The sequence below is a fragment of the Hemitrygon akajei genome, chromosome 7 (genome assembly GCF_048418815.1).
Source record: "Hemitrygon akajei chromosome 7, sHemAka1.3, whole genome shotgun sequence".
Taxonomy (NCBI): Eukaryota; Metazoa; Chordata; class Chondrichthyes; order Myliobatiformes; family Dasyatidae; genus Hemitrygon; species Hemitrygon akajei.
This window is the reverse complement of record NC_133130.1, coordinates 42208529-42280617: the sequence shown is the minus strand read 5'-3', so window position 1 is coordinate 42280617 and position 72089 is coordinate 42208529. Positions and strand designations below refer to the sequence as shown.

Here is a 72089-nt window from a genome sequence, read left to right as displayed (position 1 = left end):
GGTTCAGGAACAGTTATTACCCTCCAAACATGAGATGCTTGAACTAGAGGGAATAACTTCATTCAACTTCACTCACCCCATCACTAAACTGTTCTCACAACCTATAAACTCGCTTTCAAAGACTCTTTCTCTCATGTTCTCGATATCTATTGTGTATTTATTTATTTATTTGTTTGTTTATTATTGTTATTACTTCTATTTCCTTCTCTTTCTTTTTGTATTTGCACAGTATTTTTTTGCATATTGGTTGTTGACCATCCTGTTGGGTGCCGTGTTTCATTGATCCATTATGTTTCTTGTGTTCACTATGATTACTCACAAGAAAATGAAGCTTAGGGCTGTATATGGTGACATACATGCACTTCGATAATAAATTTACTTTGAACTTTGAACTTTTATATTCCTCCCTTGAATGAGAGCCTTTATGTTTTGAAAGGATCTGAAATAAACTGCACCGTAGGGGATGTGTGTCACCATTAACTATCTGGTGAAGCTTTATTTGATTTCTGAGACTTAACTAGACAAGGCACTTTAAATTCTTAAAGGCAAGTGCCTCAGTAATAATCTGTGCAAAGATTTGGTTTATTATTAATGAAAGCAAAGGAATTCACTGAGGAGAGCGTTTGTTTTGTTAGAAAGGCCTGTTTGCTTTTAAAACAAATCAGCTGTGTAATTCAAGGCAATAAGAATATAACAACAGCAGTTTTACTTATATTTGTTCAGTTTTAACGCAACTTAGATAACTGGTTATTTGAAATTCAGGAGGAGGAGTGTTGGAGAATCAATATGTAAAGGTTTTGTCTTCTGTTGTAATGTTAAGACAAGAGTGTAATTATACTAGCATCTTAGGACACTTTATAAGCTGTTACCATGGGGATAGTATCTCCACATTATAAGCAGTCTGAATAGCAAAAGGGGTATACTCAAAAGTGCAATGGGGATGGTTGACAATGCGGTCATTTGTTGCAACCAGTTTTTCAATAGATTGTCCACTTCATAAAATGACTGAATGAAAAATAATGCTCTACAGCTTCTCAAACTTAAACTAAACATCAAGGAAATACATATTTTATTCAGTCATCTTTGGAAAGTGATTATCTGTCTCTGCTCTCCAAAGTATATGTTCATAGTTTTGAGTATAATTACCTTGTCTCCCTTGTTTCCATAATTCTCATATAGTCCTAGAGTGAAATTCACATTGATGTCTACACTTATAGTAGTATCATAGTCTTATATAGTAATCATAGTCTGCAACAGACGGAGATCATTTGGAACAATGCACATGTATCAATTCTTTGAAAGAATTATCTACTAGTCATATAGCTTCCCACTTTATGTCTAACCTGTTATTTCTTTTTCAAAAACATATTCATTTGCCTTTGTAGGTTTTAATGGATTCTGCTTCTGGCATTGCTTCTGATTGAAGATTCCATTTTCTAACAGACCTTTCATTAAAAAAAACGCAAAACCTCTGTCTTAATCACACTGTGATAATCTACATCTCATGCTCCCTATTTACCAGCACATCAACAAGTGGAAATTGCTTTTCCTAAAGACCCTATCAAAATCTTTCAATGATTTTAAGATTTCCAGAATGTCCTCTTAACAATCTACACTTTAACAAATAATTTCTCTGCTTTTCTATTTGATTCCTTTATTCTAAAACCTAAGGCACCAGGAAATTTCTCATGTGGTGTAATGTTTCTGCATTCCGTGTAATAGAATTTCGATGAAAAGTAGTCATTAATAAAGAGTCGTATTCATGCCATGTGCATTGCGTCATTTGTTATTTCACTATTGTGCCTTGGGTGCACCAGATATGTTAATACAAAGACGTACCTGGATACAGGCAATGCTTTCAGTGGTGTGCACCACCAGTTCTGTGATTCTCATAAACAATGAGGCCAGGTGCAGTGTTACCCAATGGAGCTCGACCTGAACAAGTCTTAAGTTTATGCCTCCAACTAGAGACACATAAACAGTGTTAATTTTTTCCTTCATACCTTAATAGTTCCAGGTCTGGCATGAACCAAATTCTAATTGCTCCACTCTTAATTAAATAATTATTAGATATGAAGACAGCAACCAAGCATCTCTAACCCCACAAGCAGATAGAACCATGAGCCTAATCACTATTCCTATCTTCAGCCCCATCGCAATCAGGTACTCACAAACCCTGCCACTCTATCAAATGCCATTCCTGATCTGTACGGTTTAGAGGCTGAACAAACTTGTGTTGTTTTCTCTGGAGCACCAGAGGCTGAGGGGGCGATGTGATAGAAGCTTATAAGATTATGGGAGGCCTGGACAGGGTAGACAGTCATTATCTCTTTTTCCTGGGGTTGAAATGTCAAATAACAAAGTTGAAAAATGGAAAAGTTTAAAGTTTAATGTGCAGGAAAGCTTTTTTACACAGAGCGTGGTGGATGCCTGAAACAGACTACCAAAGAAGCAGATGAAATAATGACATTTAAGAGGCTGTTAGGAAGAGACTTCATTATATGGTGAATGGAGGGAGGTAGATCACGTACAAGCAGAATGGAATTAGTTTAATTCAGCATCAGGTTCTGCACAGGGATTGTGAGCCAAAGAGTGATCCCTATGCTGTACTGTTGTGTTCTATATTTTATATCCACCAGACCAAGTGAATTTAGACCCTGGACACCCTCCCTAATGCTGTCTCTCTTGTGAATCTTGACCTTACCTCACAGTCCCCTGGAATAGACCAGAGGCCCATCTATTTGTGAAGCACATGAAGGAAAGGCTGTGGCTCTATTATTAGGGTAAGGCATTGTGCACAATGGAACTTCTCTGCAGCAGACAATAACAAAAAGATTGAGAGGCTTAACACAAACTTTTCAAATCTATGAACTTCATTGATTTGAAATGCCAGGTCCCTGTTTCTCTATTTCTTTTAAACTTAGATGATTTATTATGTACTTCCTTTCATTCCTTCTGCCACTTTGTTTTGACCCAAGTATGCCCATGTCTAGTGTCATCATCAGAGAACAGGTTGATCATGTTTTGAAAGGCAATTGAGCAAAATGGGCCAATATTCCGTGATGGTTAGTAGAATGAGAGCATCTCAATGAAATATTAGATTCCCATGGAATGAAGCTGAGCGGCTTCCTCAGTCTGAAGAGTCTGGAAAGGAGGTTTCTAACCCGTGAAACATTTACCCATGGGCATATAAGATCCTGTATGGAGGAAAACGTGGGAAAAATGTTATTTAATGTTGTACAATAAGCCAAATGGCTTCAGGAACTTAAACGCAGATGGTAGATAATCAAGTGGACACAGAAGATGATCAAACACTTAATTGTGGTGCATTTAGAACAAGTGATTGAGGGCTGCAGAAAAATCAGCCTCATGGAAATAATTACTGGCAGTTAACTAGTTCAAAATAGATCATACAATAAGCTGGTCGTGGGAAGTGTGCTGCTTGCAAATCTGAGAAAGGAGGGAGATAATTTAGAAAACAATAGGAACATTTGACCCAGATCTAGGGAGCTGGCCTCTAAAAGTTCAATCATTCAGAACCAAGATGTGGAGAAACTAAACTCAGGAATTGTCTATTACAGAGGGCCATAAATAGTCAGTTATTAAGTTACCTAAGGCAGAAAGAAATAGGCTTTGGACACTAATCGAATTAGAAAATAAGGACAGTATGTAGGAAAGTGGGTTGTATTTATCAACGGGATGTGTATATGCTGGCAATAACATCTATAACTTATTCCTAATGACTCTTGAATTGAGGAGGCAGTTAACATTCAACCATGTAGTCTGGAGTCACAGTCCAGCAGATTTTCTTCCCTAATGAACATTTGTGAACCAAATGGGATTGTACAATGATCTAGTAGATTTATGACTACTGTTATTGAATCTAGTTTGTTTCTTCATTTCCATATTTATTTAATGAAATGGTGTAGCAAACTCACAGAGTCATATGGCCTACTCCTGCTTCCACTTTTTATGTGATTTTCAAATTAATCCAACATGGACTACTGAAGTAGCTTGTAATCACTTTTGTTATTAACCTTTCTCTATGGATAAACAATGTTTGAACATTTTTTTAAAAAGCTGGCAGAAATTTCGAACTGCCTTTTTGGATACTATAGATCTAATAGAGGGAATGGGTAGCCTGCCAGAAACAGAAACTGGTGCTTTATCACCAAAATAAGCAGTGACATTTGTTGTTTGGTGGCTGCACTACAGTGCAGGCATAACAAATAAATAAATAATGCAAAGAAGAATAACGAGTTAGTGTTCATGGGTTCTTGGACCATTCAGAAATCTAATCATATAAGGGAAGACAAAACACATAAAATGCTGGAGGAACTCAGCAGGTCACACAGCATCTGTGGAAATGAATAAACAGTCGATGTTTCAGAAGCTGTTTCTACTGTTTCTAAAAAAGTTGAGTGTGGGTCTTCAGGCTTCTGTACCTCCTCTCTGTAGAGTGCATGTCCTGGGAGGCTAAATTACTTAAAGATGCATACTGCCTTTGGAAGATGTTCTCTATGGTAGGAGGTCTAGTGACCGTGATAGAGCTCACTGAGTCTACAACCCTTGGAGATTTATTAAGTGAACAAATCTCAATGTTGAGTAATTTACATATTTGTTGATAATAAATGCACTTTGAATCTTGAATCCTCTTAAGATCCTTTAATACCTCCATTCCTGACAGAGATGCAAGCTGTCAGAATCCTCTCCCTGGTAAATTTGTAGCAATTTGCTAGAGTTTCTAGTGACATACCAAACCTGCACAAACTCCTAATGAAGTAGTGCTGCTGGTGTGCCTTTATCGTGATTGCATCAATCAGGGCCTCTGTACTTCCCTCTGTAAATGGATCCTCAACTTCCTAACCGGAAGATCACAGTCTTTGCAGATTGGTGCTAATATATCCTCTTCGCTGACGATCAACACTGGCCCAGCTCAGGGGTGTGTGCTTTGCCCACTGCTCTACTCTCTGTATACACATAATTGTGTGGCTAATCACAGCTCAAATATCATCTACAAATTTGCTGACGATCCAACCATTGTTGGTAGAATCTCAGGTGGTGACGAGAGGGCGTACAGGAGTGAGATATGCCAACTAGTGGAATGGTGCCACAGCAACAACCAGGCACTCAACGTCAGTAAGATGAAAGAGCTGATTGTGGACTTCAGGAAGGGTAAGATGAAGGAACACATACCTCATAGAGGGATCTGAAGTGGAGAGAGTGAGCAGCTTCTAGTTCCTGGGTGTCAAGATCTCTGAGGATCTAACCTGGTCATAAAGATGTAGTCATAAAGAAGGCAAGACAGCGGCTATACTTTATTAGGAGTTTGAAGCGATTTGGCATGTCAACAAATACAATCAAAAACCTCTATAGTTGTACTGAAAGAAGCTGCAGAAGGTTGTAAATCTAGTCAGCTCCATCTTGGGCACTAGCCTACAAAGTACCCAGGACATCTTTAGGGAGCGGTGTCTCAGAAAGGCAGTTTCCATTATTAAGGACCTCCAGCACCCAGGGCATGCCTTTTTCTCACTATTACAGTCAGGTAGGAGGTACAGAAGCCTGAAGGCACACACTCAGCGATTCAGGAACAGCTTCTTCTGCTCTGCCATCCGATTCCTGAATGGACATTGAAGCTTTGGACACTACCTCACTTTTTTTAATATACAGTATTTCTGTTTTTTGCACATTTTTAAATAATCTATTCAATATGTGTAATTGATTTACTTGTTTATTTATTATTATGCTTTATTTATTATTTTTTTCTCTCTCTCTGCTAGATTATGTATTGCATTGAACTGCTGCTGCTAAGTTAACAAATTTCACGTCACATGCCGGTGATAATAAACCTGATTCTGATTCTGAAGTTTGGCCTAGGATAGATCCTCTAATGTTAACCCTCCAGGAACTTGAAACCAATAATCTACTCTCAAGCTACAGATAAATAAGCACAACGACTGCAATGTTAGGCAAGACTGCTTGCTGGCTTTAAGGTTTGAATGTTGTAGCTTATTTTCTTCAACCAACTGCTTTGCATGGTCAACAGTTCAGAAATCATGTCCTCTACAAGATTTGATCACTTCTATCTATAGATACCTTCACATTTTCAATCCTGATTGTACTGTTCACAACAGTGAAGAGTAATTAAAGTTTTCCTCAAATTGTCATTGTCCTCCAGAAATCCGGTAGGGCACAGTTGTTGCCTGTCTAGTACCCAACTCCATCAACCTTTCACACAGCTTGCGTCTAGTACCAAACTCCCATTTTGACCCAGTGACACAATCGTGTATGTGGTTTCCATTAGGTCATGATCAGGAGCAGGAAGTCTGGCTGAAATGATGACTCTGTAACCCAGGGCTGCTGACCACATCTCTATTGCTTCTGCAGCCGACTCAGCACAACACAAGCCAGTGCATCACTGCAACACAAGAATCAAGTTTTAGTTTATTTTTCACAAGAAAATTCACCACAATGCTTCACAGCATCCAAACCTTTTATTAAGAGAGCAACATGGGACTCAAGCTTACATTTCAATAGACTATTTAAAGAACTTACCTTTTTTATGTTTATTTGCAGAGTGCTTTTCACATTCCTTTCAGGGCATCACAAAGTGATTCACACCCAGCGAAGTACTTTTGAAGTGTAGTCACTGTTATGATGTAGAAAGCCTCGCATCCAGTTTGTATATAGCAAGCTCTCACAAACGGCAATGAATGGTGACCTGACACTAAGGATATCTTCTCTGCTCTCATTTAATTAGTCTCTGGGCTGTTTTAGGTACTATGTCTGATCAAACAGATGTGTCCTCAGTTGTGTTTCTGGTACAATGGACAACATACAGAGTAGCAATCCCTCAGTACATGTACAGTATTGTTTTCGTCTTTGTAGCATTTGTCTAGGCATTCGTGCCCATGTCTCAAAAAACCCAAGGTATTTTTCAGAAATATAATCAGTCAAATTTGCTTAAAATCAAAAAATTACATCAGATGTTCTCTGCTGGGGAACCTCGTTGTCACATGGTATATTTCCATTAAACCAAAGAGAATATATATTCGACACTAATATTAAGATGCATACTCCTCCATTATAAGTATTCTTCGCACCCAATAGCAGAATAAAAAATGTTTTCCATAACGACTTAAATATTTCATAGACACAATTTAGGACAAGTCTGCAATATTGCGCAAAAGCTGCTCATGGGCCAAGCTTCCTCAGATTTTAAATCCCTTCACCTCTTTACTGAGCTTCTTCTGCCATGATTGCAAAACTCTGATTAACTGGATTTTAGATATTAAGAGAATCGATGGAAATGGAGTTAGTACGGTAAAACAGCACTTAGATAAGCAACTATCTATGATTTTGTTAACTAGAGGAACAAACAGGAGGGTCCAACTTCCTTCGTTTCTAAAATAAAATTGCTTTCCTTGGTGTGAGGGGCTTGCAGACTGCAGGGGGCCACCCTGCTTCACTGAACTGATCCAGTCTGTGACTGTATTAGACTCATTGTTCCACAGCAATGCTAATGAGAACAGGCCTTGAACAGGATGTTAATCAACAGTCACTGCTGTATTTAGAAAACGGTTGCATTGGCCAGCCAAATATGTGTTTTACTCATTCTTAAAAAGATACACAAACGTGTATTCTGGTTCCATACAGCACATCCACATTTACATTCGCTGGCCAATCCCTCACTCAGCAGCCTATCACACTTCTTGTTCTGGACACCTATACGTAGCTGAAAACCTTGGCGTGTATACTGTAGACAGATACGTGTGACTGTATCTTCAGAATATCTCAAAGGATTTTACAGACAATAAACTATTTCTGATGTTTATTTGTTATTGATTTGCTCAATATATTCATAGAATTCCCTTCATTCCCCTCTTGTCTCCTTTCTCTGCTAATATTTTCCCATCTTCTTCATTCCTTCTAAAGATGTAAACTAACATGGCCAGGCTCCACAACAGCAAATCCCCAAAAGTGAAGAAATCCTGGGGGCGTCATTGTTCTCAACTCGTCCTATGTTTATAACTGCTGCTCTTTAACTCCTTGACTGTGGGTTACAGCACAGCCCTGCTGATTCTAACAGCCACAGATGATGATGCCAGTTGTTATCCCTGTAGGTGCCCCAGCTAAATGCTGGAACAGGAGAAGCCCCTTGATCCTGTTCCACTAGCTGAGCACTTTTTGATGTACAGCTCAGTCACCAGAGCTCCTCCCCAGCAGAGGTGATAATATAGCCTGTCAGAATCCTTGGAAGGAAGATGACTTGTTATTTTCTACATTACTCATTTCAAAAGTATTTCTGATGATTATAAAGCATACTGGTGCATCCTAGAGTTGTGAAAAGAGATTTTTTTTAAAATGCCATGGCATAGAAATTCATTATCTGGCACATGCGCTAAATAAGTGATGAAATTACAAAATGTTGAATTTCCCCATGGGGATGAATAAAGTATCTATCTATCTATCTATCTATCTATCTATCTATCTATCTATCTATCTATCTATCTATCTATCTATCTATCATTGAAGTCCTACCTATCTGCTGCCTGTTAGGCCACAGGTGTTTAAGGCTTCAACAAAGGTCCTCCATCTCTGGCAGTGTTCAGAGGTTCCTTCATCATGTCCGTAGCTCGGTTTTCACTACCGTCAGTCATGCAAGTCCTGGGTGGTAACACAGGAATATCATTGCACTCAAATTTAGATGAGTTCTTCATTGCTGCTGCCATAATAGTTTTGTTTTAGCATTCAGGGTTGATAGCCCTCAGCTGAGCCCTGGAACCTAGGGGACTTGTGACCTTCTCTCTTAGTCTGGCCTCTACCCTATGACCTGTTTAGTACGGGTATACCCTACCAGAAGCCAAAGCATAAAGACCTGACTCTAGCCAACATAGCTTGCTGGGTCATTGAGGAACGCTAGCCTCCAAACATTATGACAAGGTTGTGGTCCTCTTGGAGATCATTAAAGTTCATGCCAAGAACTTTGTTCCAGTGAAGTCAATGGAACACAATTTCAGAAACTGGGCTTATTATGTAATTGTTACTTTATTAAGTATTTAGGACAAGGAACAGAAGATGAATTGCAGACTCGTTGTGTTATATTTTTACTGAAAGATTGAGTCTTCTTACTCAAGGAAGGGTGTGAAAAAGCAAGGCATTGGTGTGCCATCTTTATCAGAGTCACAGTCTCAGTTTTATAGTGGTTTTGCCCACGAGCAGCAGAATGATTTACTCCCTTCTGGTTTAAATAAATAACACTAAAATTATGATACGTTGTGTTTTTGCAAAAACAATTGCAAGCCTTTATTCACTATTACGTCCTTTTTAAGAGCCTCACTTCACTCCCCACTACTGTATTGCTTTTATAGTTCAGGACAGAAGATATTCATCACAATAACTTCCTCAGCTGCAAGATAAAGAAACCTATTAAACAAAATACTACTCATTAAAGCTCCCAAACAAGATTCCTCTAACCAATGGGTAGAATAAATTCCTGTTTGCACTCAGCAATAACTCACAATCTTAGGCCAAGTTCTGGTACCTACAGCTAGTACAGGCAAAAGAAAATCTTTTTCAAGTGTGTTGTCAAAATGTGCTATAAATCTGACCTACTCATGAAACATCTGCTTCATTTACTTCTGGTGCTAATATATAACGTAAGAGGAAAACATTTTACAGATCATCACACTTGGAAACCTGGTTCTTGATTTTCACCATTCTGATCTATTTCTCCCCTCTAAAGTTCCCACTTTTCCCCAAAATGTGCAGTTTCAATTCAGAAATGGGAGAGATTCTATTTATTCATTCAATAGATGCTGTTGGGTTCCTCCTGCATTTTCTCTCTGTTGCTTTGAATTTCCAGCATCTGCAGAATTTCTTGTGTTTATGAGATTCCCCAGATGCTGGAAATCCAGAGTAACACATACTGAATGCAGGAGGAAATCAGCAGGTCAGGCAGCATCACAAAAATGAATTAACAGTCAACGTTTCAGGCCGAGACCTTTCATCAGGACTGGAAAGGAAGGGGGAAGATGCCAGACAGTACATCAGCTCAAACCTTCCTGTATTCTTTTGTGTGCTTGCTTTTGTTCATATTCAATGAACTAATAGACTGAGAGTACAATAAAATCTTAAAGGAGACAATGCTTTACAATCTTTCTTCATTTCCCCTCCTCCAGCATATTGTGCTCCATCCAGAAAATTGCTCTTGAATGTAGGCATGTCAACCCTGTTAGAGCAGCAACACACTCCTTTGTTTTTGCTCTCTCTCCCTCCAGAAGGCTGAAATAGGATAGGAATAAGTTAGCACCAAACCTGAAATCCTTCATATTAAAAAATACTTTTTTGTGCTTGCATTATGTTTGTATAGAAACCAATGTGTGTATGTATAAGTTCTGAAAAAGGGACCATATAAGGAATGCTAAATGATCCTCAATCCAGAGGTCAAATCTTCATTTCACTGTTGAAACCCTTTGACCCTCATTATACCCAAGAAAAAAATACCTGTCATTTGAGACAATTCAGCAGGATTTCAGGGGGGAAAAATATTGACCCGGGGCATCCCACGATGCCTTGCAGCACCACAGAAGAGGAAAAAAGCAATACGTTTTCAAGAATTTTTTTTAGACTTTCAAATCATGTCCAGACATTCTTCACTCTGATTGGGATATACCAGATTTCTGGCATATGATGTATCTTTCAATAACCCACTTATTTCACTTCCTTATTTCTCAAAACATGAAGACACTTGGTTATTAGTTTCAAAGTAAAAGTCAGAATTCAAGCCCTTAGTTTTCCTTGATTTTAGGCTATATCAGGGGGAAACTTGGAGGTGAGGGAGCTACACCCAGAGTCATGAAGACATAAAGCAACACAGCCCTTCAGCCCAAAGTGTCCAAGCTGATTATGGCGCCCACCCAGCTTGCTCCAATTTCCTGCTTTCAGCCCATATCCCTCTAAGCCCCACTCCTCCATGGACCTATCTAAGTGCTTCTTGAATGATATTATTGTATCTGTGCCAATCACTTCTTCTGGCAGCTTGTACCATATACTCACCTTTTGTGTGAAAACGTTGCCTGTCAGGTCCCTTTTAAAATTTCCCCTCTCAGCCTAAATCTCTGCTCCTTAATTTGGATGATCTTGTCCAGGGGAACAAACTGTTACAGTCTGCCATATATATATATATCTCCAATCAGTTTAAACATTTCTATAACGTCACACCTCATTCTCCCATGTTCCAAGGAATAAAGCCCAAGCCTAGCAATCTTCTCCCTATAACGCAGACCCCTTAAGCCTGGCAACATCCTGTAAATCTATTCCGCACTCTTCCCAGCTTTTGACAGTCTACAGACAATGAAAATCCAAAGCCACACACATTAAATGCTGGAGGAACTCAACAGGTCGATCAGCATCTATGGAAATCAATAAGCGGTTGATGTTCAGGCTGAACCCTTTCTTCGGGACTGAGAAAGAAGGGGGGAAGATTCCAGAATGAAAAGGTGGAGGAGGGGAAGGAGGCTAGCTGGAAGGTGATGGGTGAAGTCAGGTGGGTGGGAAAGGTCAAGGGCTGGAGAGGAAGAAATCTGAAAGAAAAGGAGTGTGGACCATAGGAGAAAGAGAAAGAAAAGGGGATCCAAGGGGAAGTAATTTGCAGGTAAGAAGAGGTAAACACCAGTGTGGGGAATAAAAAGGGGGGAGGCAGCAAAGTTTTTTACTGGACGGAGAAATCAATATTCATGCTGTCAAGTTGGAGACTACCCAGACAGAATATAACATGTTGCACTTCCACCCTGAGGGTGGCACAGGAGGAGGCCATGGACCAACGTGAGAGAATGGGAATGAAAATGCTTGGCCGCCAGCAAGTTCCACATGGCGGATGGAGAGGAGGTGCTCAACGAGGCAGTCCCCCAATTTACAACAGGTCTCACTAGTGTAGAGGAGGCTGCATCGGGATCACCGGACACAGTGGATGACCCCTGCAGATTCACAGGTGAAGTTTTGCCTCACCCAGAAGGACTGTTTGAGGTCCTGAATAGAGGCGTATGAGCAGGCATAGTGCTTAGACCGCTTGCAGGGTTAAGTGGCAAGAGGGTGATCAGTGGGAGAACAAATGGACAAAGGGATCATGGAGGGAGCAGCCCCTGTAGAAATCAGCTGAGGGAGCTGGGAAAGATATGTTTAGTGGGAGGATCCCTTTGGATATGGCAGAAGGTGCAGAGGATGACGTGTTGGATGTGGAATCTGATGAGGTAGTAGGTAAAGACAAGAAGAGTTTAATGTCTTTTCTACAGTATAACAGGACGTTAAGTACCCAGTGTGCCCTTATGAATGACTTATGCAACTGCAACATGAAGTCCCAATTGCTATACTCACTCAGTGCCCTGACTAACGAAGGTGAACATGCTAACACCTTTTTCACCACTCTGTTTACCACTTTCAATGAACAATGCACGTATTCCTAAACTTCTCTGCTCCACTACACTCACTAGTGCCCTACCATTCATAATATAAGCCCTATGCAGGTCTGAGTTTCCAAACAGTATTACCTCACACTTATCTGTATTAAGATCCATTTGCCACTCTTCAGCCCATTTCCCGAAATGATCAGGAGCCCATTGTATTCAATGGGAATCTTTTTCACTAACAGCAACACCTCCTAATTCTGTGTCATCTGCAAACTTGTGCATTCATATCCAACACACACACAAAATGCTGGTGGAACGCAGCAGGCCAGGCAGCATCTATAAGGAGAAGCACTGACGACGTTTCAGGCCGAAACGTCCTGACGAAGGGTCTTGGCCCAAAACGTTGACAGTGCTTCTCCCTATAGATGTTGCCTGGCCTACTGTGTTCCACCAGCATTTTGTGTGTGTTGCTTGAATTTCCAACATCTGCAGATTTCCTCGTGTTTGCATTCACATCCAATTCATTTACATAACCAGAACTGACCCCTGCTACACTAGATAGATAGATAGATACTTTATTCATCCCCATGGGGAAATTCAACTTTTTTTTCCAATGTCCCATACACTTGTTGTAGCAAAACTAATTACATACAATACTTAACTCAGTAAAAAATATGATATGCATCTAAATCACTATCTCAAAAAGTATTAATAATAGCTTTTAAAAAGTTCTTAAGTCCTGGCGGTTGAATTGTAAAGCCTAATGGCATTGGGGAGTATTGACCTCTTCATCCTGTCTGAGGAGCATTGCATCGATAGTAACCTGTCGCTGAAACTGCTTCTCTGTCTCTGGATGGTGCTATGTAGAGGATGTTCAGAGTTTTCCATAATTGACCGTAGCCTACTCAGCGCCCTTCGCTCAGCTACCGATGTTAAACTCTCCAGTACTTTGCCCACGACAGAGCCCGCCTTCCTTACCAGCTTATTAAGACGTGAGGCGTCCCTCTTCTTAATGCTTCCTCCCCAACACGCCACCACAAAGAAGAGGGCGCTCTCCACAACTGACCTATAGAACATATATAGGACATAGAACCTAGTCACCAGCCTTCATTGTGAAAAACATCTTTCAACCACCCTCTCTGCATCCTAACGCTGAGCAAATTTTAAATCCACCTAATTTACTCTCCCTGGATTTCATGGGGGAATTGAACTTAAATCTTTAACTGAAGGCTGGCTGCATTGTAGTAACCAGCTAGTTATTGAATAACCAGACGATCTAAGCAAATCCATGTAAATCAGGAAGAATGATATTATCTTTAAATTCTGTATTTCTCTCAATCTGGTTACATTTACGGGTTTGTGTTTAATTCACATCATATTCAATGGTTCTTTGTACTGGGATGGAAGACAGTGGTTGAATTATCTAACTCCTCATGTGGTTTCAGCTTGCAGCCTGCCCATTATGATTTGATAGAGCCGGAGAAGGAACTAGCGTCTACCACTGTGTGGCACAATTCATTGGCACATCACACAAAAGTTTAAAGGTAAGCTGTCAAATATTCCTACCCGAGAAATAACCATCAGTTAAATATAGTTAATTGCCTCAGTTTTCCTTCCTTCAGCCCCCTCCCAAACCTATACTTCAGGTTTCACATTGTTTTGCTTTCATTCATTGCCTCCAATATCCTCCCAAACTATTGCATGCATTTTTCTGGTTCTCCCTGTCTTCCTTAACAGAAAATATCTATAGTTTATGCAATTCCAGTGATATCAAGTTTCATAGACTGTTGAATGATTTCTTGCTGTCTTGGTCTAAACCAGATACATTAACCTGTATGCTCCTGAACTGCTGGTGCATTCTGAGTTACACACATTCTCAGTTCGACTCATCAGTGTTTGGAAGGGGGAAAATACATCAAGGAGCTTTAACGCTAAATGTGACTTTGGATAGTGACCACAGTCTGTTGACTATTCTGCACCCTTAGTTCCATTGCAAGACTGAATTTATGAAGATAACGATATCTGTATTAGGTATGGTGACCAAAAACAACAGTGCTGTCTTACATGCTTGTTTGATGCCAAATGTGTCCATGGGTAGCGAACCATTACAAACCGTAGAGCAGCTACTCCACAGGTCCAGCAGCCTGCTTCGATTCTGCCCTCAAGTGCTGTCTTTGTGGGATTTGCATCTTTTGCCTGTGTCTGGGCTGGTTTCGCTCAGAGGCATTGATTTCCCCTTACATTCCAATGTTGGCCTTGTAGATTGCCTCTTGTATGTTGGTATGTGGTAAAATATGAAAGGAGCTGATGGGATTATGGGGAAATTAAAGTAGGATTGGGCTAAATGGGTGCGTGATGGTCACTGTGAACTTGATGGGCTGAAAGGCCTGTTTGTACAGTGTAACTGTGTGACTGGCTAAGCCTGCTTGATGAGTTTTCCTGCTGTTTGCTTAAGCCTTCCTGATATTTAATGATATTGTTATTTGGTGAGTCTTTCTTCTTTGAGTCCACAAATGTAAAAGATACTCCCACAATTGCACTGTAACTACAAAACTATTCGTATCCAGAAAGTGGGGATTGAAATGTTATAGGTTACATTTTCCTTTTCAGCAGATGTGGGTCTGTCAATCTGCATCTGCATCACAATAAAATATGAAAATGCAAATACATTTACTTCTTTTGTCGAGACTTCACACAGGCTGAAACAAGGTATTGAGCAATGAAATGAAAAGATGGACATAGGATTTGAGTTATTTTCACCAGGCAATAATCTCATTTTGATTAATTTATCCTTGCTGGGACTACCACGGCACTTATTTCTTTATGAAACATACGGCACCTGCCAAGAAAGTAGGCAGCATGGAAAGTGTGTGTGTGTGTGTGTGTGTGTGTGTGTGTGTGTGTGTGTGTGTGTGTGTGTGTGTGTGTGTGTGTGTGTGTGTGTGTGTGTGTGTGTGTGTGTGTGTGTGAGAGAGAGAGAGAGAGAGAGTGAGAGAGTGAGAGAGGGGATATTTCTTCTAAAACCACAAATTCCTTTGTTGAAGTGGTGAAGTAGCAGTGAAAGTTTTTTAATTAGTGGTACAAGAATGGACTTTCTTTTCCCCTCTGTGAAGCAGTCTGAACTTGTACAACTGTAGCTAATTTGGCTGCAAGCAAAAGTGCAGGTTCACATCAGCGCTGCCAGAAGTAGCCCCCTGCCCTCCGTGGCTTGAAGCCACGTGGGATCTCCTCCCATGGAGCATTCCTGCTAACCAATGCGCATTTTAAACCCACTTAGCATTGGGACAATACTTGGTCTTTTGTCCTGGGAGGGGGAGGCGGGTCTCCAGTGGTGGGAATTGATTCTGTCGCACAGCATGCTTTCAGAAAAGCTAAACTTTTACTGCTTGTATAATAATCAATCTGCAAACGCGTCGATCACTTGAGAAGAAAAAATAGGATGAAAGCAAGAGAATGAAGGGCATGCTGCTTTTTTTTAAAGAAGGGAGTGGTTTTCCATTTTGCACAATATCAAACAAGCTCATGCTGTGCTTTGCATTTTAAGGCTCAGCTTTTGCCCAGTGCCTGAAATTTGTCAAATTCAAAATCAAGTATAAACTTCAGAAATGAAGACTAAGTCTTAACCGATGGAATTGTTCTGATCAGGAAAGGCATGGAACAAAATACAGTTGAAATGGTATAAAGACTTGGACCTTTTATTCAAATATGCTTTAAAGTGGGATGTGATTTTCCCACCGGATCACATCAGGCTGAGGAAGCCCACCCATTTTCAAAGGGTAATTACTGACAAGCTTCCAGAAACTCTTTCAATGCGAGACTGCACCAGCAAAAGGATGCTCGTGTGCACTGCAGTCGAATGGCCTGTAGTAATGCTTTATCTACAATGAATATAGGAGAACATGATGAAAGACAGACCATTCTGCCCCTCAGGGTTGTCCTGTAATTCAGTTCCATTGTTTGATTGTCTCTCCAGATCCCTGCCTACGTTCCACATCCTGACTACATGAAATTAACAAACGGTATCAATCTCAAACTGTAAACTGACCAAGAACTGTAATTTCTATTGTCAGGAACAAGTCTGAGAGTTCCAGATTGCAGAAGTGCTTTCTGATGCACAGGATTTAACCAACTCTAAATTTAAGTTGATGCCTCTTATCCAGTGCTCTTAGCCATTCCTTAGTCTTAATATCACACAGAGAGGACTATTGGCTGAAGAATGGCCTCTGTAATGGAAGTAAGCCGCAGAGAAAACCTTATTTTACTGAACACGGTTGTAAATTTCAACCTTATCTTTAGCTCTGTCATCATTGATGATGAGGCTCCTCATTCTTACAACCACCATTCAGCCCATTGAGACTCTCTGCCATTCTATCATGCTAATTTATTATCCTCTCAATCCTAATCTCCTGCCTTCTCCTGTAGCCTTTGACCTCCCTGACTGATCAAAAACCTATCAACCTCCACTGTAAGTATACACAATGACTCATCCTTCAATCTGTCTAAGTCTTCTTCTGCAGCCTCAAAATGACCTGCCCCTCCACCTACCTTCATATCATCTGCAAACTTGTCCACAAAGTTATCAATTCCTCCATCTGAGTCATTGACAGAAAATGTGAAAAAATGCATCCCCAACACTGACCCCTACGGATCAGTACTAGTCACCGGCAACCAACCAGAAAAGGGCCCCTTTGCTCACACTCTTTGCCTCCTGCCAGTCAGCCAATCTTCTGTCTATGCTAGCATCTTTCCTGTAATATCATGGGTACTTATCTTATTAAGCAGCCTTAGATGTGGCACTTTATCAAAGGGCTTCTGTAAATCCAAGTAAGCACCATCCAGTAACTCTCCTTGTCTATTCTCCCTGTTATTTATTTGTCGGATTTCTCCTTAAGGAAGCCATGCTGATTTTGGCCTATTTTATCATGTGTCTGCAAGTACCCAAAACCTCATCCTTAGTAATGGACTCCATCATCTTCACAACCACTGAGGTCAGGCTAACTGGCCTATAATTTCCTTTCTTCTGCCACCCTCCCTTCTTAAAGAGTGAAGTGACCAATTAGCTCAGTCGACTCAATATTCTTTTTTTTTGTTAACCATGGTGGTGAGCCTGATGCTATATGCTGAATGAGCAGTACATACAGCATAAAACTAGAGCAGTGTAGCACAGTACAGGTCGCTCAGCCCACAGTATTGTACCAACGTCCAAACCTACTCCATGATGATTCTAACCCTACCCTTCTACATACCCCATAACCTGCCAGGTTTCTTTCATCCACGTGCTTATGTAAGAGTCTCTTAAATATTGTTACCGTATCACCAGCACCACCAGTACCTTCCAGGCAATTACTGTACTTTGTGTAAAAACCCTACCTCTGACATCTAAGATTGTACTCCTCATATAATGTGAGGTGTGCTGGAGCTGAGGCTACAGATTATGGTGATGTATGTTTCTGCTACTGATGATGAACCTACAAGTCTGATGTCCCAGTTTTTATCTGTAAGAGACCTTGTTTATGGACCCCAGGTGTGTCCTCACTCACCTGTAAGATGATACAAGATAGGGTGCAGACAGTGTGCTATAGACAGGAGGAGTAACTTATGGAGTATTCAACATTAACTTCAGAACCGATGAAGTTTCATTGAATCAGGTAGATGCCATGACTGAAGCACAATGATTCATTTTGATTGCTTGTCCTCAATAAGTTGCCTTTTAGATGTTTCCATCCATTTTGTCCTTGATAAAAATGATTATCTTCAATCCTTCTGGAGGCAAAAATCCACTTCATATGGATGATAACACCTTGCTCTAGACATAGAACATTAGGGCACAGCACAGGCTACATAGCCCTCCATGTTTCTATCATCCATGTGCCTATTTAAGAGTTTCTTAAACGTCCTTAATGTATCTGATTCTACCACCATCCGGGCAGCATTTTCTACACAGCCACCACTCTCTGTAAAAGACGTACCTTTGACATCCTCCCACACCTTATATTTTTCTCCCATCATCTTAAAATTATGCCCCATCATATTAGCCATTTCCACTTTGGGAATAAGTTGCTGTCTGTCCACTCAGTCTAAGCCTCTTATCATCTTGTACACCTCTATCAAGTCACCTCTTATCTTCTTTCACTCCAAAGAGAAAAGACCTAATTTGTTCAACCTATCTTCACAAGACATGCTCTCTAATCCAGACAGCATCCTGACAAATCTACTTTGCACCTTCTCCAAAGCTTCCGCATCCTTCCTGTAATGAGGTGACTAGAACTGAGCTCAGTATTCCAAGAATGTTGTGTTATGTTATGACAGTTAGGCTAAATAAATTAAAGTCTGAACAGCAGAACGTTGATCTGACTCATTGATTAGTTGATTGCATAACTCTGTCTGTTGCAAGCTCTTTTAAAAAATATTTTAAGTATTAATATTAAAAAGTATTTTAAGCTAATGTGCAAGCCAACTCTGCTCTTTATCCAGGAACAAAAGTGTTTCCAATACAATCATATTAAGGAGATATCAGCACTTCTCCAGGTCATGCCCTCTTCTTCATTAGGAGACCCGATGAAGGGTCTCAGCCCAAAACATCAACTGTTTACCATTTTCCATAGATACTGCCTGGCCTACTGAGTTCGTCTAACACTTAGTCTGCGTTGCTGGGATTTCCAGCCTCTGCAGATTTCCTTTTGTTCATGCCCTCTTCTTGCTGCTGCCATCAGGAAGAAGATACAGGAGCATCAGCACCCACACCACCGGGTTCAGAAATAGTTGTTACCCCACAACCAGCGGGGGACCACTTCACTCACCCAACACTAAACTGTTCCCTTAACCTACAGACTCACTTTCAAGGACTCTACAACTTTTTTTTTCAACATTTATTGATTATTTATTATTATTATTATTTTGTTTTCTCTCTCTCATTTTGTACTTGCTTGGTTTGTTACCTTTTGCACTTTGGTTCTCTGTCCATCTTGTTGGGGTGATCTTTCACGGATTCTGTTGTGTTCCTTGTATTTGCTGTGGATACCAGTAAAAATGAATCTCAGGGTTGTATATGGTGACATATATGTACTTCGATAATAAATTTTCTTTGAACAACTGTCGGGACTTTGCACGGATTAGAGATGGTGCCACACAGTGACCATGAGAAAGAGCAGGTTGCAGTGGGACGGGCAGCCCAGCAATTAGGTCCTCCTCTAACCCTTATAAGGAGGAGATAGATGTGGTCCTGCTGTGAAAAGAAAACTGCTCACTCACACATGAGCAACTATGCAAGCCATTAAAAGGCACATGACAGAGTTTTAGTAACATGGTTAAATCTTTTGAGTTCTCTCCGGCGACTGAATTGATATATGGCATTGGAGGCAGCAGCACGTTTCATACTAGAACATGCTGCTGCCTCAAGGGGTGCTAACATGGGTCATTGGCTACAATCATGCTAGCTTTTCCATCTGAATGCAATTATTAGTAGGCTGCTTTCTAGACCTGGATCTCCTGTGGACAGAATGTGTTCAGTAGTTTGCATCTTGAAGGCATCACTCAATGCTGGCAGTGTGCTCCCACATTTGGCACTTCAAAGAATTTTTGGATTATTAGTTTGTCATTCCTGTTAATGTTGATTGAATTTTTTCAGATTTTGTTAGATCAGAATTCATAGGAAAATGAGAACTGTTAATGCAGAAAGGCTTTCTGTGTTCACTGAGGGAAGAGGGTAAATGGATTGCAGGAAGTAAAGGCCTACCACCTGAATCCCAATCTGTTTAGCTGAAATGCATTGTGTTCTTTCCCCACCCTGAGCTGTTGATTGTCACTCATCATAACATGGCTCCTCCTCTTCACCTACCTCCTTCATCAGCAATCCTCTCTGTACAAAGGGTGTTTGATGGCTCTAGGTCTGCGTTTACTAGACTTCAAAAGAATAAGTGGTGATGTATTAAAAGGTGAAAGGTTGTGACAGAGTGGATGTGGAGAGGGTGTTTCCTATGGTGGGAGAGTCTAAGACCAGAGAACGCAGGCTCAGAATAGAGGGTTGTCCGTTTAGAACAGAGATGAGGAGGAATTTCTTAAGCCAGAGAGTGGTGAATCTGTGGAATTCATTGCCATTGCCATTGAGGCCAAGTCAATGGGTACATTTAAAGCAGAGGTTGATAGATCCGTGATTATTGAAGGCACGAAGGGATACAGAGAGAAGGCAGGAGATTGGGGCTGGGAATCAAAATAAATCGTTCATCATGAAATGACAGAACAGGCTCAATGGTCCAAGAGGCCTAATTCTGCTCCGATATGCAAAGGTCTTATGGTCTTATTTTCAAACCATGTTGTATGCAGTACAGTGCAGCAATGGAGCAGACTGTGTAGCCACACTCCCATACCTAACCATGTAATAGACTTCTAACACCCTCAGTTTCCCTGGAAAGTGGGAATAGTTTGGAATGAACAAGTTCTGTGCCAACTGCTGATGTACACATTTGTATTAACCTAGTGATTTGTTGCTGGTCAAATCGGAAACTCCGTTACTGCTGGCTTGCTTGCCAATATCTGAGTGCAGTTGCTAAGACCATAGATACAGAGTAGGCCAAGCATCTTGGAGCTCTGTCAATTTACATGTTGATGCCTTTATTTGTTTGGATCTACAGGTATGGCTTGTTTGACAGGAATATACATTGCAGATCGCCTGCTGTTTCCTAAAAAAAAAGCCCTGGTACAGTGGTGATAGCATAATGTTAAAGGCAGTGGTGATGTTGACAGCAACGGTCTCAGCATATTTCACCAGAGCCAGTGCGTTGACACATTGGGCTTCACCGATCGGTGACAGCTTGCTGGTTGAAGTGTCACTTTCATTAGAAAACAGATCCATTGTGGCTGATCTACCTCTTCAGTCAAGAGCCCCTCACCTCTGTCTTCTAACAGGCATACTTGCTGGTGTAACCTGGTTGTTCAGCCTGTTACTATTGATCCACTGCCTCCAAGTGCTCTTCTGTTCAAAGCAAAGAAACTGAAATGCCACCCATTACAAGCATTGCCAGCTTAGTCATGGGAAATAATGAAATGAAGATGTAATGAGCCAGCTCAAAAACCCTTTGGAATTCCACAGAACACAGCAGTATCTATGGTGGAGAATGACCTGTCAGCATTTTGGGCCAAAACTCTTCGTCAGGTCTGGCTAGCAAGTGAGGGGGAAGGTGGAGGGATGGGGGAGGGAGAATGAGGCTACAAGATGGGAAGTGAAAAGGTGGAAGAGGTAGAGGGCTGAAGAGGAAAGAAATCTGGTAGGAGAGGACAGTAGACCACAGAAGGTGATGGGCAGGTGAGAAGGAAACCAAAATGGGGAATGGAAAAAGAGAGAAAGGGAAGGGGGAGAAATTACTGGAAGTTAGAAAAATCACTCTTCATGCCATCAGGTTGGAAGCTACTCAGATGGAATATGAGGTGTTGCTTCTCCAATTTTCAACCTTGTGTGTGTTGCTCGAGATTTCTAGCATCTGCAGAATTGCAGAGTTTACCTTTAAGTCCTATAGTGTTATACCATGGCTTTGCTCCACTTCCTTTCAGACTTTCCTCAAAGCCCACCTCTTTGACCAAGTCACTCCTCCTCCTCCTAATTCCTTGTTTGGCTCACTTTCCATTCAAATTCCAATCTATCACCTTAAACAGTATATAAAAAGGCATGCTGTTATTTCATCAGAAAGTTAGACATAATTTGACCCTCAGATCATAAAATGCATATGGATAAGGAAGGTCATTTGCCCCATCTTTGCATCCTTAACACAAAGAACCTGGTCTCCCATCAAGGCATCCAGCTGTTGCTTAAATTATTTCAGGCTTTTTCCCCTGTCACTGCCCTGGAGCTGTAGGTCATGGTATTTTCTGGGAATAATTGTGGTAATGACTGAATTCTCCACTCTCCCAGTGAAACACATATGATCATCCTGGTGCAGTGCACAGATGTTATCTCTCTCACAAAGAAAGGAATTAATCGCATATCTTTCTGTGAAATACTGGCAATTGAAACAAAAATCCAAACATTTTTCTTCAGCAGGAGTAAGCAAAAGCTGTAACTATAGCAACATATGCTTAACAGCTATCCTCCTACAAAAAGGAAGTGGTTGCTTCAGCAGGCACTTTCTTCAGTACTAATAAATAGGTTTATTTTAAATAATGTTTAAAATTTAATAAAAGTGGCATATAATGTACTACACAGTATGTTTTATGAATATGATTTTGTCTGGAGATTCTATCCACCCAATAACTTTGATGTTGTTGCCTTCCACTAATTTCAAGAACAAATTATCACATGGTTTCATAACTTGCAGCCTCACTTTATACTGTGCCTTAAGTCACTTGATAAAATGGGAACAATTTAGCAATGTTACTGAAAGAAATCTCAGTCACGTACACCACAGCTCATGTCGGAGGTCACGATGCAGTTTACTGTTCCAGAACACTTTCTAAATAGGAACCAGCTTTGGGAACACAACTGCAGGAGAATCCAATCAGGTACCTCTCAGCTCGCATCAAAGGCCATTATGTAATTTCCTGTGCCGGAACACTTTCTAAATGAGAAACAGGTTGGGGACACTCCAGCAAAAAAAAGTCTAATCAGGTCCAGCTGTACTTCCTGGAAAAGGCTTACTATTAGATGAGTGGTATATAGCTCACCGCCCACTGAAATGCAAAGTTACAGTCTTCAGTCAATTGATAAAGGTTCAGGGTGGTTCTGCTGAGATTTATGTGTTTAATTATTGTTAATATCTGCCAGTTTTAATACCTGAAGTGAAGTATTTACGTTTCAGAGGATATCTGATTTGAATGCAACTTCCGCAAATGAAGATTTCAATTTTTTTTATTGAAAGGCCAAATAACTTTTTTAACAAGTGGAAAGGTCTGCATTCCCTAACCTAATAGCATTCCAACCATCGAAATATTATACTGCTACAGATAAGACCCCACCATTTTGCAGGCAATTTAGTGACTTCTTAGTAGATGCAAAATCAACATTCAATACTCAGTTTTATCCTGCCCGACGAAGTATTACAAATGAAAGCGGCATTATAATTTTCCTTACAATTAAGCAATGTTTTGAATTTTCATGGGTGCAATACTTGCTTCAATACTTCAGAGGAAATCTGATGTGAAATTCTGGCCTCTGCCCCATTCTTTTCCAGAATGCCCATGGCCTGAAGTGTTGACTGTTTATTTCCCGCAGTAGATTCTGCCTGACTGATAAGTTCCTCCAGTGCACCATGCTTCATTTTGATTGCTTCTTTTTGTATTTAAAAAACTAATGCATATTTCGGGTGTGAACATGCTGATTTTAATTTTGTCCTTTGTAATCAGACCTATGGTCCATTTCTGATTCATAACCGTTGTATACTTCTGCGCTCGTGTTTTGTTGTTTAGCACCTCAATAACAAGAAATGTGAGGTAATTTTCAGGCGACAACATCTTAAAGAGAGAAACAAAAAACAACAATAACTTATTTATACAATCTTTTCAACATGTTAAAATGCCTCGAAGTGCTTTGAAGAGCAGCATTAGGAGACCTTTGAGCAGATTATTACATAGCCAAAAAGGTAAATGTTAAGGTGTGTCACAAAGTTGGAAACTGAAGTGGACAGGTGAGTGGTTTAAAGAGCAGTTCTACCGGCTGAGACTCAGCTATTGAAGGCACTGCAGCAAGTGGTAGAATGTTTAATTTCAGAGATGGGTGAGAGGCCTGAATTAGAGAAAGGTAGATATCAAGGTGGTTTACAAGGTTGGAAGAGATTACAGAGAAAGAAAAAGGGGAGACTAAGAATGATTTGAAAGGAAAGATGAGAATTTTAAATTTGATGTTTTGGTTAATTAGAAGCCAATTTAATCAAAATTAGCAAACATGGGATGATAACCTGATGGACTGTATGGCTTAGAATAGTCAAGGTCTAAGTAAAATTTATTATCAAATCACATTATATGTTACCTAGAATATCATTTCCATGCATGCATTTACAGAAAAATAATTAAAGTCAAAGTAATTTATTAAAAACTACGTATAATCAGAGACTGAAAAACAATCAGTTGTGTAAAAAAAATAATAGTGAGAATATTAGTTATAGAGTCTTTGAAAGTGAGTCTGTCGGTTGTGGTGAGTGAAGTTATCCTCGCCAGTTCAGGAACCTGATCGTTGTAGGGTAATAACTTTTCCTGAACCTGGTAGTGTGGGACCAAGCCTCCTGCACCTCCTGCCTGATAGCTGTAGCGATAAAAGAGCAGGGTCTGGTTGGTGGAAGTCCTTGATGATGGATACTGCTTTCTTGTGACAGTTCTCCAAGACAAGTCTGCAGTTAGCAGATTTGTGGATGGTTTCACAAGCAAGAGAACATCTGCAGATCCTGGGAATCCAAGCAACACAAACAAAATGCTGGAGGAACTCAGTAGGCCAGGCAGCATCTATAAAAAGAGTAAACAGTCAATGTTTTAGGCTGAGAAAAAAAGTTGAGAAGTCAGAGTAAGAACGGAAGGAAGAAGTATAAGGTGGTAGGTGATAGGATAGGTGAAACTGGGAGTGGGGGGGGGTGAAATAAAGAGCTGCAAAGTCAATTGGTGAAAGAGATAAAGGGCTAGAGAAGGGGGACTCGGATAGGAGAGGACAGATGGCTATGAAAGAAAGGGAATAGGTAGGAGCACCAGAGGGAGGTGATGGGCAGGTAAGGAGATAAGGTGAGAGAGGGAAATGGGAATGGGAAATGGTGAAGGGGTGGGGACAATTTCTGGAAGTTCGAGAAATCAATGTTCATGTCGTCAGGTTGGAGGCTACCCAGACAATATATAAGGTGTTGCTCCTCCAACCTGAGTGTGGCCTCATTCCAGTAGTAGAACATGGACAACATTGACTGACATGTTGGAATAGGAATGGGAAGTAGAATTAAAATGGGTGGCCACTGGGAGATCCCTCTATTTCTGGTGGATGAAGCGTAGATGCTCAGTGAAGCGGTCTCCCAACCTATGTCGGGTCTCACCTATATTCAAGTTTACGGTTTATTCAAGTGCAGCAGCAATGGTGCGATAGGAAATCAAGCAGGTATTAGAAAGGAGTATTAAAAGAACTAGAAAGATATAAATCAGAAGGAGACCAATTTAAAGAGGTGACAATGATTTTGCACAACTCCAGTTATCAAATATCCTTTTTAACACAGTTTTTCTTGAGATACTAATGCAGTTAAATATATCATGCTCTAACAATGAATGGCTGAGATAGAGTGGCCATGGAGGAGATGTTTCTTATACTGTGGGAGTCTAGAACTGAGGGTACAACCTCAGAATAGAAGGATGTTCAGAAGGAATTTCTTTAGAGAGAAGATAATGAATCTGTAGAATTCAATGCCACATCTGGCTGAGAAGGCCACGCCACTAGGTATATTTAAAGTGGAGTTTAATAGATTCTTGATTAATAACTGTGTCAAAGGCTATTGGAAAAAGGCTGGAGAATGAGGTTGAGAGGGATAATAAAACATCCTTGATGGAATGGTGGAGCAGAGTCTATGCTTCAAATGGCCAAATTCTTCTTGTCATGTGGTCTTATGAGGTCATGGAGAAAAAGTGCTTGTCATCTTGAAAATTGGAATGGATAAATCCCCAGGGCCTGACAAGGTGTCCCCTCAGACCTTGTGGGAGGCTCATGCAGAAACTGCAAGGGCTCTAGCAGAGGTATTTAAAGCATCCTTAGTCACGGGTGAGGTGCCAGAGAATTGGAGGATACTTAATTGTTTTCCATTGTTTAAGAAAGACTCTAAGAATAAATTTGGAAATTACAGTTCAGTGATCCTGACATCAGTAGTGGGTAAATTACTGGAAGATATTCTAAAGGATCGGATTTATAAATACTTGGATAGACAGGGACTGATTTAGAATTGTCAACATGGCTTTGCGTATAGTATGTGGTGTCTAACCAAACTTATAGAGTTTTTGAGGTGGTTATTTGGAAAGTTGATAAAGAAAAGGCGCTAGCTGCTGTCTATGTGGACTTTAGCAAGGTCTTTGACAATGTTCTGCATGGGAGTTTAGTCAAGAAGGTTCATTCAATTGGCATTCAGGATGAAGTAGTAAATTATGTGGCTTCATGGTAGAAGCCAGAGAGTGGTTGTAGATGGTTGTCTTTCTGACTGGAGGCCTGTAACTAGTGATGTGCTGTAGGGATCAGTGCTGGGTCCATTGTTATTTGTCAACCATATAAATGATCGGGATGATAATATGATAAAATGGATTAGCAAATTTGCTGGTGACACCAAAACTGGGGGCATAGTGGAAAGCAAGGATGGCAATCAAATCTTGCAGTGGGATCTGGAGTGGGAGCCAAATCTATCAAATTTTGCAGTGGGAGTCAGCTGTAAAAATTAGCTGAAAAATGGCAGATGGATTTTAATGCGGGCAAGATGTGGTATTATACTTTGGGAAGACTAACCGAAGTAGGACTCACACAGTGAGTGGTAGGGCACTGATAAGGGCGGTAGAAAAAAGCGATCTTGGAATACCAGTCCATAATTCCCTGAAAGTGGCATCACAAATAGATAGAAGAAAACTTCTGGCACAATGGCCTTCATACATCAAATTATTGAGTACAGGAGTTGGGATGTTACATTATTGTATAAGACATTGGTGAGACGTAATTTGCAGTATTATGTGCAGTCCTGGTCACCAACCTACAAGAAAGATATCAATAAGATTCAAAGAGTACAGAGAAAATTTCCAAGGATGTTCTCAATTCCTGAGGACCAGAACTACAAGGAAAGTGTTAGGACTTTATTCCCTGAAGAATGAAGGAAGAATTGATAGAAGTCTACAAGATTATGAGAGGTATATTATGAGATTATGAGATGTTTGCATTGAGTACAGAAGTTGGGATGTAATGTTAAAATTGTACAAGGCATTGGTAAGGCCAAATTTGGAATATTGTGTACAGTTCTGGTCACCGAATTATAGGAAAGATATCAATAAATTAGAGAGAGTGCAGAGACGATTTACTAGGATGTTACCTGGGTTTCAGCACTTAAGGTACAGAGAAAGGTTGAACAAGTTAGGTCTCTATTCATTGGAGCGTAGAAGGTTGAGGGGGGATTTGATCGAGGTATTTAAAATTTTGAGAGGGATAGATAGAGTTGACGTGAATAGGCTGTTTCCATTGAGAGTAGGGGAGATTCAAATAAGAGGACATGATTTGAGAGTTAGGGGGCAAAAGTTTAAGGGAAACACGAGGGGGTATTTCTTTACTCAGAGAGTGTAGCTGTGTGGAATGAGCTTCCTGTAGAAGTAGTAGAGGCCAGTTCAGTTGTATCATTTAAGGTAAAATTGGATAGGTATATGGACAGGAAAGGAGTGGAGGGTTATGGGCTGAGTGCGGGTAGGTGGGACTAGGTGAGATTAAGAGTTCAGCACGGACTAGGAGGGCCGGAATGGCCTGTTTCCGTGCTGTGATTGTTATATATATGGTTATGGTATAGACAGGGTATACATACATAAGCAGGCTTTCTCCACAGGTTCAATGAGATGAGAACTTGATGTCTTTGGTTAAGGGTGAAAGGTGAAATGTTTAAGGGAAACATGGAGGGGGTACTTCTCTACTCATTGGGTGGTGAAAGTGTGGAACCAGCTACCAGCAGAAGTAATGAATGCAGGTTAGATTTTAACATTTAAGAGAAGCTTGGGTGGGAGTGGTACAGTACAGATGCAGGTTGAGTAGACTTAGCAGAATAATAGTTCAGCATGTACTAGATGGGCCAAAGAACTGTATTGATTTGATGCTGTAGTTCCACGTGATTCTATGTATATAATTTTTGAGCTAATTATATGCAGGAAGAAATATAGATCACATTTCTCTGTTCCTAATGTATGCTCCTCCCTATTTGATCATAGAATGGACATTGAACCCATGAACACAACCTCACTTTTTACTTTTCTGCACTATTTTTAATTTAATTATTTTATATATATATATATATATATTGTAGCGATGTACTACATACAGAGCTAGAGACGACACGCAGTCAGTAAGTCGTTTCGAGACTAGTTTATTCAAACTTTGCGGCGCTGGCATTTAATCCCTCGCGCCCGCCCTCTCCGGGCGGAAATGACGTCAGAGGTGCATTACCAAAGTCTCCCCCCGTGCTCTGGCTATTTGTGAGCCGGTTCGCCTGCACAGAAAGTGGGTCGCCACATAACCCCCCCCCCCCCCCCACAGAACCGGCAATACACCCCCCAATGTCCACAGTCTGGATCAGCCTCTGTTTGGGAGGTCTGCCTCTACGCCGCGGTGCCTGAACCTCGACCGGCTGCGCCAAGTCCACATGGGCTGGTTTGAGTCGGTCCACCGTGAAAACCTCCTCTCTCCCCCCAATGTCCAGAACGTATGTGGACCCGTTGTTGTTGATCATCTTGAACGGCCCCTCGTACGGCCGCTGTAGCAGGGCCCAGTGTTCGCCCCTTCGTACAAACACAAACTTACAGTTCTGCAGGTCTTTGGGTACATGGGTCGGGGTCCGTCCGTGCTGTGAAGTCGGTACGGGGGCCAGGATGCCGAGCCTCTCGCATAGTCTGTCCAGGACTGCTGCGGGTTCTTCCTCTTGCCCCCTTGGGGCTGGTATGAACTCTCCTGGGACGGCCAGGGGTGCGCCGTACACCAACTCGGCCGACGAGGTGTACAGATCGTCTTTGGGCGCTGTGCGAATTCCAAGCAGGACCCAGGGAAGCTCGTCCACCCAGTTAGGTCCTCTCAGGCGGGCCATGAGAACCGACTTCAAGTGACGTTGGAAACGTTCCACTAGTCCGTTCGACTGTGGGTGGTGGGCAGTGGTGTGGTGCAGCTGCGTTCCCAACAGGCTGGCCACAACCGACCACAGGCTGGAGGTGAACTGGGTGCCTCTGTCAGAGGTAATGTGGGCCGGTACCCCGAAGCGTGCTACCCAGGTTGCAATCAGTGCTCAGGCGCAGGAATCGACAGATGTGTCAGTGAGCGGGACCGCCTCTGGCCACCTCGTGAACTGGTCTACCATAGTTAGGAGGTACCGCACTCCTTGGGACACTGATAGGGGGCCCACGATATCCACATGAATGTGGTCGAACCTCCGGTGGGTGGGTTCAAACTGCTGTGGCGGGGCTTTAGTGTGCCGCTGCACCTTGGCTGTTTGGCACTGCACGCACGTTCTGGCCCATTCACTGACCTGCTTGCGAAGTCCATGCCACGCGAACTTGCTGGAGACCAGCCGGACAGTTGTCCTGATAGATGGGTGCGCCAAACTGTGTATGGAGTCGAAAACTCGCCGCCTCCAGGCTGCCGGGATGATGGGGCGAGGTTGGCCGGTAGCCACGTCGCACAGGAGGGTCCTCTCACCTGGGCCTACAAGAAAGTCCTGCAGCTGCAAACCCGAGACTGCGGTCCTGTAGCTGGGCATCTTGTCGTCTGCCTGCTGCGCCTCCGCCAGTGCTGCATAGTCCACCCCCAGGGACAGGGCCTGGACAGCTGGTCTGGAGAGTGCGTCCGCCACAATGTTGTCCTTTCCCGAGACATGCTGGATGTCCGTCGTGTACTCGGAGATGTAAGACAGATGTCGCTGCTGGCGAGCCGACCAGGGATCAGACACCTTCGTGAACGAGAAGGTCAACGGTTTGTGGTCCATGAACGCGGTGAAGTACCTTCTAAGAAGTACCTGAAATGCCGGACTGCCAGGTACAGTGCCAACAGCTCCCGGTCAAAAGCACTGTACTTGAGTTCGAGTGGTCATAGGTGCTTGCTGAAGAACACCAAGGGTTGCCAGCGCCCCTCGATGAGCTGCTCCAGCACCCCACCGACTGCTGTGTCGGAAGTGTCCACCATGAGGGCGGTCGGAACGTCTGTTCTGGGGTGCACCAGCATCGCGGCATCTGCCAAGGCTTCCTTGGCTTTAACAAAAGCGGCCGCGGCCTCCTCGTCCCAAGTAATGTCCTTGCCTTTACCCGACATCAGGGTGTACAAAGGGTGCGTAATACGGGCTGCTGAGGGGAGGAAACGGTGGTAGAAATTCAACATACCAACAAACTCCTGCAGGCCTTTGACTGTGTTGGGCCGGGCGAAGTGGCGGATCGCGTCTACCTTGGCGGACAGAGGTGTTACCCCGTCTTTGGTAATCCTGTGGCCCAGGAAGTCGATGGTATCGAGACCAAACTGGTGTTTGGCCGGGTTGATCATGAGGCCGAAATCACTCAGGCGGGAGTAGAGCTGGCGGAGGTGAGACAGATGCTCCTGACGACAACTGCTAGCTATAAGGACGTCATCCAAATAGATGAACACAAAGTCCAGGTCGCGTCCCACCACGTCCATTAGCCGCTGGAACGTCTGTGCGGCATTCTTCAGGCCGAATGGCATTCGGAGGAAACGGGGTGATAAGTGCCGTTTTGGGGATGTCTTCAGGGTGCACCAGGATTTGATTGTATCCCCGGACGAGGTCTACTTTGCCCCGTGCAGGTTTGCTGCAAAGTCCTGTATGTGCGGCACGGGGTAGCGGTCTGGAGTTGTAGCCTCGTTCAGTCTGCGGTAGTCGCCGCATGGTCTCCAACCCCCAGCTGCTTTGGGCACCATGTGCAGGGGGGAGGCCCATGGGCTGTTGGACCTCTGTACGATCCCGAATTCCTCCATCCTCTTGAACTCCTCCTTCGCCAGGCGGAGTTTTTCCGGGGGGAGCCTTCATGCACGGGCATGAAGGGGTGGTCCCTTGGTCGGGATGTGGTGCTGAACCCCGTGTCTGGGCATGGCTGCCGTGAACTGCGGTGCCAGAATCGATGGAAAGTCTGCCAGGATTCTGGTGAATTCGTTGTCCGACAGCGTGATGGAGTCCAGGTGTGGGGCCGGCAACTTGGCTTCACCCAGGGAGAACGTCTGGAAAGTCTCGGCATGTACCAGTCTTTTCCCTTGCAAGTCGACCAGCAGGCTGTGAGCTCGCAAGAAGTCCGCCCCCAGGAGTGTTTGGGCCACAGCGGCCAGTGTGAAGTCCCACGTGAACCGGCTGGCGCCGAACTGCAGCTGCACTGTGCGGGTGCCGTAGGTCCGTATCGTGCTGCCGTTAGCGGCCCTCAGGGTGGGTCCTGGCTTCCTGTTGCGGGTGTCGTACCCCGTCGGGGGCAAGACGCTGATCTCCGCTCCGGTGTCGACCAAGAAGCGGCGTCCCGACTATTTGTCCCAGACGTACAAGAGGCTGTCCTGGTGGCCAGCCGCCATAGTCATTAGCGGCAGCTGGCCCTGGCCCTGGCCCTTGTAGGGCAGGCGACAACGGCGGGCTTTTGTGCCCCACCGTTAGTGGTAGAAACACCACTGTTCACTGGCCTCCTCACTCCTGCCTCTGCGTTGTGTGTGCCCCCCCCCCCCCCCCGCCGGGCCTGGTCTGGTCCGCTGTTGGGCGCGTGGCCTGGTAATCTGACCAACGGACGCCACGCTCTCCCTCTTGGCTTTCCACAGCACGTCTGCCCAGGCCGCCACCTTCCGGGGGTCGCTGAAATCTGCGTCGGCCAGCAGCAGATGTATGTCCTCGGGCAGTCGCTCTAGGAACGCTTGCTTGAACATGAGGCAGGGCTTGTGTCCATCAGCCAGGGACAGCATCTCGTTCATCAATGCTGACGGCAGTCTATCTCCCAAACCATCCAGGTGAAGCAGGTGGGCACCCCGCTCACGCCGTGAGAGGCCAAAGGTCCCAATGAGCAGCGCTTTGAATGCTTCATATTTGCCTTCTTCCGGGGGCGACTGTATGAAATCCACAACCTGGGCGGCCGTCTCCTGGTCAAGGGCGCTCACCACGTGGTAGTAACGCATGGAATCAGAGGATATCTGCCGAATCTGGAACTGGGCTTCTGCTTGGCTAAACAACACGCGTGGCCGCAGCGTCCAGAAAGTCGGCAGTTTTAGCGAAACTGCGTGAACAGATGAAGAGTCGGTCATCTTTGGTCCAAATCCCGTTTGGACCGTCGGGGTCACCAATGTAGCGATGTGCTACACACAGCGCTGAAATAACGACACGCAGTCGGTAAGTCGTTTCGAGACTAGTTTATTCAAACTTCACGGCACTGGCATTTAATCCCTAGTGCCCACCCTCTCCGGGCGGAAATTATGTCAGAGGTGCATTACCAAAGTCTCCCCCTGCGCGCTGGCTACTTGTGAGCCGGTTCGCCTGAGCAGAAAGTGGGTCGCCACAATATGCTCATTGTGATTAATTATCTTTTTCTATATTTATTATGTATTACATTTTACTGCTGCCGCTAAGTTACCAAATTTCACGATATATGCCAATAATATTCAACCTGATTCTGATTCTGATTTTGATTTTAGTTTCTTCCTCACAGAAAAATCGGATTCAGCTTGTACATGGTTGGACAATAATTTTTGGTTTGCTTTTCTTCTTTTCCCAATAGTATCTATTTACACAACACACACGAAATGCTGTTGGAACACAGCAGGCCAGGCGGCATCTGTAAGGAGAAGCACTGTCGACGTTTCGGGCCGAGACCCTTCGTCAGGACTCTATTCATTTACCCACACTTTGCTGATGGAACTCATTCATGTTGGTAGGATATTCCATGGGCAATGTCAATACTCAGTACTTGGACAAAGTTGTTTACTGGTGTTTGTTGCAGGCAGTGAGAGCTATACTGGGACACCACAGAAAAATGCACTCCTGCTCTGCTCTCCTCTGCATTCCAACAAGGGTAATCAGATATTCATCCCACTCTAAGCTTGGGTACTCTGAGACGGAATATGACAGTCTTCCTTATAAAATAATAATGAAAAGGAATTAATCTTTGACCCTCAATGTTGCATCCCACCAAGCAATCCAGTTATGTATAGACTGAAAGGAAATATCTCTATTCTCTCTTTTGCACATTATGCACTGACATTCAGGGCAGCAATGAAGGTCTTCCATCTCTGGTGGCTTCCTTCAACATGTCAGTAGCTTCCTAACAGAAATATATGGCATGCAAAAGGTCCCTTGCTGGATTGTGCCTTTCTGCAAGTGGGAACACATCATTACTGACTACCTGTGGCTTCTGGCTCAGACTGGAGCTTCTGGCATGATTAAAAATGATAAAAACTCTAATGCATGTTTATAATACATCATTTCCTGCTACATATTTTCCACTTTCCTAATGTACTTCTCTCCAGATTTTATGCTGTATTTACACAGTGTATTAGGAAGGGAAATAGCAAAATGATGAATCATCTCTTTCTGTAAGTTTACACAGAAAAGGAAAATAATCCTTTTAAGAATGAATGTGTAATTTTATACAAATGAATAACTCGTGCACCATTTCACCAGGATTGAAATAAATGCTGACGAACTGTGTTCTTTCTTGTAAAAATTGTGTATAATTTAATGTTTATTTTGTGTTTTTTTCTTGTGATTGCTACTTATATGATGCTATGCGGCTATGATGTTGCTGTAAATAGGTCTTCCACTGCACCTGTTCATATACGTTCTTGTGCATATGTCAATAAACCTATTGGTGAGAGAGAGCCTGAGGGATTTCGAAATGTTGCAGTGAAGAGTTAGTCTTTGACTTAGTACTGTAGACCATGCTCTCTCCTTGGGTCTTTGCTGTTGCTGGCATGGTGAATGGTGGGATTGCTGACGCTTTCTGCTGGAGTAAGTTGGAGGGCAGGGCTGCCTCTGCATGTGAGGGGGAGCAGGAGCTTTGGGGTTCTCACATCCTTTTTCTGTCATTCATTCTTCGTTTTTTTTCTCTGCTTCAAAGCTGTCTGCAGAGAGTAAGAATTTCAGGCTGTATATTGTATATATTCTCTGATATTAAATGGAACTATTGAACTATTGATTTATTTGACATTCCCTGTTAGTTTTGGTAAATCATGTCTTGCTTTCACTTACATGTGACAAAAAAGCTGAACATTTGAACTCTCGTGTGCATTTAAGGATCATGCAAAACAATAACAATTAAATTGAGATTGGAGTGAAATTCACAAGTCAAAATGTCTTTGGTGATACTTTAATTTTTTATTGAGTTTAACCACCTTAAATTTAACCAATTATTTTTTCCTTCCATTTCAATGGAAGAATTGAAGCTTTTTTGTGAAATATTCCAAAACACACAACTTAAAATTTATTCAGAATATCCTTTGACATTTTAAAGCATTCCCTCTGCCTCATAAGTGTGCAATCAGCTTGTTCTTTGACATCACTTTCTACTGCAGCAGTCTTACAATGGCGGAAGCCGTAGCAGTAAACAGGCTCAAGTGCAGACAATTAAAGCAGAGCTGTACTATTGCCAAGTGGGTGAGGACTGCAGCCTTCCTGCCTAATGAATCAGAATTTGGAAAACTTTTGTTTCTCTTAACAGCAGTGGCTTGAAGCTGGATTCTTATTTATCTTTATCCGATCAATGTAACACCTTTCTTCGTAGGTTCTTCGGTGGGTATTAGTTTCAAGATAATCAGATAGCCAGTAATGAGTTACATGAGGAATATTGCTCAGGTATGTTCCTTAAAGTTGTTATAGCCAGGGGTGGTAATCGGGATAAGCTCTCATTACCTCTTGAATTCTCCCGATGGCATGTGCCTCGAATTGCCTCTGACAACCACGCCCAGCTCCTGGCCTTCTCGTGTGGCTTAGCTACTAAGCCCGGTGAACTTCTTCCTATTGACAGGAGAAGGGGCAAAGGTGGTTACTGGCTCCTTAAGACAATTCACTTTGGCAAATGAGGCTCATCAGCCATGGTTGGCAGGTCGCCTCAGTCATTGGTCTCATTCTCACTGTTACCATCAGGAGGGAGGTACCGAAGCCCGAAGGCACACGCTCAGCGATTCAGAATCAGGTTCAATATTACCAGCATACAGCATGAAATTTGTTAATGTAGCAACGGCAGTACAATAAGAAACATGATAACATAGAAAAATAAGTAAATCAAATACAGTACGTATACTGTATATATGTATAATAAATAGTTAAGTTAGAAAGAGTACAAAAACAAAAATAATACAAGTGTGGTAGTGTTCATGGGTTCAATGTCCATTTAGAAATTGGATGGAAGAGGGGAAGAAGCTTTTCCTGAATCACTCACTGAGTGTGTGCCTTCAGGCTTCTGTACCTCCTACTGATGGTAGCAGTGAGAAGGGGGCATGTCCTGGGTAATGAGGGTCCTTGGTAATGGATATTGTCACTGAGGTACCACTTCCTGAAGACATCTTGGATATGATGGAGGCTAGTAGACAAGATGGAGCTGACTAATTTTACAGTTTTCTGTAGCTTTTTTCAATCCTGTGCAGTAGTTCCCCCACCCCCATACCAGACAGTGATGCAGCCTGTCAGAGTGCACTGCATGGTACATCGGTAGAGGTTCCTGAGTGTTCTTGGTGACAAACCAAATCTCTTCAAACTCCTAATGAAATATACTGCTGTCTTGCCTTCTTTATCCTCAGAGAACCTGATAACCAGGAAATTGAAATGCTCACTTTCACCACTTCAGTTGTGTACAAGAACAACTTCTACACCTCTACCACCTGATTCCTAAATGGATTTTCCCCCACTGTGATCACCGATCACTCTCCCCCACTGTGATCACCGATCACTCCCCCCCACTGTGATCACCGATCACTCTCCCCCACTGTGATCACCGATCACTCTCCCCTACTGTGATCACTGATCACTTGCCTCAACTGTGATTACAGATCAATTCCCACACTGTGATCACCGATCACTTTCCCCTCCCCTCCCACCGATCACTGCCTCCCCCCACGGTGATCGCTGATCACTCCCCCCACCACTGTAATCACCAGTCACTTCCCCCACTCTGACCACTGATTACTTCCCCCAGTGTGGTCACTGGTCATATTTCCCACTGTAATGACAGATCTCTTTCCCCCCCCCCCCCACCCCCGCTGTGGTCTTGAATGGTATTTGAATTTGTTCTTGAATGGTGAGCCTCTTTGCAACAGGGTTCATATATGAAAGGGCACTGAGTTGGTACACGGGCTTTCTATTCTCCTTTGTGTCAAAATTAAGGTTGTGGTATGTGGCTAACTAGATTCAAACTTGCCTCCTCATAAGTCAATGCATCCTGTGTTCATTTGGAGTTCAACAGAAGCTATTCAATGTCATTGGGCTTCAAATTTGTCAAAGCTTATTTCTTACTACCTTTAATAATAATGACCTTGGATGATATTAGTTTGAACATTTATTCTTGTGTTGTAATGTAATCTTCTGTCCCTTTTCTCATAAACACAAGAGATTTTGCAGATGCTGGAAATCTTGAAGAACGCACACAAAATTCCCGAAGTACTCAGCAGCATCTGTGGACAGGAATAAACATTTGATGTTTGGGGCCAAGACCTGTCTATATGAAGACCGAGTCCTGATAAAAGGATTTGGCCAAAAACGTTGTCTGTTTATTCCCATCCACCTGTCTGACCTGCTGAGGTCCTCCAGCAATTTGTGTGTGGTCCTTTTTCTTGTGTTATTTCTGTGTGCTTCTCTATCTACAACAAAAATATTAAAGTAAACAAAAATGTTAGCAATCACTTTTGCTGTGGCAATGGAATAAGCTGATTTTCTATGTTGCTAGTTTTACTTAGATAAGCATCCATGTATTTTCACTGGTTTTCCCATTCACTGTTCTGTTGTTTTGAGTGTTATTTATTTATTTGTTCATGGAATGAGGTTGTTACTGACAAACCCAGCACTGATTTTCTAACACTAATTCTGCCCTGAACTGACTTGATCATTTCATTAAGCAATCAAGTGTTAGCCTTGTTATTGTATTTCACCTATGATTGGACTTGCCTGTGTATTTAGCTCTTAATTAGGTCCAGGAGATGTTATTTTGCTATTAGTTTGTGAAGATTCTAAACTGCTTTGCACCATAAGTTCCCTCATAATTTGGCATGGTCTATGAAGATTTTAATTTTAGCCTCTTTAACACCTTCTTAAATGAAAGCATAAAATGGAAAAAAAAGATTTAAGAAGCAATCTCTTGTTGGCTATTGCAATATTTATACCATTGAAGCCAGGAAGGTCCATTGTTAGATTAAACCCCTGATTTAGGCCCAGTTGGCTGATCTATACTGTATTCCCTCAATGAGAAATCGGACAATTCTGTGGAAACTGACAACCTGGGGAAGACAGATAGAAAGCTGTTACATCTCTGGTAGTAATGTTCAGAGAGGAAACTGCTGCTCGACATTAGAGGGACTGCACAGTAGCGTAGTGGTTAGCACAACATTTTACAGTACCAGCAACCCAGGCTCAATGCCCACCGCTGTCTGTAAGGAATTTGTACGTTCTCCCCATAACCCTGTGGGTTTCCTCCGGGTGCTCCAGTTTCCCCACACATTTCAAAGGCATATCAGTTGGTAGGTTAATTGGTCATTGGAAATTGTCCCGTGATTAGTCTTGGGTTATATCAGGGCTTGCTAGGCAGCATGGCTTGGAAAGCTAGAATGACCAAATCCACGTTGTAGCTCGATAAACAAATACATCTGGCATCTTGAAGCAGTGGAGCCCTGAGGGTGGTAAGGTTTGCAACAATGGTACTGGGCTGGGATTCCAAGATATTGACGCAGTTACTACGTAGCATATGCCTGAGACAGTATTATGTGCAACTAAGATAGAAACCATCAGGTATTGATACTCTCAAAAAGTTGCTACGCTAAACACGAGGGAATAGCGAAGACTCTGGTCGCCTCACTATTCTTTCTGCAATCAACTTCTGATGCAACACGTTCATCCAAATTCTTAATTTACTATTTCCCTTTGCAAATCCTGGTCATTCCTGTAGTTTGCTTCCAGCACTTTAAACCAATATTTAGTAGTGTTTTTTAAAATGTTCATTTTAAATATCTATGTTATGACTGATTTTATTAATTAATACTTGGGTCGATGAGACTAGAACTAGATATCATATGCTTGAGTGGAAGGTGAAATATTTAAGGGGCATCTGAGGGGGAAATTGCTTCACTCAGAGAGTGGTGTGAGGTTGGAAAAAGCTGCCAGTGGAAGCGGTAGATGGTATTACAGGAAAGATACTAGCATGGTTAGAGCATCAACTAATTGGTAGGAAGCAAAGAGTGGGAATAAAGGGAGCCTTTTCTAGTTGGCTGCTAGTGGGGTTCTACATGGGTCTGTGTTGGGATCACTTATTTTTGCGTTATATGTCAATGATTTGAAAGATGGAATTGATGGCTTTGTGGCCAAGTTTGCAGACAATGCAAAGATAGGGGGAGGGGCAGATAGTGTTGAGGAAACAGAAAGGCTACAGAAGGATTTAGACAGAATATGAGAATGTAGAAAGAAGTGGCAGATGGAATAATAGTGTCGGGAAGTGTATGGTCATGCATATTGGTAGAATAAATAAAAAGGTGGACTATTTTCTAAATGGAGAGAAAATTCAAAAATCTGAGTTGCAATGGGACTTGGAAGTCCTCGAGCCCTAAAGGTTAATTTGCTAGTTGAGTCAGTGGAGAGGAAGGCAAATGCAATGTTAGCATACATTTTAAGAGAACTAGAATATAGAAGTGAGAATGCAATGTTAAGACTTTATAATGCACTGGTAAGGCATCATTTAGAGTATTGTGAGCAGTTTTGGGCCCCTTATCTATGAAAAGTTGTGCTTACATTGGAGAGGGTTCAAAGGAGGTTCACAAAAATGATTACGGGATTGAAAGGCTTATATGAGGAGCTTTTGATGGCTCTAGGCCTGTAATTACTGGAATTCAGAAGAATGAGGGGATATCACATTGATACCTATCGAATGTTGAAAGGCCTTGATGGAGTAGATTTGGAGAGGATGTTTCCTATTGTGGGGGAGTCTAGGACCAGAGGACACAGCCTCAGAATAGAGGGACATCCATTTAGAATGGGGATGAGGAGGAATTTCTTTAGCCAGAGAGTGGTGAATCTGTGGAATTCATTGCCAGAGGCAACTGTGGAGGCTAAATCATTGGGGATACTTAAGGCAGAGGTTGATAGATTCTTGATTAGTTAGGCCACGAAGGGATAAGGGGAGAAGGCGAGAGATTGGGGCTGAGAGGGAAGTGGATCAGCCATGATGAAATGGTGGAGCAGACTCAATGGGCCAAATGGCCTAATTCTACTCCTATATGTTATGGTCTTATGTTGGTTCAATTAGAAGTTTGGATAGGTACAGGCATAAGAGCAGTCTGGAGAGCAATGGTAGATGGGACTAAGCAAAAAACCAGACTGATACAGACTAGATGGGCCAAATGACCTGTTTCTCTGCTATACTGGTCTATGATTCCATGACTGTACATGGTAAAAAATATAACCATTTTCCAATTGATCTTTTCAATAATTATGTTGTGATAAAAAATATAGGTAATTATAATCTGAGCTTTCATAACGAGATATATGTGAGCTTGCGGAAGAGTCATTAATACTTTAACATACTTTAGATTTAAGCAGATGTAATAATAGTTAGCCCGTGAAAGAGTTTGTGCAATCATTTTGGTTAAAATGCTGAGACTGCAATGTTTCAGAACATATGGTTGAACTATGCACTGAGCTACATCTGACAACCATCAGCTTATGAAATATGCACCACTTCCTTTTACTCTCCTTTTTCCAAGCTGTATTTAATTACACTTCTTTCACCAGCGACATACTGAACGGCTGTAAAATGTTTATACAATGGAAGTCAAGGACTGTGGGCAGGGAAGGGAGCCCATGATGTACAGTATCTGGGTATGTTTCTGAGTTGCCTCGTGAACGGCTGCTGTCTTTATGTGCAAATCTCAGCTCTCAGTCATATCCCTGAGGATTATATTACTTTACACTGGGGTTTTATTAGCAAAAGAATCTTTCTTATGAAGCTTGGCATTTCTGGAGCACTCACAGGAGTACTGTGCACCCTGATTGGCTGCAAGCACTGGAAAATTCCCTTTGACCTGCTGCTTCAATTATTGCCTGGAGTGCACAATGAAAATTTTAAAATGTGCATATTGAAAGAAAATAAATAAAATACAATGGTCGAAATGTAATCACAGCACTGATTTTTAAAGAACTCTTTCTTTTGCCGTATTACGTGTCAAAGCTTTCAAAGTTATCTGTTACTATATGAATGTCAAAGACTGATCATGCTAAATTCCTACGAAATATGTCACATCTTAATTCAAGTTTATAGAAAAGGTTTCTTGAGAGGGGAAATGAAAAGCAGGAGAGGCACCACAATGAAAGCTGATAGCATGGATTGAGAGTACCAGTGAGGGCCCTCAGATTGCTGTTCAGCTCACTGGAGAAGTTTTAATAGTTAACAGCTTTCAGAAGGTTGAAGTGTTTTTAAAAATATATATTAACAGATACAGTGCAGATCAGGCCTTGCTGGCCCGAAGAGCTACACCGCCGCCCAGCAACCCACCTAATTAACACTACCCTAATTACAGGACTATTTTACAGTTTTACAATGACTAATTAGCCCACTAACCAGTATATTTTAGGACTGTAGGAAGAAACTGGAGCACCCAAAGGAAGCCAATGCAGTTCACAGGGAGCAGATACAAACTCCTCACAGATGGTGCTGGAATTGAACTTTAAACTCCAGAATGCACCAAACTATAATAGCGTTATGCTAACAGTCACGCTACTGCAGTGCATTCGTGTTCTGGTAAAATAACCCAGATCCTAAAAAAAAATGAAGGGAGCGTCCGCCCCCCCCACCATTTCCATCATTAAGTGAATTGCCTAATGTAGAATTCCTCTCAGGTGTGACTCAGAAGAGTTTGATGATTGGCTGATTCTGAGTGGGAATGTGTGGAATGGACTTCTGGCTTGAATGTGTATAATATTTCTCCAGGATTTCCATAATTCTTCCATAATCAGAAGAACACTCCATGGACAACAATGACTGCAAGCATAGATAGTGCATCTAGTATTGTCCAATCTCCTCCATCTGCCTCTGTCAGTTAAGGTGATCATGGAAACATGATGTGTCCAGATGTCGACTGTATTTGTTTACAAAGCACCACATTCACAGTGGATAAAAGACTGTGTTGTCCTTGACCTATCTTTAAGGCAGGAAACAATTGAAACAAATTTCACAGCACATATCCGTGATAATAAACCTGAGTCTGATTCTGAAACTCCTGTTTACACCTCTGAAGAAACCACAAGAAACTGGATGCTGAGCGAAAGAAGCGGGTATTTTGGAGGGGTTTTAAATGGTCCTAAAAGTGCTGTAATTATAGTCAACAGATGGTAGTATTTTTGTTGTTTCCCAGCAGTCAATGCCTTCTCCATTTCTCTTTCTGCCAGCCCACAAGTATCATGGACTTGATTCCAGTATAGACTTGATAAACCTTTAGGTGACCTGCTCAGTACCTCCAGCATTTTCAGCTTTTATTCACCAAACAAATAATTTCTTCCAAACCTAATCATGCCAAGTGGGCAGAGGAAATAAGTCAAGGATGCTCTTCAAAGTTCATTGAAGGTCGTGTAAATTCCTGACCCAATGGAGAAGGAGCATTAGGGTTGGTACTGAGATACTTGTGTTAGGAGCACACAAATCAAACATAAATGGCAGAACCACACACCTCGCAAGCAAAATCTGCTTGCCAGTGGTAAAGTCAAACTAATTTGGCAGGGGGATGGGACAGTTGGTATACAAGCTGATGCAGTCTGTACTGAGATTGTGAGGAAGAACAGACAGATGATAGGACAAAATTGCAGTCAGTGGCATGAGTTGAAGTACAACATGGGGCAAAATCCAAAAGGGTGATGAAACAGGACAGAGGTGTTATATTTGAGTGCACTTAGTATATGGAAACTGATTCTGATTCTGAATAAGGTAGACAATCTTGTAGCACAGTTACAGATTGTCAGCTATGATGTTGTGAGCATGACTGAGACATGGCTGAAAGAAGACCATAGCCGGCAGCTTAACATCCAAGGATATACATTGTATTGAAAGGACAGCCAGGTAGGCAGAGGAAGTGGGGGTCTCTGTTGGTAAAAATGAAAATCAAATCTTTCAAAAGAGGTGACATAGAATTGGAAGATGTAGAATCTGCATCTAAAAATCTGCAGGGGTAAAAAGACCCTGATGGGAATTACATGCAGGCCCCCAAACAGTAGCCAGGGTATGGGATATAAATTACAACGGGAGACTGAAAATGCATGTAATTAGGGCAATGTTATGATATTCCAGTAGGTTAGCAAATTTAGGTTGGTGCTGGATCCCAAGAGATGGAACTTGTAGAATGCCTACTAGATAGCTTTTTAGACCAGCTTGCAGTTGAACCCATTAGGGAAAAGGCAATACTGGATTGGGTGTTCTGACATGAACCAGGTTTGATAAGGGAGCTAAAGGTAAAGGAACCGTTGAGAAACAGTGATCATAATATGACAGAATGCACCCTGCAGTTTGAGAGGGAGAAGATAAATTCAGATGTATCAGAATGACAGTGGAGTAAAAAGAATTACAGTGGCTCAAGAGAGGAGCTGGACAAATTTGATTGGAAAGGGATACTAACAGGGATGATGGCAGAACAGGATTAGCTGGAGTTTCTGGAGTTTTTGATGGTGTGGGATTGATACATCCCAAAGTTGAAGAAGTATTCTAAAAGGAAGATGAGGAAACTGTGGCTGACAAGGGAAGTCAAGATCAGCATAAAAGTAAAAAGAGGGCAGATAATATAGCAAAAATTAATGGGAAGTTGGAAGATTAGGAAGTTTGTAAAAACAAAAAGACAACTGAAAAAACATAAGGAGAGAAAAAATGAAACATGAAAGTAAGCTAGCAAATAGGAAAAGAGAGGATAGCGAAAGTTTTTCAGATATATAAAGAGTAAAAGGAAGGTGAGAGTGGTTATTGGACCACTGGAGGGATAGTCTTCACTGTGGATGACACTAGCAGTATGCCAGAAATTTGAGAGTGTCTGGGGACAGACGTGACAGTAATGTTGTTACCAAGGAGAAGGTGCTTGGGAAGCTGAAAAGACTGAAGATAAATAAGTCACCTGGACCAGATGGACTACACCCCAGAGTTCTGAATGTGGTAGCTGAAGAGATTGTGGGATCATTATTAATGATCTTTCAAAAATCACTAGATTATGGAATAGTTCTGGAGGACTGGAAAATTGCAATTGTCATCCCACACTTTAAGAAGAGAGGGAAACAGAAGAAAGGAAATTACAAACTAGTTAGCCTGATGTTCAGTGGTCAGAAAGATGTTGGAGTCCATTATTAAGGATGAGTTTTCGGGGAACTTGGAGGCACATGATAAAATGTCTGCATGGTGTCCTTAAGGGGAAATCTTGCCTCACAAATCTGTTGGAATTCTTTGAAGAAATAACAGGCAGGATAGACAAAGGAGAGTCAGTAGGTAATGTCTACTTGGATTTTCTGAAGGGCTTTGACAAGTTGTTGCACACGAAGCTGCTTAACAACATAAGAGCCCATGGTATTACAGGAAAGATACTAGCATGGACAGAAGATTGACTGACTGGCAGGAGGCAAAGAGTCAAATAAAGGGGGCTTATTCCAGTAGGGTGCCGGTAATTAGTGTTCCTTATGGTTCAATATTCTGACGGATTATTTTCACATTCTATGTCAACAATTTGAATGAAGGAATTGATGGCATTGTGGCTAGGTTTGTGGAGGGGAAGATCATGTTGAGGAAGCAGAGAGTCTGACAATGACTTGGACAGATTGAGAGACTGGGCAAAGAAGTGGCAGATAGAAAGAAATGCACTTAGGTAGAAGGAATAAAGGTAATTCTAAACAGAGAGAAAATTCAAAACTCAGAAGTGCAAAAGTTCTTGGGAGTTCTTTTGTTGGACTCTCTTAAGGTTAATTTAATATTGAATGTCCTAGATAAGATGGTTGAGAAGAGGATGTTTCCTATAGTGGGCAAGTCTAGGATTGGAGGGCACCACCTCAGAATAGAGGGACATCCACTTAGCACAGAGATGAGAAGTTTCTTTAGCCACAGAGTGGTGAGACTGTGGAATTCATCGTGACAGACAGCTGTGGAGGTCTGCTCATTTGATATATTGGAGGTTGATAGGTTCTTGTTAGCCAGGGCATCAGTGGTTATGGGGACAAGGCGGGAGAATGGTTTTGAGACAGATAATAAATCAGCCTTGTTAGAATGGTGGAGCAGACTTGATGGGTGCAGTAGCCTAATTCTGCTCCTATGACTTATGATCTTATGCTCTAGTCAGTGTGTCCTACATTGGCTTAATCAATAACCTTAGAACAATCATTCTCAGCCAAAGGGTCTAATGTACACTCTTATCAAGTTATCATTTTTTCAAATTGCAATGGCTTCCTGCCTTGGTTCTTGCCTCAAAGGTGATTTTACAGATAAATACATGCAAAACAATTAGGTGAACACGGAAAGAGCTTCTCTCCCCATTGTGGTTTGTATTTGTAGACTTTGCAGTTGTCTTTTATTAAGGAACACTATCTAGCTTTGAAGTGTTTGAGGTAGGTTGAGGTAAGATATTGACTTTCAACTTATTTACACTTGCACATTTCAATGCATGCAGATCTGATAAAAGAAGCTATCATTGTTCTGTGGATTTAACAGATTCTTTTGTGAAGCCTTGTGTATTATTTGTGAAGCCTTGTGTATTATTTCTGAAATGATTATTGCTTTTTTTCGCATTTCGCACCTCTGATATATAATGTAATAAACTTTAACTCAAAAAGTAAGATAAGTTTGTTTTCTCTAAAACCACAGCATGAAGTATTTGTGCTGAAATTCTATTTAGTTCACACCTAAGCAATCACTCGATCAGCAAATATGCTCTGGGACTAATCATTCAATCAAGACTATTGTTTTGTGTTTATTTTTGAATTTCACACCTTTAGCCCTTAGTTGTGATGGTGATGCACAGTGAGAGCCAGTTGGCATTACAGTATTGACTGATCACTGACATCAGTACAAAAATTCCACAACTGCTTGTACTTGTATCATCATCAGCAGCTTCCATTTAACATAATAAGATGGCTCAATGTGCTTCATAGGACGCTTATCAGAGGGTTAGTTTTTATGAAAAGTAGTAAAGGTGGAGTTGTGAGGGTATGCTAAGAGGTTTAGAGAGGAACTTCAAAATTGAGTGCTTAAACATGATCTCACGTGGTCATGTTACCATAACCTACCAGTTGTGTGGTAAAAAAGACACAACAGTGCCTCTTTCACCACAGACGGTTGAAGAAGTGTGGTATGGCCCCCCCAAATCCTAACGAATTTCTACAGGAGCACAACTGAGAACATCCTGACTGGCTGCATCACTGCCTGGTATGGGAACTGTACTTCCAATAATCGCAGGACTCTGCAGAGAGTGGTGCACACAGCCCAGTTCATCTGTAGATGTAAACTTCCCACTATTCAGAACATTTACAAAGACAGGTGTGAGAAAAGGGTCCGAAGGATTATTGGAGACCTGAGTCATCCCAACCACAAACTGTTCCAGCTGCTACTGTCTGGGAAATGGTACCACAGCATAAAAGCCAGGACCAACAGGCTCCAGGACAACTTCTTCCACCAGGCCAACAGACTACTTAACTCATGCTGACACAACTGTATTTCTATGTTATATTGACTGTCCTGTTGTACATAATATTTATTATAAATTGCACCTTGCACATTTAGATGGAGACGTAATGTAAAGATTTCTACTCCTTGTGTATATGGATATAAGTAATAAACTCAATTCAATTCAATTCAGTCGATCTAGATAGACGAAGGTACCGCTGCCAAAGATAGATGATGGAATTAGGAATGTCCAAGATGCTACCATTTGAAATTCATAGGGAGGAAGCAAGTTAAAGAGCCATGGATAGGCAGGATTATGAATAGCATCTTATGTCTCGGCCTGAAACATTGACTGTCTATTCAGTTCTATAGATGTTGCCTGGCCTCCTGAGTTCCTTCAGCATTTTGTGTGTATTGCTCTGGATTTCCAGCATCTGCAGAACCTCTCACGTTTATGCCTCGTTCTACCTTTTCAATCAGCATTGGCGGTTGTGTTTCTAGATGCTGACTATCAATCCTCCATGAATCTTTCACGAAATCACTTTGCCTTCCTAACTTCAGCTCTGAGGTTTAGCATACTCCTTAATTCCACTGTCTTGAACACAGTTTAGGTCACCGTTCATTCCTTCCCAGTGTCAGGTTTTTTTTTTTAAAAATGTGACATCCCCCACTTTGGTAGAAAAAAATCTAGAAGTGCAAGTATTTTTTAGACAATGAGAAGTATGTTTGTCCAGAGCATACTGGGTCCCCTGTTATATAAATCACTGAAAGCTGACATGTGTAGCAGCAGCAAGGCAAATGGTACATTTTCCTTCACTGCAAGGTGATTTGAGTATAAGTGTTGAGCCATATTTTCAATTACATAAAGCCACAGAGCCCTACTGAGCTACACTGGAATTCGGTGGAGTTGTGGTTAGTGAAGTAGTTGTTAAAGGATCAGTTGGTAATTCAGATGGAGAAATGGGAAGTGGGGTTTAATCCAGCTAAGTGTGAGGTGGTGCATTTTGGGATTTCCAATCCAAGAGGAAAATATAAAGAAAATGGCAGGACACTTAGGAGCACTGATGTACAGAGGGACCTGGGGATGAAAGCCTGTTATGGAGTTGTGCTATTCTTCTGGGCTGGTTGTACTCTTTCCACGTCTGCCTTTGTCTTCCTGAGATGCTATCCACTTCTCTAATATGTTTTTTCTCTCTTCCTGCCTTTGCATTTGGTGTTTAGTACGTGTTTAATCACCACTAGCATTTGCCACATCTGGTAATGATCTAATGTCGACCTTATTCTCAGTATGTATCCAAATCTTATTGACACCACTGGTGCAATAGTATGTGTCTGTCTTCATCTGGGTGGCTGCAGTTCTCCTATGTTTTTCATCTCTGATTCTAAATGATTTCCACTGTTACGTAGTAGGTTTCTGGTCCAAGTACTCATGATTCTCCCTACAGGACAGCTTACCATTTTTTTGTGTTGGCACGTCACAGAAGGCTAGGATTCCCTAAAAGGGATCTATGATGATCTGGCTTTCCTCTGCAAATCCTTGGACACCTTCACAACATTCTCTCCCTTAATCATTACCCTGTGGGATGTGAGTTGATGTGATAGGGCCATCAGAAAACCTCATACAGGTGACTGCTATGAACCGTGGCTCTTCATCAGGACCTGAAGGATACCATGAATGAAAAACTATCCTTGAACTTGCATTAACCATCAATGAAGTGTTTTCCAACACTTCTACTAGAAATATGAAAAATGCTGCTTTGTCATCAGATCCATCTTCAACTCCAGGTGAAAGAAATCTACCCCAATAGTTGCCCAGATTTGTCTAGAACCTGCTGAGATTGTACCTATTCCTTTGGGAGATCTATGGATCCCAAATTTCTGGAGCTGTTTCCTGATTCTCAAGCTCATACCTGGCTGGTGGATACCTTCTGTCACTCTATCGATGCAATTGCTTACTCTCAGATGAACAAACGAATGCACTTGTTCATGACATTTCTGCATAAATTTGGAACATTTCCAACTTTTTGAAATCATGCCACATTGGGTAACCAATTTAACTCTCCTGTGGTTGTATGAACAGCCTTAAACTCACAATGCACATTTTTCCATCCTGTCTGAACACTCATTTCAGGACTTGTTTTGTAATATTTTGTCTGGTAGCCTCCTCAATCTCCTACATCAGTGAGTAATTGTGTGAAGTATGTTTCTCCATGCTGATTGTCTCTATATCAATTTCTTCTTTTTCTCCAACTTGCTCATAGAAGTCCTTTCATATTAATTTATATCCTCCTCTGGTCAGCAGTCACACATCTTAATTTATATCCTCCTCTGGTCAGCGGTTGCTCACACATCTTCCCCAGGTGGGGCAGGAAGTTGTTCAAACAGCTGAAAAACCCAGTTAAAAACATATTTCTCCAGTATATGATAAACTTGCTACTTGTGTTGCTTTCTTGACTTTTTTGCATCTGACTATAAATGACTCATGAAGGAGTGCTTCTTCAATTTAAACTTTAACTTGCCCACCAAGGCTCTCCAGTTGTATTCATGGTTTATAGCTCAGCCCCCTGCACTGTTACCCCTTCTCCAAATCAGAAAATGACCAAAGTATTCAGCTTCTATCTGACCTGTACCACACGGCTCACTGTTCTTCAAAGGTCATTCATCTGTTATCCTAATCAGGAGAGATCTTGCCCAGGTCTCATGCACAGCACCTAATTTTCATAGTTCTATGAATAACCCATTGGGAAATTTGCATAAATAAGAGTCATTAAGCACTATGGTGCAAAAACAAGCCATTTAGCCTAGCTAGTCCATGCCAAACTGTTATTTGGCCTAGTTCCATCAACCTTCACCTGGACCATAGCCCTCCATACCCCTTCTGTCCACGTAGTTATCCAAACTTCTCTTGAATGTTGAAATTAAATCTGCATTCACCAATTTCTTCTGGCATTTTGTCCCACACTTGCACCACCCTCTGAGAGAAGAAAGTTCTCCTTAAATATTTCACATTTCACTCTTAACCTATGACCTCTGGTTTGAGAACTGATAAGACTCCCAGTAAGTTAAAGTAATAAACAGCTTTATTAATCAAAAGAACTTACAAAAAACATAGAACATAGAAACTTACAGCACATTACAGGCCCTTCAGCCCACAATGGTGTGCCGACCATGTAACCCACTTCAGAGACTGTCCAGAATTTCCTTAGCGCATAACCCTCTATTTTTCTAAGCTCCATGTACCTATCTACAAGACTCTTAAAAGACCCTCTTGTATCCGTGTCCACCACTCCCAACTGCAGTGCATTCCACGCACCCACCACTCACTGTGTGAAAAACTTACCCCTGACATCCCCTCGGTATTTCCATGCACCTTAAAACTATGCCCTCTCGTGTGAGCCATTTCATCCCTGGGAAAAAGCCTCTGGCTATCCACATGATCAGTGCCTCTCATCATCCGATACACCTCTAACAGGTCACCTGTCATCCTCCACTACGCCAAGGAGAAAAAGCCAAGTTCACTCAACCTATTCTCAGAAGGTACACCCTCCATTCCAGGGAATATCTTTGTAAATGAACTCTGCACTCTCTCTATAGTATCCATATTCTTGCTGTAGTGAGGTGACCAGAACTGAACACAGTACTCCAAGTAGGGTCTGACCAAGGTCTATATAGCTGTAACATTACCTCATGGCTCTTGAATTCAGTCCCATGGTTGATGAATGGCAACACACCATACACTTTCTTAACAACACTGTCAACCTGCGCAGCAGTTTTGAGTGTCTATGGGCACGGACCCCAAGATCTCTCAGATCCTCCACACTGCCAGGAGTCATACCTTGTATATTATATGCTGTCTTCAAATTGGACCTACCAAAATGAACCACTTTCAAGATTCAAGATACAAAAACTTTGTTGTCATTCTAACCGTACATCAGCTCTGCAGGGCAGAATGAGACAGCGTTTCCCAGGAGCAGTGCAATCATAACATAACAAATGCAACACTAAATAATAAACATAACAAAAGATAGTAAAATAGCCACATGTCAGTTAAAAACAAGTTATAAGTGTCCAGTGCAAGTTAAAAGTGTCCAAAGCAGAGTCAGGTAGAGCATCTATTTAGCAGTCTGACTGCTTGTGGGAGGAAGCTGTTTAGTAGCCTTGTGGTTTTAGTTTTGATGCTCCTGTAATGTTTGCCTAATGGCAGAAGAACAAACAGTTTATGGAGAGGGTGTGAGGGGTCTTTAATGATGTACCGTGTCTTCTGGAGGCATCAACTCTGAAAGAGGTCTTGGACAGAAGGTAGGGAGACCCCAATAACCTTCTCTGCTCCCCTAACCACCCTCTGCAAGGCTTTTTTGTCGGCAGCACTGCAGCTGGAGTACCAGGTTGTGATGCAAAAGGTCAGCACACTCTCAACCACGCCTCTGTAGAATGTAGTTAAGATGTTAGTGGGGAGTAACTTCACAGTTATTTCGGTTGAAGTCCATCTGCCATTTCTCAGCCTAGTTCTGCATCCTATCGATGTCCTGCTGACAACCCACCAGACTATGCACAACACCCCCAATCTTTGTGTCATCAGCAAACGTACTAACCCACCCTTGTACTTCTTCATCCAAGTCATTTATAAATATTACAAAGAGCAGGGGTCCCAAAACAGATCCCTGTGGAACACCACTGGTCACCGACCTCCATGCAGAATACGAGCCATCTACAACCACCCTTTGCCTTCTGTGGACAAGCCAATTCTGGATCCACAAAGCAAGTTCCCCTTGGATTCCATGCCTCATTACTTTCTGAAGGAGCCTTGCACAGGGAACCTTATCAAATGCTTTACTGAAATCCATTAACACTACATCCACTGCTCTACCTTCATCAATGTGTTTTGTTACATCCTCAAAGAATTCTATCAGGTTTGTAAGGCATGGCCTGCCCTTGACAAAGCCATGCTGACTATCCCTAATCAGATTGTGTCTCTCCAATTGCTCATAAATCCTACCTCTCAGGATCTTCTCCAACAACTTGTCGACTACCGAAGTCAGACTCACTGGTCTAAAATTTCCTGGGTTATTTCTACTCCCGTCCTTGTACAAAGGAACAACATTTGCAAACCTCTAATCCCCCAGTGTTTCTCCCTGTTTATGATGCAAAGATCATTGCAAGATGCTCAGCAATCTCCTCCCTCACTTCCCACAGTAACCTGGGGTATATCTCATCTGGTTCCAGTGACTTATCTAACTTAATGCTTTTCAAAAGCTCCAGCATATCCTCTTTCTTAATGTCTATATTCTCAGGCATTTCAGTCCACTGTAAGTCATCCCCACGATGGTCAAGGTCTTTTTCCCTGGTAAATACTGAAGCAAAGTATTCATTAAGTACCTCCGCTACTTCCTCCAACTCCATGCACACGTTTCCACTATCGCACCTGATTGGTCCTATTCTCACACAGCTCATCCTCATGCTCTTCATATACTTGTAGAATGCCTTGGGATTTTCCTCAATCCTGCTCAGCAAGGCCTTCTCATGGCCCCATCTGTCTCTCCTAATTTAATTCTTAAGCTCTTTCTGAACAACCTTGTAACTTTCTCTAGAACTCTAACAGTACCTAGTTTCTAAAACCTTTCACAAGCTTTTCTTTTCTTCTTAACCAGATTTTCTACACAGTTTGTACACCATGGTTCTTTAACTCTACCATCTTTTCCCCACCTCAATGGAACATACCTGTACAGAACTCCGTACAAATGTTCCCTGAACATTTGCCGCATTTCTGCCGTGCATTGCCCTGAGAACATCTGCTCCCAATTTATGCTCCCAAGTTCCTGCTTAATAAGCATCATATTTTCCCCTACCCCAATTGAATGTTTTCCCAAATCATCTGCTCCTATCCCTCTCCAGCATTATGGTGAAGTAGATAGAGATGTGGTCACTACCTCCAAAATGCTCTCCCACTGATACTTCTGACATCTGACCAGGTCCATTTTCCAATACCAGATCAAGTATGGCCTCTCCTCTAGTTGGCTTATCTACATATAGTGTCAGGAAACCTTTCTGGACACACCTAACAAACTCTACCCCATCTAAACCCCTTGCACTGAGGAAATGCCAGTCAATATTAGGAAAGTTAAAATCTCCCATCACAACAACCCTTTTATTATTACATCTTTCCAGAATCTACCCCCGCCTATCTGCTCCTCGATATCCCTGTTGCTATTGGGCGTCTATACAAAATGCCCAGTAGAGTTATTGCCCCTTTCCTGGTTTCTGATTTCCAGCCACACTGACTCAGTAGACCATCCCTCCATGACTTTCTCCTTTTCTGCAGCCGTGACACTATCGCTAATTAGCAAAACCACGCCCCTGCCCCTTTTGCCTCTCTCTCTGTTCTTTTAGATAAATCTGAAGCCTGGCACACTCAGCAGCCATTCCTGCTCCTGAGACATCCAAGTCTCTGTAATGGCCACAATGTCACAGTTCCACGTATTGATCCATGCTCTAAGTTCATCCACCTTGTTACTCCTCACATTAAAAGAGACATATCTCATACCATCAGGCTGAGTGCATATTTGCTCTAACATCTGCCTATCCTTCCTCATAAACTCCCTGCTATCTATCTCTATTTGTGCTCAACCATCCCCATCCTGTGCCTCTTCACTTTGATTCCAACCCCCCTGCAAATCTAGTTTAAACCCTCCCCAATAGCATTTGCAAACCTCCCTGCCAGGATGGGGTGGTGGTGGTGGTGGTGGTGTGTGTGTGTGTGTGTGTGTGTGTGTGTGTGTGTGTGTGTGTGTGTGTGTGTGTGTGTGTGTGTGTGTGTGTGTGTGTGTGTGTGTGTGTGTGTGTGTGTGTGTGTGTGTGTGTGTGTGTGTGAGAGAGAGAGAGAGAGAGAGAGAGAGCTTCTTTTCTGTGTCCCTACTCCTAGACTGGCAGAGCAAATTCACCTTGTTTAACTCTGACAATCTAAAAACGTATGAGTGCAGTTTATCACATAGTTCAAGGGATATACACTCAATATCATATAATCCAACTATGTCATGGTGTTTATTAATATAACCCAGAGGGGTATAGAAATGTACATTCAAGTTATGGTATAATATTGTTCAATTTTTTTCTCTGTCAGTGGATTCATTCTGAATTGCTGCTGACAATTTGCAGATTGCAAGATCATATATACAGAAAACAAGATTAATTACCCAGATTCAACAATATGGATTGAGAGAGAAGCCTTGAGCAGACTGCAGAGGAATTTTCTGGTCTTCTTCAAATGTTTAATTAGATCTTGTGCATCCTAAACCTGGAGATGTGACCTTGGTTTAACATTCCATCCGATAATACTGCAATCACTCAACCTACAGACCTCTAATTCAGTGTGAGAACCGTACCAGTCACCAGAGTTAACCCTAGAGAGGCCTTCCATCGAGTGGGGATGACCATGGATGTAGCTACCTGCATTGTTGGTGCTGCACCAGCAGTCCACTCACCACAGACTGACGAATCCGGTGGAACAGCAGAGACTGATACAGGCTTGCACCCGCAGCATTGCAGGCATTGCCGTAGGAATTCCAGCTCTGGATTTTTCTTCAGGGATTACTCCCAAAGCCTTCCCCATGAGTGGGCACAGTTGCAAGGCAGTGGTGCTTTGAGGTGAGCTGTCAAACATGGCTGATGCGCCACATCTGCCCGAGGTGACTGTTTTTAAGGTGCCAGTAACCCAGCTTTCCCTCTTCTCCTGTCAGTAGAAACAGTTCTACCGGTCTTAGTAGCAAAGCCCATATAAAAGCCAGGAGCTGGACCACTGATGGTTGAACAACTAATTGCTAGTGCTTTCTGATGTTAGAAAGGATAGACATTGAACTTCTCTGAAGGTTATTTCCTCTGGTAACTATGTGCAGTGACATCATAAAGAAATAAGGGAAATTTCCCTCCCTAATGAAATTATGCTGCTCAGTACTGAAGAAATCCCCTCCAGGGATCATTATTTAATGAACACTTAACTGCTGTGATATGCCTTCAAGGAATAATTAACAAATTAGAATTGGAATCATGTTTATCACTGACATATGTCATGAAATTTGTTGCTTTGCAGCACTGGTACAATGCAAGTCATAAAAATTACTATAAGTTTCAAAAATAGATTGTGCAAAGAACAATAATGAGATAGTATTTATGGCTTCATGGACTGTTCAGAAGTAAGATGGTGGAGGGGAAGAAGCCTTTGTTAAGATGTTGAGTGTAGATCTTCCAACTCCTCTACCTATTCCCTGCTGTTAGTAATGAGAAGAGGGCAAGTCCTGAACGGTGGGTGTTGAGACTGACTAAAACTGAACCACATGGAAAATATACACTCAGTGGCCACTTTAAGTAGGTATCCCCTGTATCTAACAAAGTGGCCACTGACTGTCCGTCAGAAGCAGAATCAGAATTAGGCTTAGTTTCACTGCCATACGTCATGAAATTTGTTAACTTTACAGCAGCAATGCAATGCAATACGTAATAAATAAATATAGAGAAAAGAACTGAAATACAGTAAGTATTTATGTATGTTATATAGTTAAATTGAAATAAGTAGTGCAAAACGAACAGAAATACAAAAAATAGTGAGGTAGTGTTCGTGGATTCAATGTCCATTTAGGAATGGGATGGCAGAGGGGAAGAAGCTGCTCCTGAATTGCTGAATGTGTGCCTTCAGGCTTCTGTATCTCTTTCCCAATTGTAGCAATGAGAAGTGGGCTTGTCCTGGGCGGTGGCAGCCCTTAACGATGGGTGCCGTTTTCCTTAGGCGCCACTTCTTGAAGATGTTGTGTATACTACAGAGGCTAGTACCCACGATGGAGCTGAGTAACTTTACAAGTTTCTGCAACCGGTTTCAATTTTATGCAGTAGTTCCTCTCCATGCCAGTTGATGATGCAGAATCAGTCAGGAAAGTTTGTGGTCTTCTGTTGCTGTAGCCCGTCCACGAGATGTTGTGCAATTAGTGGTGCTCTTCTGCATGCCACTGTTGTAATGCGTGGTTATATCAGTCACTGGTGTCTTCCAGTCAGCTTGAACCAGTCTGGCCATTCCCCTCTAGTGACTTCTCACACTACCAAGGCTTTATCACCCAAGGAGCTGCCACTCACTGGATCCTTTTGGTTTATCGCATCATTCTCTGTAAAATCTGCACACTGTTGTGTGTGAAAATCCCAGCGATCAGCAGTTTCCAAGATAACTCAAACTAGCCTGTCTAGCACCAACAGTTATTCCACGGTCAAGGTCACTGATATCACATTATTTCCACATTGTGGTGTTGTGAAAAACAACTGAACCTCTTGGCCATGTCTGCACGCTTTTCAGAATCAGAACTAGAATCAGAATCAAGTTTACTATCACCGACGTGAAATTTGTTAACTGAACAGCGGCAATACATAATACAATGTAATACATAATCTAGCAGAGAGAAAAAATAATAAATAAAATTTTAAAAATAATAATAAATAAACAAGTAAATCAATTACATATATTGACTAGATTTTTTTTTAAACGTGCCAAAACAGAAATATTGTATATTGAAAAAAAAGTGTGGTAGTGTCCAAAGATTCAATGTCCATTTAGGAATCGGATGGCAGAGGGGAAGAAGCTGTTCCTGAATCACTGAGTGTGTGCCTTCAAGCTTCTGTATCTCCTACCTGATGGTAACAGTGAGAAAAGGGCATGTCCTGGGTGCTGGTGGTAACCTTAATAATGGATGCTGCCTTTCTGAGACACCGCTCCCTAAAGATGTCCTGGGTACTTTGTAGGCTAGTATCCAAGATGGAGCTGACTAGATTTACAACCTTCTGCAGCTTCTTTCGGTCCTGTGCAGTAGCCCCTTCATACCAGACAGTGATGCAGCCTGTCAGAATGCTCTCCACAGTACAACTACATAAGTTTTTGAGTGTATTTGTTGCAGCTATATAGGACCCTAGTCAGACCCCATTTGGAGTTCTGTGCTCAGTTCTAGTCGCCTCACTACAGGAAGGATGTGGAAGCCATAGAAACGGTGCAGAGGAGATTTACAAGGATGTTGCCCTGGATTGGGGAGCATGCCTTATGAGAATAGGTTGGAGTGAACTCAAACTTTTCTCCTTGCAACTATGGAGGATGAGAGGTGACCTGATAGAGGTGTATAAGATGATGAGAGGCATTGATCGTGTGGATAGTCAGAGGCTTTTTCCCAGGGCTGAAATTGTTGCCACAAGAGGACACAGGTTTAAGGTGCTGGGGAGTAGGTACAGAGGAGATATCAGGGGTAAGTTTTTTACTCAGAGAGTGGTGAGTGCATGGAATGGGCTGCCAGCAACGGTGATGGAGGCAGATACGATAGGGTCTTTTAAGAGACTTTTGGATAGGTACATGGAGCTTAGAAAAATAAAGGGCTATGGGTAATCCTAGTAATTTCTAAGGTAGGGCCGTGTTCGGCACAACTTTGTGGGCCGAAGGGCCTGTATTATGCTGTAGGTTTTCTATGTTTCTATGTTACATTCCAAATCTCTTCAAACTCCTAATATAGCCGCTGTCCTGCCTTCTTTATAATTACATTGATATGTTGGGACCAGGTTAGATCCTCGAAGATCTTGACACCCAGGAACTTGAAGCTGCTCACTCTCTCCACTTCTGATCCCTCTATGAGGATTGGTATGTGCTCCTTCGTCTTACCCTTCCTGAAGACCACAATCAGCTCTTTCGTCTTACTGACATTGAGTGCCAGGTTGTTGCTGTGGCACCACTCCACTAGTTGGCATATCTCACTCCTGTACCTGAGATTTTACCAATGATGGTTGTATCATCAGCAAATTTACAGTTGGTATTTGAGCCATGCCTAGCCACACAGTCATGTGTATATAGAGAGTAGAGCAGTGGGCTAAGCACACACCCCTGAGGTGCGCCAGTGTTGAATGTCAGCGAGGAGGATATGTTATCACCAATCCGCACAGATTGTGGTCTTCCAGTTAGGAAGTTGAGGATCCAATTACAGAGGGAGGTACAGAGGCCCAGGTTCTGCAGCTTCTCGATCAGGATTGTGGGAATGATGATATTAAATGCTGAGCTGTAGTTGATGAACAGCATCCTGACATAGGTGCTTGTGTTGTCCAGGTAGTCTAAAGCCATGCAGAGGGCCATTGAGGTTGTGTCTGCCATTGACCTATTGTGGCAATAGGCAAATTGCAATGGGTCCACATCCTTGCTGAGGCAGGAGTTCAGTCTAATCATGACCAACCTCTCAAAGCATTTCATCATTGTCAATGTGAGTGCTACCAGGCGATAGTCATTAAGGCAGCCCACATTATCCTTCTTAGGCACTGGTATAATTGTTGCCTTTTTGAAGCATGTTGGAACTTCCGTCCATAGCAGTGGGAGGTTGAAAATGTCCTTGAGTACTCCCGCTAGTTGGTTGGCGCAGGTTTTCAGAGCATTACCAGGGACCTTCCACCTTGCGAGGGTTCACTGCCTTTAAAGACAGCCTAACATTGGCCTCTGAGATGGAGATCATAGGGTCACCAGGTGCAGCAGGGATCTTCACAGCTGTAGTTATGTTCTCCCTTTCAAAGTGTGCATAGAAAGCACTGAGTTCATCTGGTAGAGGGTCATCACTGCCATTCATGCTATTGGGTTTCGCTTTATAGAAATTCATGGCTTGCAAACCCTGCCAGAGTTGTTGTGCATCTGATGTCATCTCCAACCTCATTCGAAATTGTCTCTTCACTTTTTGAAATTGTCCTCCACAAATCATACCTGGTTTTCTGGTACAGACCTGGGATGCCAAACTTGAATGCCACAGATCTAGCCTTCAGCAGACAACGTACCTCCTGATTCATCCACGGCTTTTGGTTTGGGAATGTACAGTAAGTCTTTGTAGGCACACACTTATCCACACAGATTTTAATGAAGTTGGTAACAACTGCAGCATACCATTCAGGTTTGAAGATGAATCCCTGAATACAGTCCAGCCCACCGATTCAAAGCAGTCCTGTAGGCACTCCTGTGCTTCCCTTGTCCATACAGGGGAATTTAATGCCGTGAGTTGCAGTATCATGATTGGCTGACTGGATATTTGAATTAGCAAGCAGGATAAAGCTGTACCTAATACAGTGGCCGCTTAGTGTAAATATCTTTATTCCCGCACTAAGCTTTTAGGAGAGTGAGATTCTCCTAGATTCTCTCTCCTGGATTCTTGCAGCGTAATTAAAAGACTTTTATATTTCCCCATTACAGCTTCCACGTGGCTCAGTTTTAGTTAGTCATAGCATTCATCCAGCAGGGCATGGTTTTATTTCCTGGAATTAATATCTGCTATATTCACATTAATTCCACAACTCCGAATAATCTCAAACAGTGAGGATATTTAACAACAGATGTCAGCTTTTTGAGGCACTGCATCTCAAGGGTTTCCTTGATGGTGGGGACGGTTGTGCTGACTCAGTCTATAACCCTCTGCAGTATCAGTCTGACTCTGATACTGTGAGAAGATGGAAAAAGGATATACTGCTTTGAACCCTCAACACCAATACATAAGATCATGGCTAATTTCTTAAGTCAACTATATTTTCCCAATATATCCCCATAACCCTTCACCCACCTTGTTTCCAAATGCATACCAAGCTCAGTCATGAACAAACATATTAACATCCAAAGCTCTGTGAAAAGGGAAATAAGGAAAGGTAAGAAAGTCCCATATTTATAAACTGTTTCTCAAGACCTCGAGACTTCTGATAATGATGGACCTATGCAATATTTTCAACTTTTTTTTGCCCCTTTTCAGCTTTCTAAGATTTAATAGTTTAGCGAACCCATTTTGCATTTCCTTTTGAAAATTGCATTTCCTTTTGAGGATCACATACAGATCCTACAGCAAAAAAGAAAGACATGGTAAACTTCCCCAGGGATCCTCAGAGGCCTGAGCTAATAGTTATTCCTCAGAACAAATAATCTGGTCTTCATCACGCGTCCATTATGAGGGAATAAAAAACTGCCATTTGTTTGCTTTTCTCAAGATCCCGGCAACTGGCGACTCTTGTCCCATAATTTGAAGGAGTTGTTGCACACATATTTGATGTCACGTTTCTTCCTGTACGTTAATGATATGAGCAGTTCGGCATAATTATTTCTTTTATGTGGACCTGGCTTTTATTTAACAAAAATACAGCCATATATTTGGGTATTGCTATTCTAAATATCCAATTCAAAGTGCAAATTTCCAGATTGAACATATGCACCATTATCTTAAGGCTAGTCACTGCCTGAAATATTTGAAAGAATTTCCTGTCTCTGTCATATAGTGAATAGAATTGCAAAAGAAACTGGTAAAATAAGTCCAACTGAAGAGTTTCTATCAGAATCATAATCAAAGTCAGAATTAGGTTTATTGCCACTGAGATGAGTCATGAAATTTGTTGTTTTCTGGCAGCAGCATAGTACAGGGCAGAAAGAATTACTACCGTAGATTCCGGACTACAGAGCGCACCTGATTAAAAGCCGCTGGCTCTAATTTTAGAAAGAAAATCAATTTTTTACTTGTACAGGCCGCACCGGATTTTAGGCCGCACCGGATTTTCGGCCGCAGGTGTCCCACGTTGTAATATGAGATATTTACACAGAAAGATATTACACGTGAGGATTTTTTAACTTTTAATTAAATCCATATGGTAACATAAACAAATACATATTGCAAATGCTTTTTTTCGAACCGTGCCTGAAACGCGGCTACTTTTAAATATACGTTGCGTATACTTTTTTACTGAACAACATTCCAATATCTCCTAACGACTGGTAAAAAATATATATACTGCAGCCTACCAGGAAAAGTTATTGATCGCCTTTAACTTAAAAGCAGCGTTCGCTCAGATCCAAAGCCGCTCGCGTAATGCCGCTCCCCCCCTCCTTCCCGTTTATCGCAAACCGGTATCCCACAAGACGCGGCGAAACCGGGTGTGACATCATAGCATCCCGCGATGTAGTACAGAAAACAAATATAGTTAAAACACTTCTAACTTTAACTAACAAATGAATTACTAAGCAAAAATATTATAAACTAAATAACTGCCATAAAGGCAGCACAATGCTTTTCTTCGAGTGTTTTCCATGTTGATGAGGGTGAGTACAAATGACTGATTTACAATAATTTAATTGTGAAAGTGCGCTTGATTTATCGTACAATTTCATTGAACCCCTGTGAACTACTCATCAATTTTATTGGTCTACTGTTACGAGGCAAAATGTTTTTGGCGGCATGAAAAAAATAATGCATTAGCCGCACCGTATTAAAGGCCGCAGAGTTCAAAGCTGTTCAAAATGTGGGAAAAAAGTAGCGGCTTATAATCCGACATCTACGGTATATAAAAAAAAGATAGATAGAAAGATAGATAGAAAATGGACAAATGAATGAGTTCATGGATAAATGAACAAACAGATGGAGGAACAAATAAATATATAGATAGATAGATAGATAGATAGATAGATAGATAGATAGATAGATAGATAGATAGATAGATAGATAGATAGATAGATAGATAGACAAATGTACAGACATACAAGAAAACAAACAAATTGTATAATGGAAAAGAAATATCAGTTGTCCATTTCCTGCATAGACACTGCCAGACTTGTTGAGTTCCATCAGCATATTGTGTTGGACAAATCATGGGTCTCCTTGATTAAGAATTTAATCAGAATTGCTTATTGTAAACCATTGGCAAACTGTTCTCCCTCCTCAAATGTGGCCTGACCTACTGAGTATTTGCACTTTTCTCCAATTTTATTTCAGATTTTCAACAGTTACATGATTCTTCTTTAAACATAAGTTCAATATCAGTTCAGTGGCATTGTTTCATTGTGAAGTTTTATATTCCTTCCTTCACAGACTGGATATAGTAAGCTCCCCAGCAATTTCCTTGCATAAATTCTTTAACATTAAGAGACCCTTTAGGGTTAGTAGCTTCCGATCTGGGTGAAGTGACTTTCCAGGAGGGAACGCTAAACAGACATCCTCCAAATTCCTTCAGGTTATCATTTCAGAGGATCTGTCTTGAGTCTAGCCCATGCCATTACGAAGAAAGTACGGCAGTGCCTCTGCTTCTGTAGAAGTTTGTGAAGATTTGGCATGACATCAAAAACTTTAGCAAACTTCTATAGATGTGTGGTGGTGAGTATATTGACTGGTTACAACATGGCTTTGTATGGAAACAGGAATATCGTTGAACAGAAAAGTCTACAAAAAGTAACAGATAAGGCCCAGTCCATTACAGGCAGGGTCTTCCCCATCATTGAGCTCATCTAAGTGGAGTGCAGTCACAGGAAAGCAGCATCATTCATCAAGGGTCTGATGAAATGTCTTGGGCCGAAACATCGACTATTAACCCTTTTTCAACAGATGCTGCCTGGTCTGCTGAGTCATGTGTGTTGTTTCATTCGTCAAATACCACCACCATCGAGGTCATGCGCTCTTCACACTGCTGGCATCAAAAAAATGTACAGGAGACTTAGTACACCACCAAGTTCAGGAACAGTTATTACACCTCAGCCATCAGGCTCTTGAACCAGAAGAGATAACTACTCAACCTCACTCACCCCATTATTGAGCTGTTCCCACAACCAATTGATTCACTTTCAACGGCTATTCATCTCACATTCTTAACATTTATTGTTCATTTATTTATTTTTATTTTTTTAAAAATTTCTTAGCTTGAGCTGGTAAAACCTGTGGAACAGGCATAGCCAAGCAAGCTAGGAACTTTCAGACTATTCTAGTCGTGTTTAGTTTTGTGACTTTCGGAAGATTTACATAGAGATTACGGTGTAGCCCTAATTGTTTAATGCTATTGCGTAGTGCCTTTGGGATGACACCAGTTGTAGATATTACTATCGGGACAATGTAGACCTTGTTCATGTTTCGAAGTCTTTCAATTTCTGCTTTTAATTCAGCATATTTTTGGTATTTTTCACTTATTGATTTCTGTAAGTTATGTGTGCGTGGAATGGCGATATCTATTAAATAAGTTGTTCGTGCTTGTTTATCTTGTATTATTATATCTGGACAATTATTATGGATTGTCCTATCTGTAACAACTGATAGGCCATAACATAATTTGTGGTATTCTGACTCTAAAACTGCAGGCTTGTATTTATAGTAAGGTATGATTACATTTATGTCTTTGCACTTTAAACCAAGCTTTTGATGAATGATGTTTGTCATTAGATTGTGCCTGTGTAAGTAATCAGATTGATTTAAACTGCTACAGATCCTGTAAAGTGTTGTGATTATTATTTTTTTATATTATTTTTTTTCTTTATTTTTCTCTTTGCCAAGTTTGTTGTCTTTTGTGCGCTTATTATCTTTTGTTCATTATTTGTACGTATGTACTGTCAGGTGCAGTCTTTTGATGATTCAAATGTGATTTTTGTATTTATTGTGATGGCCAGCAAGAAAATGAAATTCTCAGTTTTGTATCTGGTGACATGCATCTATGTTGATAATAAGTTTACTTTAAACTTTGAACTTTGGAAGTTGTCCTTCGATGTCTCAAATTTTCGACATTGCATGTTGCAGTGTTGGATTTTTATTAAAGTGCCAGCATACTTATATCCTGCACCAAGATATAATCTCTAGCCGGGGGGTAAATGCTATTTTCAAGATCATAAGACCATAAAACATATGCAGGAGCAGAATTAGGGCACTCAGACCATTGAGTCTGCTTCGCCATTCCATCATGCCTGCTTTATTATCCCACTCAACACTATTCTCCTGCCTTCTCCCCATAACCTTTGATCCCCTGACTAACCAAGAACCTATCAACCCTTGCATTCAATATACTCAATGATTTGGCCTCCACAGCCATCTGTGGCAATGAATTCCATAGTTTCACTACCCTTTGGCCAAAGAATCTCCTTCTCTTCACTGTTCTAAATAGAAGTCCCTCTATTCTGAGGCTTTGCCAAATGGTCCTAGATGCACCCACCATAGGAAACATCTCCACATCCACTCTTCCTGGGTCTTTCAATATTTGATATGTTTCAATGCGATTCCTCCCCCTATTCATTTAAATTCCATAGTGCTCAGAAGGCACAGAGCCGCCAAACACTCCTCATATGTTAATCCTTTCAATCCTGGAATCATTCTCATAAACCTCCTCCAGACTCTCCCCAGAGCCAGCACAGCTTTTTCTCGATAAGAGGCCCTAAACTGCTCACAGTACTCCATACAGTCTGACCAATGCCTTAAAAAACCTTAGCATCACATCCTTGCTCTTATATTCTAGTCTTCGCGAAATGAATGCTAACATTGCATTTGTCTTCCTTAACACCAACTCAACCTGAAAAGTAAGCTTTAGAGAATCCTGCACAAGGACTCCCAAATCCCTTTGCAGTTTCTATCTTTGACCTTTCTCCCCATTTATGAAATAGTCCCTGCCTTTATTTCTTCTACCAAAGTGCATGACCATATACTACCCTACACTGTATTCCATCTACACTTCATTGCCTGTTTTTCTAATCTGTCCAAGTCCTTCTACAGACTCCATGCTTCCTTGACATTATCTGTCCTCCACCTATTTTTGTAGCATCTGTAAACTTGGTCACAAAGCCATCAATTCTATCATCCAAATCAGTGACATTTTGTGAAAAGAAGCAGTCCCATCCTCACGTGTGGCACCTTGTTAAAGGCCTTCTGAAAATCAAAATAAATAACATCCACTAACTGTCCTTTGTTTGTCCTGTTAATTATTTCCTCAAAGAATTCCAACAGGTTTGTCAGGCAAGATTTTTACTTAAGGAAGCCATGCTCACTTTGGCCTACGTTATCATGTGCCTCCAAGTACTCCAAAATCTCATCCTTAATAATGTACTCCAACAACATTCCAACCACTGAAATCAGGCTAACTGGCCTATAATTTCCTTTCTTCTGTCTCCCTCCCTTCTTAAAGAGTGGAGTGATATTTGCAAATTTCCAGTCCTCCTGAACCATTCCAGATTTTTAAAAAATTATTATTATTATTATTATTATTGTCCAAGACAGTGTTATTATTAATCTATGATTTAAACACAACACTAACAAGGTTTTGAAAACAGGCTACAAAATTGTCGAGGCTAGAATCTGAAACAATATCAGTAACATCTCCTCCACCCCCCCACCCCCCCACCCCCCATCCTCATCACATTCTACAGGGGTTGTATTGAGAGCATCCTGAGCAGCTGCATCACTGCCTGGTTTGGAAATTGCACCATCTTGGATCGCAAGACCCTGAAGCGGATAGTGAAGTCAGCTGAGAAGATCATCGGGGTCTCTCTTCCTGACATCACGGAGATTTACACTACACGCTGCATCTGCAAAGCAAACAGCATTATGAAGGACCCCACGCACCCCTCATACAATCTCTTCTCCCTCCTGCTGTCTGGGAAAAGGCTCCGAAGCATTTGGGCTCTCACGACCAGACTATGTAACGGTTTCTTCCCCCAAGCTATCAGACGCCTCAATACCCAGAGCCTGGACTGACACCTTGTCCTATTGTCCTGTTTATTATTTATTGTAATGCCTGCACTGTTTTGTGCACTTTGTGCAGTTCTGGGTAGGTCTGTAGTCCAGTGTAGTTGTGTGGTTTTTTTTCTCTGTGTTGTTTTTTAGATAGTTCAGTCTAGTTTTTGTACTGTGTCATGTAACACCATGGTCCTGAAAAACGTTGTCTCATTTTTACTACGTACTGTACCAGCAGTTACGGTGGAAATGAGAATAAAAGTGACTTGACTTGACTTGACTTGACTTGAATTATTGGAGAACTTAGCCAGTTAAGCAGCATCCATAGCAAGAGAAACCAGTTAAAACTTTTGGTCAGTGATTCTTCTGCTGAAGATAAAAGTTTAAACATGCTTCCAATATATGACTTGCATTAAAAAAATTTTGAATATATATCAGCCAAGCTTCTCTAGTTACCTTGGTCAAAATACCATGTGCAGATGATTTCTGTGAATTAGCAGGCAAGCTTTTCTGTATCCTTGGTAATACTTCTCACTCAATATCATTAAAGCAGATTATCAGATCATTGCACTATGTGGGAACTTTCCATACATCAATTGGCTACCACATTTCTAACATTACAACAGTGACAGAAAAATGCTTCATTGTCTGCAAAGTGCCTTGGGATGTCCTAAGGTTGTGAAAGTCACTGCATGAATGCAAGTTCTTTGTTTCTTTATTGACTGACAAAGAAAGCACCCACAAATTGCGGTGCCAGCAGTCCAAATCAGAACCGGCAATTTGCCAATGCGTTAGGCTCATGCCAGTGCTGAATATTCACTACCTATTGGATGAAATAGATTTCCCATTGAGAGTTAGAGTGAGGTTGTCTCTGAGATTTCTCTTATCTCCATCTTATTGTCTGAGTACAGCAGAGTATCCAAGCCGTATAGCAAATATTTTACCCTTTACTTTGCTGTGAAACTAAAATGTCCCACATTCATAATTTATCTACTGTTCCAGAGGAAATAAAGAGATTGGTATCTTCAATTTACCATGAGAGCCAGATGACACAAAAATTTGCAATTAATGTTTAACCCCATAGACTAACGGGAGAACAGTCAATATTGTTTCAATTTATCTGTGAAATGTTTAAAAAATGTATAGAATTTTCTGACAGATAACATCGGTAGCTCTGCTAGAAAAGTTTTAAACAATGGGGTCCTTCTATTTTTCTTAATTGGTTTGCAGCCATTTTTAGTTTTCCCTGTTTCATCTGAGAGATTGCTATCCCAATTTAACATGTTTTTCTGGAGCAATTTAAATCTAAAAATACTAAAGGAAATTTGGCAGACTGAACTGAGTTGCTTTACAGTTGGTGCCAATCTACGCACAAGTCCACTCGCATTCTCTAATGCCTCATTTAATTTCAGTCTCTGAGCTCTGTTAAAATTCTTCCCCAAATCCCATACAAATGTCCTCATTGTTCCAGATTCCTTTCCTCTTACAGAGCAGACCTCAAATATCCTCACTTCTTTCCTGCTCTGTAACTAAGTCAACCCACTCACTCATTCATATGTTAAACATGCATAATGGGCCTCCACATTAATTAACTAATTTCAGACCTTTACAGCGATGTGGAGAGTTTTGAATCTCTCCAGTGTCTTTCAGACCAATTGAACTGATGGCTGAATAGTCTGAATAATAGAAGGAAGAAAAAGTAAGCAGCTTCAGTGTTCTGCTCAGCTCCAGCTTTTATGCCGCCTGAGGGGGAAGGGCCAAAACTTCATCAGCAATTCTAATGCTCTGCAGCAGCGGATGGGAACCAACTCTGAAGGCCTGCAGATTAATTTGTGTCAGATGTTGCTCCTGACAAAAAGTGGGGGGAAAAAAGAGTTCACATATAAACATACCAATGCGGACGGGTGGTCAAGAACTTTCTTTCACTAAAGAATATCTTATAAACACTATCTGAAGTCCATTTTTTGAATAGAAAACCACCACATTAAAGTAGCATTTAACGCCTTTTGACACAGGTTTCTGTTTTGTTTTCTCCCTCACCCCGTAAGAAAAATAAAGCAAAAATAGTTTTGCAAATCAAGTTGAGTTTAATGGCTCTCACGATCACATAGGATTTCACATTTGCTTCCAAATTTGGCCATTGATCAACAGTATAATTTACAATATATACTTTTATTATTTTATTTTGTATTCCCAGTGGGTGCAAGTGCTTACTTTCAAATATTGCGTGACAATGACTCCATTCAACTTTAGATCATATTTGTACAGGTTTTGAGTAAAGCAGAGAGCTAATAACTCAAGGGTCAACTGTTACTAATGAAAAAAAAACACCTGTATCAGACCAAAACCTGTTGAAATATAAAAAAATTAAGAAAGTAGAATGTCTGGATAGATGCCTATGCAATTCAGGCCATATCCTTGTCCAAACACAGAATTCCAATGCAAACCTTTCATTCATTTCCATTATGTGGAAATACTGACCTAAGCACAAAATTGCTTGGAAAACTATACCTTTTTTTCACTGCATTTTACAGAAGGTTAGATCTTTCAGTGTCATTATGCACAGTTACCACTATTACAGATGTTCAGTTTTATCACAGAGGAGGTCTTTTTTCCAAGCTGTATATTATGAATCATCAAATAGGTTTTATGTTGTGTTTGAGCATAAAAACTGAGAGAAAAAGACATAGAGTATTCAATAGGTGTATAGTTTGTTGTGAATGTTTCTCAACTTGATAAAGTGTTGCTGTGGTTATGGTCACCTTGTTTGTGGTCATTTATGCATGCATGACCAAAGAATTAAACCTCATGTAGGCATAATTTTACGGCGATTGGAGGAAAATATAGACGGGATGTCAGAGGTAAGTTTTTTATACAGAATGGTGAGTGTGTGGAACACATACCCAGGAGAATTGTGCAGGCAGATGTATTAGGGACATTTAAGAGACTCTTAGATTGGCATGTGGATGAAAGTAAAATGGAGGGATGTGTGGGAAGGAAGTGTTAGATTGATTTGGGGTAGGTTAAAAGGTTGGCACAATATCATAAGCCAAGAGGCCTATACGGTGCTCTACTGTTCTATGTTCTGTATGTCATATGTTATTATGTTCTGACACAATATAATTGTACTTGTGTTTTGATACACGCAATTACCTGCATTTTTAATGTAGTTTATTTTACATAGATAAAATCACCCTTCAATTATTGTCTGTCACAGAGTAGTTCCGCTAAGCTAGACTTGCATCTCTCTATTGATTTCTCCCATGGAGAAGTGACTGTATTAGTACTGAGCAGTATTTACTGTTAATGCCTAATCTTAAATTGAATACTACAGTACAGAAATAATGATTTTTCTTTTCCACTTTCTATCACCTAATAGTGTCTTGCAGTTAAGAAGCACTTCAACAGAAGTGGATCCTTCTGCTTTTCAAACCAGTTCTTCCTTTTATCTGCACCATGGCTGACATGGACCCCAACTCCATTCACCAGCCTTTGAACTAGTACCTGAACCTCAACTCCACTTAGCAGCTGTTGAACCAGTCTCATAAAAAATGCAAAATGATGTTACAAATTTTTGTGCACCTTTGCGAAGATCAGATGTGACTTTGATGCTTCACTGACTGTTTTGTGATCACAATTACTATAAAGCTTTTCAGTGTTTGACAGAACTTAAAGCAATTGTTCACAATTGTAATAAATAAAACAGCATTAATGTTCAGACTGTCAGTATGCTTTATAGGAATGCATTGTGTTTAATTTACTTTAATTGGTGTTTTTCTTGTGAACATGCTTATTTGATGTGGCTTTGCTACAAGTAAGCTTTTCATTGCATCTGTACATATGTGTACTTGTGTATATAACAACAAACCCAACTTTGACTTTGAATAAAAACTTGCAGTCACTGTTCTCATCTATGAGTACTTAAGTCGGTAAAAATTAATATGTCCACTAAACTTATACGATAGCAAATAAAAAAAAGAAAATGGTGAAGGGTCATTGACCAAAAATATTGCCTCTGTTTCTTCCTCCACAGATGCTGCATGATCGGCTAAACATTTCCGTCGTTTTCTGTTTTTGTATTTGATTTCCAACATTCACAGTATTTTGCTGCTTTTAAAGTAGTAAGCGATTAGCTATTGCTGATTTTAGTTTTGAATCCTGTTACAGAAGATCTTCTGTACCTTCCTTTCAACACCCTGGAGACCTTCCATGCAGTGTTTCCTGCAGCTGTGCCTCTGGTTTCTTCCTATCACATGAATATGCCGTATTATTGAAGAGCGCCTCTTGTACAGTAGCTATAATGTTAAATGTACCCATTCTAAAGTAAAGTACACAGAAGCAATCTGTGCATATGGTTCCACTTTATAAGAAATCCGAGCACTAAATCTGATCAGCAACATTCAACAATTTCTTCTGCAACTGGTATTCAATCTCTAGAAACCTTTTTGAGTTTAAAAAAATAACACATTTAGTCTCAGAAGCAGATAACATGTTCCACATTGTGTAAATATTTTCAGTGCCATAATGCTGGAAAAGCTGTACTTTTTAAAAAAAACACTAACTTCTGAAAAAAATCTGAAGACTTCCATTTCTCAAAAGATTGAAATGGAAGCTATGTTTTCAAAGAAAATGTAATATGGTCTGTTTGTCATGAGAGCATTAATCCATAAGAATTTCAGGCCTCCCGAGTCTGAATGTAAATAGAATGAATTATGTTCTCTGTTCTTTGCATTTTAATGATAGATAGGCCTTGTTTGGGGCTGTTTGAAACTTTTCTCTGAGACCCTTTATTCAGTGATTGTGGGAAAGTGGTGGGTGAAGACAGTGGTCTGTGTTGCAAGCTTCTTTTAAATACTGAGAGTAAAACCTGTCCTATTGCAATGGGTGCTCAAAAACTCACAATAACAACACCAAATATGTAAAGAAAAACAGAGAAAAAAAGACCTGTGAACTTGTACTCAAAGGTAAGATAAGCAGGAGAAGAGAAAGACTACAAGTTTTGGGGATTAAGTGGTGGTCTCTCTGCTGCTTGCCCCTCTGCCGACCATTCTGCTCACCCGAGGAGTTGTTTTTGGTCTCCCGGAGCCGAGACAATGGTTGCTTTGGATAAAGAGGGAAGCCTTAGAGCAGCGTGTAGATTTAAGGCTGGATAGGAGGCATTGTGTGTAGGCCATGCCCATTACTCATCCGCTGGCATGGGGCTCTCTTCCTTTTGTCTAGCAAGATGATAAACTTTCGAGGCCTTTCGTGGAACAGAAGGCCTTTTCAACAGCATCCAGAAACTGTGCCATTACGATCATGTGAAAGTATCGTAAACACCCTCCCCCAGCCACAGTCAGCTGTCAAGAAAACAGGCACTGGGATTTAGGAAGAAAATGAAGTGAAGGAGTTCTCTGCCCCACCCCCTTCTATTCCTCTGTTGTCTTTTTCTTAGCAGTGTGTTTGTTGGATTTATGCAGCTTCTAATATATAAAAAATCTTAATATGATAATATTCTAAAAGAAAATCTACACTAAAGTGACATACAATAAACATATACAGTAATCCTTTAACCCCTAAAGTGACAAGGTCTCTGAACAGATACATTCCTGTGTCATCTCAGTGAGAAATGTACAAGCACTCCAAGGACAGCAAAATGAAGGTAATGGTTAATATATCTTGCTGTATGGCAATGGTGTGGCGTCTAATAAATGGGTTTCAAAAAAGTTATGTGTTTGTGCATTTATTTATTATATAGGTAATTCTAGGAAGATACCTGCAATGTGTGGCAAAAGAAGAATCTGACACTTTATTTGAATGACAAACCATTTTTTGGACGTTCAAAACAGGATTTTCCAGATTTTTTGAGGAAATAGCAGAGAATCAAATAGGAGAAAAAATGGAATTCTGAAGTACAATTCAAATTGACTTGAAGTTGTTGATTTGTCTGATTTTAGACCCTAGCTCAGGAACTAAGTTTTAACAATCTAAATTGTTGGAAGATAATGCAAGATTCCAATGTCAGATCAAAGTTTTCTAAATGGGAGATGTTCCTCATGGTTAGAAACCTGCTACTTTAAACGCCAGGTCAGATGGATTGAAAAGGAAGGGTGTTGGGACTGGAGGCAAGGGTCTGCTTGTTCCTCTGTGACATTGTCTCTGCACTTTGTTGCACTGCGGCTGAGGTTGTGGGCCTGCTCCAACTGCTCCGGGCTTTACATCTGCGGGCTCGGTGACATTTTGCTCCGCCGTGTGCTGAGGCTGTGGTCCTGCTCTAGGTTTCGTGTCAGTGAACTCACTTTTATTCTGAATGTTGTTTGCTTACTTTTAGTGTTCGAATTAGGTGTTTGTTGGATTTTTTTAATGGGTTCTTTTGGGTTTCTTGTTTAGTGGCTGCCTGTAAGGAGACAAATCTCAAGGTCGTATAATGTATACATCGTGAACATTGAACCTCAAACTTTTCAATTCATCCCTTTGCAGTGGACTCACGCATGTATTTCAATCCACAGGTTCTCATAAATAGCTCATCAGTGCTGCTACTGTCTCAGAAGCCAAAGGAAATTCAGCATGTTCCCAATGACTTTTGCTAATTTTTACAGACACACAATCAATAGCTTCCTCTCCAGATATATCACAGGTTGGTATGGCAACTGCTTGGTCTGGGAATGCAAGCAAATGCAGAGAGGTGTGAAGCAATGCAGTCCAACATGAAAACCAGATGAGCCTCCTCTGACTCTGTCTACACTTCCCCTGCCTCAGGAAAGCAGCCAATATAACCAAGGCCTCTCCCAATTTGATCATTCTCTCTTCTCCCTTTTCCTATTATTGAATTGAATTAAATTGAGTTGACTTTATTACTTACATCCTTCATGCACATGAGGAGTAAAAATCTTTACATTATGTTTCCATCTAAATGTGCAATGTGCAATTTATAGTAATTTATAATGATTAGTATGTACAACAGGGCAGTCAATATAACATAAAACTATGGTTGTGTCAGCATGAATTAATCAGTCTGATGGCCTGGAGGAAGAAGCTGTGCCAGAGCCTGTTGGTCCTGGCTTTTATGCTGTGGTCCTGTTTCCCGAATGGTAGCAGATGGAACAGTTTGTGGTTGGAGTGACTCGGCTCCTCAATGATCCTCCGGGCCCCTTTTACACACCTGTCTTTGTAAATGTCCTGAATAGTGGGAAGTTCACAACTACCAATGTGCTGGGCTGTCTGCATCACTCTCTGCAGAGTCCTGCAATTGAGGGAAGTACAGTTCCCATTCCAGGCGGTGATGCAGCCAGTCAGGATGCTCTTAATTGTACCTCTGTAGTATGTGCTTAGGATTTGGGGGCCCATGCCAAACTTCTTCAACCATCTGAGGTGAAAGAGGCGCTGTTGTGCTTTTTTCAGCACACAGCCGGTATGTACAGACCACGTGAGATCCTCGATGATGTGTATGCCGAGGAAGTTAAAGCTGTTCACTCCTTCAACCCCAGATCCATTGATGTCAATAGGGACTAGCCTGTCTCCATTCCTCCTGTAGTCCACAACCAGCTCCTTTGTTTTTGTGACATTGAGGGAGGGGTTGTTTGCTTGACACTACTGTGTCAGGGTGATGACTTCTCTGTAGGCTCCCTCGTTATTATTTAGGCAGAAGATACAAAAGCTTGAGAATACATAACGGTCTCAAGGATGGTGTCTATCCCACTATTATAAGGCTGTTGCATGAATCTCTTATACAATAAAG

General features: G+C 41.5%; 1 long non-coding RNA gene across 1 annotated transcript; it reads left to right on the top strand.

Moving 5' to 3' along the window:
* The first annotated feature begins 13646 nt into the window (after positions 1–13646).
* Positions 13647–33722, top strand: LOC140729984 (uncharacterized). The gene is made up of 3 exons (XR_012099455.1): positions 13647–13762; positions 13853–13951; positions 32808–33722. It is a non-coding gene; the product is annotated as an uncharacterized lncRNA (long non-coding RNA).
* The last annotated feature ends 38367 nt before the right edge of the window (positions 33723–72089 follow it).